We start from the raw sequence: 72,089 nt of genomic DNA on the forward strand, positions 1-72,089 counted from the left end.
ACACCTGGGTGCCTGCATGCTGGGCAGACCACTCATGCAACAAGCCTTAGCACTTGTGAGGGAGGGTATGAGGGTGTGACTGAAATCAGCTTTGTTTTAAAATAAAATCCTCCTTCTCCTAGAATTCTTACATGATTTGCTGCATTGTTGCCACAGTACCACAGCATTATTTCCTGCAATTTTGCCATCTCATAGATGGCAGGGAGTCGAGCTTCCCCTGGGACAGCTCTGACCCTAACCCAGAAGTGGGAGGAGGAAAAAAAGGATGATACCAGGTAGTTCTCCAGTACACACACAGGGCAGAGATGGTGCCAGTCTCCACATCATAGACATGGGCGCTGAACACTTTATTCATCGCACCAACCTGCTTCATCTTTTACAATGAAACTGGGGTCTGGACCTTAGTCCTGACATCCAGGATGCTGATGTTATACCCTTTGTGCTGGTAAAGTTCTTTCCTACTCTTGGAAGAAGTAGGAAAATCCTCTTTCTCAATGAATACTACTGACTTCAGCTAGAGGACACTGCCACGCTTTTATCATTTTCTGGATAAACCAGGAAGAAGAGACTAGCATTCTGCATAGAGAGAGAAACATGCTTCTCATTGACATATGTGTGTTTAATGCTGGAACATGCAGTACTTGGCACAAGTTGCACCCCATTTAGCGAGTCTGGGCTTCCTTAGGTGAGCTGATTTGCAGGGTGTTACTCAGTGGTCTGAAGTCTTAGCAAATTACATTCCTTCATGAAGTCTTACAGCAAAATTTCCCCATTCTCATTTGAGGTAATAGCCATATAATCTCCTCCTCTTAAGTGTCACATTCCAGATGATTTGTCATGTTTTCTAGCTAGAAAAACCATCCAGTGATGTCCAAGTGATTTAGAAGCAGAAAAGTGTTCGCAAACATGCTCCTGAGAGGATCTAAAGCAAGGAGCCAGGGGCCTACAGATCCTGGCTTTTAGATACTGGACACCAAGGTATCAAGGTTGCCTCTTTACTAAAGGAGTTAAAGGCTGCAGATAGATATATGGGTGCTTCCAAAACTGTCAGTGTACTGAGAAAGGAATCCTTAGTAGGACAACAGCAGCTTATAGTCAGCCCATAAAAAACACAAACTCTTCAATTTCAAGTCAAGGCTATAGAGGATTGTTTATGTCTGCTCTGAAACCACAGACTGGAGCCCCCTTTTCAGTCAGATACTCTGACATGGGAGGACAGGCAATTTAGCTGGAGCTGTAGTTCTGAAGTGAGGTAGTAGTTTGTAGGTGGTTTGTAGGAATACTTGTATTTTATGTCCAAGACCACTGCAATCCTAAATGGCAATTTTTACTCCAAGAACATGTGTAATTGGCATTTCACAAATCTGTAAACATACACTAAATGTATCTTTCACAAAATGCCTGTTAAAAATTAACTCACTTTCATGGCACCTTTAGAGGTTAGTTAAAGTTTAAGGCCCATTAAGAACCATTAGAGTGAGACACAAATATCATGACATGCCCCATGTCCAAGGCCACTTCATTGCTGGAACAGAGTAACTAGTAACAATGGGGAATGAGATGGTCTGGCTGTCTTCTGTATTTGTCTCATGCTTCCTTCACTTCCACTCTCCCATAGCACCCTGTATGTGAGTTCAAACCTGCAAACTCTTTTACCCAATTAGCAGCCCCTCAATCAATGGTCTCATTCAGCTCTCAATTAATGTCGGCTTTTACCAGGTCCCTTTGCCATTTGGATTCAATAGAACATTTATGTAAGTGAGAGCCAGTGATGGGGGACTAGTAGGACTTGTGTGGGCTGGTGTTCCATTTTATGCCTTTGTAATGGATTTTTTTTAAGCATTTGCTTCTCAGAAAGATCCTCTCTCACTTTTCTTTTAAGCTGGTATTCTCAGTTAATAATTCTGCTTCATTTAAAGTTAATGCCAAGTTACTGCTATTTTATAGGGTGTTTGCTTTGTAAGTGGAGAGCTGGTAAATCAGTGTGCTAATTTCTGTTGTCACCCCAGTGTTTAATTTTGCTTTTGTCAGATGATTATCTGTTATGTACACAACGGTGTAGTTTCATACTTGTCATTTGTCTCTCTCAGTTATATTTGTTGCACTCCTGTCTCAAGGCTTCTTGCTTACAGACATCTGACTGCAACAACCTTACAATTATTATTTTATAAGCCTAAAAGATATGAAGTTGCAAAAGGGCAAGAACATTTTAAATATAACTGTGCATTAAGTATGGTTACTGAGTCATTGTTTCGGTTTTATGCAGTACATATTTCTGGCTAGTGTAAAATGCACTAAGATCCAAATTTAAAAACCATCTGCACCTCCTGTTTCCGTCTAAGACGTTATTTATGTTTTTGGCTTTGTACCCTGAGCTAAATACAGAATGTGTAAAGACTGTTAATTAACCCTTTGAGACATGAGTTTCCCATCAATGTGTGGAACAGGAACATGTTTTTAATTAGGTAGTAAAACTCCCAGGATTTATACTTACTCAAAATTTGCTCCATAATGAAACCAAAGGGAGTGCATGTTAAATGAATTAAGAAAAAAAGAAGGAGGAAAAAAAAAAAAAGACTCTGTGTTTAAGTAAAGTTAAATTTGTGTCATATTCCCACCAAAGCCAGGAAACTCAAATTTAAGGCCAGTGGTATGTTATTAATCCAAGATATTTTCATTAAAATGATCAGTGTTAGATACAATTTTTCTCACTTGAAAAGGCAGCCTCTTAGTCTTTCTCTAACATTTTTGGTAAGGTCTATTCATGCCCTTAGGAATTCCCAAGGATGCCCAGTATCCTCCTGATATGGTGGATCAGTCAATTAAAGAAGGAGGCCTCTTTAAAGCTGAGATGGGCTCAAGTCCAGTAAAATGTTTGAGCACTTGTCTAACATAAAACAAGTGAATAGTCCTGTTGAAACTGATGGAATTAGTTGCATAACTAAAGTTAGCCACACACTTAAATAAGTTAGTGAATTTTGGCCCAAAGAAACACTCTGGCTGTTTAATGATAAAATGGGGCATTGGTGTTGTGATGTGCCATGGCCTGCCGTAACCCAAAACCAACAGAATACTTCAGTGGGGTTGTAATCTTACCTGTAGTCTTATTTCAATCCTTAGTTAAACTTTATAGAGAGATTTTGATATTGATATATGTAATAAAACATGCTACAAATAAAAAGTTACCAAAGCACAGGGCTTGTGTTCTTATTCTGCTGTATTTGCTACTCAATCATTTCAATTTCAAATCAGAAATTCCAGAAATGCCTAATTCAAGCATAGGTCTTAAGGATCTGGAAAATATCATGTTTTAAATAAAAGCTTGTTTAAGTTACACAAGCACAAGGGAGCGAAACCAGTTCAAACTGGGAAGCCTATTTGTTTTTCTTTGTGCATGTTTAACTTAAAATTAAACAAAATATATTTATCTTTTTAAAAAAAAATTTTAAAGGATGTTGATGAAACCCTTCACAGTCCTATATCATATCTTTGAGTGCCAGTTTTCAGTCTAAGTGAATTTTTGTGGACAAGTGATAAAACACCAAAAATAGTAGTTCAAAGTAAATGTAGCCAGACCAGCTGAAAAGAGATTCAGCTGTGTAACTGTTGGTCCAGAGAAGCTCTGTGGGCTTTCTGTTTGGTACAGCGCCACAGAAAAATTTTACTCTTCCCTGGAGAAAACTTCCTCCCCCCTTCCCACGTCCTTTGTAATGATCCTCCTCAGAAGCAGGGCCTGATTCTGCTGGCTCCATAGGAAAACAGAACCACTGCTCAGAGACAGTTTGCAGTCCAGAGACTGGAAAAATTAAAAGAACAAAACCTGAAATTCAACAAATTGGCTTGAACACTATCTTGTTCCTAGTGTAGTTATTTGCACCTATGCTAATTGGGTATAAATTAATGACATTCATATTTTGTTTAACCTTGTATTTCATCCAAGAGCTGGTGTAAATGAGGCCCCAAGCTGAAAAGCAATGGATAACCAGGTTCATAGCGTAGGCAAGGAATACGTCTGGAGAATTATCGCTCCATGAGATTTAAGGTACAGTTTCAAATACACTTATTTAAATGGGCATGAGGTAGCATGGCTTTCAAAAGTAGCAGCCCATCCTCTGCCTTCTGCCACAAAGTTTACCATAAAGCCACCCAAACAGCCACACTGACATGATGGATGCAGCAGTGATGCTAAGGAGCTGAGAAACAGGGACAGGACAGGCTGTGGTCACTGCTCAGCTTAAGAGCTGATGTAAACTAACTGTAGGTGAAACACCACCTTTAGATAGTAAAACTGCCGTAGCACTGGGTTGACCACAACTCGGACAAATTAAAATCTTAAAACTCAATTTGAACAAATTGCAATTCAGACCATGTGCAGTAAGCACATTTTTAATGCTTTCATATTAAAAAACCCGTTTGTTTATACTTTTATATTTAAGAAGATCCCCACACGTTTGGCAGTAAAGGTCTGTACATGCCCAATTGAGAGCTCCAGCTCCCTCAGGATCTTGTTCTTCTGTGCATCACCTGAGATATTCAAGTGCACAGATGTGGCACTGCACTCTAGCACTGAAAGACCTGCACCTCTGCACTAGGGTTATGAATAAATAAATGAGCATCAGGTTGGAAACTGGGATAATACCTCTCTTATATCAAGGTCTTTGCCTATTGTCATAACTTCATCGCTTCAGTGCTTCCTTCTACTCTGCTTTCTGGCTCCCTACCTTGCACCGTACTACAGGGTGCTCTGATAAGAGAGCAGGTCAGGAGTGACTCAGTCCTGTTGTTTTTCCTTTTGGCTGCTCTTTGGCCTGATGCTCATGCTTGCAGTCCCATTAGCCTCATCTTGTTTTTCTCTGGTCCCTTGACAAACTGATTCAGTTTGCTAACACAGAAGAAAAGTATTTGATGGTTGTTTTTTCCCCCTGAGTTAGTGTTCTTTTAATCTAATGTCCTGGGTCCTTTCTCAGAAGGACTGGGTGAATATACAGTCATTAAGACTCCTAAGCAATGTGCTAATAGGAGTAAGAATTGTAACATGCCTTAATATACTTTTAAATAAGTATTTATCTGAGGGTTAGTACTTCAATATCTTCTGTGTTGCAGATATTTCTGTTCGGGGTTCAGATATCAAAACTTTTTGGTTAATGTGATCCTTTAGGAGGAACACCTGAATTTGAGCCTAGAAGTAATTAAGCCTTTAAAACGCCTGAGCTGCCTTCTCCTCCTCCAATGTCTTTTACCTTGCATAGTAATTTACACTTTCTCAAAGTGAGTGCAAAGTGGGTGCAAAATGCTGCCTCCTCAGCTGGTAATGTTTTACAAATGTGTAAATGACTATTCAAGCTGCAAAGCTGTGTAAAGGCAGATGTCTTATCTTGGTTGACTGGGGAGAAGCTATTACAGTTTTTAGAAGACACCTTACAGGCTGTTTCTCTTTCTTCATGTTCAAGCAGTTCTTTCCTTGCTCTAGTACTTCTAGTAAGGCAGCAGTGATGATGCTAAAGGTCAATGGGGAAAGTGGAGAGAAGGTAGGGTGTACCCTATAGGCTTGTATGCTGTTCTGTGTTTACTTAAAATAATGAGGAATTGCTACAGTACAGTAAAGGGGATTATAAATTGGGATCCTTCACACTGTATCTGTTATGCTTGTTTATATTTTAAAAGTCAAAAGTCTTTTTCTAGATATTGTGGTATAATGAGAAAAGGAGCATAGTAGTGTGATCTGCTGAAATATATTGATTGTTCTCCCTTCCTCTTATCTCTGATAGTGCAAAATCAGAGGTGGCTGCGCAACTGAAATTTGACTGTTTGTAGCTTTCAGGTCCTAGCAATGAATAAGCAAAGCAAATAAAGTTATTTTGGTTTTTTTTTTTCCTGTCTGTTTGCTTGCCTTCTGTTGAGAAAGGTGGTGTGAACACACAAGTGCATGATCTCATTTTTGCTGTGTCTTTTTGGGGCACAACTGAGCCAAAATATTTTGCTTAGTTTTGGAGTGTAAGTGGACTGTAACAGTATACTGCTATAGCTGGTTGGGCTCTGTGGGCAATATAGTGTCCTGACTTTATTCTCTGCTTCTCCTGTCTTACTATATTACCTCTGTTCTTATACATGTCATATGTATCATGTTCACAGGCCTGTAGTACTAACGTAAACTGTTTCCTGGTACTAATTATTTCTTGCTTTCAATTTGAGAGGATCAAAACATTCTAATATAATACAAATATTGCTTGTGAAAATACAAGGAGAGAGTAATTCTATACACTGTCACAGTCAAAAATTGGCTACAGAAGTTATGTAGGAAAATCTTGTGTAAAAGAGTAATCTCTGAACACTGTTCATTAATAAGAAGTTATGTACCTTGGTAGAGAACAAGCCTCTTGGAAAATTGGGACTTAAAAGGATGGTTAAATACTGGAGCAGTTTATCAGAAATGCAGTGAAATCCCTGTCCTTGGAGGCTAAATAATGAAAATTTTACCGGTACTTAACGGTCTGATGTGCTGGCTCTGCTTTGACTTAGGGCTTGAGGCAGACAAACAGAAATCCATCCCAGTATCAGTTATTTTGTGTTTCTGTTTTCTGAGATGTGCTCTACATCCGCAGCCTGCACTCTTAAGTCACAGGCTAATCTTTTGGCTTAGAGGAGTACAGTCTATAAACTTTGATACCCGGACAGTAATGATTTTTCAGTGACATGTTAAATGACCTCAGCAGGTGAGCAGGTACTGATGTTTCTGTGCTATGATATTTAGCTGGTATGTTTCGGTGGTGCTGTCACATGAGATGCCGAGAACTAAATGCAATGAGCATGGAGAACCTGTATGTCATTCTGAAGTTATGTATGTAAGTGGTCAACTGACCACCACTTCCCCAGACAGCCTAATTCTGTGAAAATCCTCACCCCCACCTGCCACTCTGTTTGCTCACTAGGTCTCTATCCATCTGCAGAAGAGGTCTTCTAGCTCTGAAAATTCTTCATCCCAAAAAGTGTTATTTTGTGAAGGGTATACAATTATATAATATTTCATTACCTCTATGAAAGGAAAAAACCTACGTGTATCAGATATGTTTGAAAAATATTTCTTGTAGAGAAAGCAAAGCTGATATGTTGCATTTCTTGTAGCATCTGAATCAGTAGGCTGTTTGAAACATTATTTGCAAAGTAAATGAATTATTATAAAGAAGTCTCAGACATGTCATTCACTACTGTTTTCATGTGTTTTATTTTTGTGTCTGTATGGGCAACAGAAGAATAACTCAAAACATGTCACTCATCGTGTGAAATTAGAATTCCAGTGCAGCTGTCACAGGCATTTTAGCTACTTGATACATAGAGGTGTCTAAGAACCAAGCATGGGCTACACTTCCTATAGATTTCCAAGAAAAACTACATGTTGTGTAGAATTTATTCATTTGTTATATTGGTGTGTGGAAAGGCTAAGTCTACACCAGGAAATGCAACAAGTCCTTCTTGTAGCCTTGAGCACTCTTCTGCAGGTGCCCCATACTGTTTTCATTGTTAGCATGTTTCCTGGCACGATTTTGATCCATGCCAACTGGCAGTCTCCTAGGAAGTCCTTGGGCAAGCTCCAAGGAACAACATAGGCCAGGGGCAAAACCCAACAGACAGTGAGACGGGGGGGCACATTTAGGGTAGAATGAAAGTTAAGCTATATTGAAGGTGAACTGTGTCCTGCCACTTGGCCCCCGTGGCCTTCAGCACTCTTGAGGCTCTTTCAGTAGAACAGACAAAACACTTTGGATTTCGCTCTGTAAAATCACTTCATACTTGAAAACTGTCCAGCATGAACTAAATTTTCCTCTCAGTTGTCCTCATCTCCTTTGAGGCCAGCTCTGTATTAGGGATGTCTGCCAGCATAGCTGTGTCAGTCTGCATACAAATAGGTGTGAGTCCTGACCAGCGCAGCAATCCCAGCTGAACAGTCCAATGCAGCCATGGCTGCTCTGTCAAATTATTCTTTAATGCTATAGCTGGCTTAGTTTTATCAAAACATTGAACATCTTTATAAGCTGTGCCCATATTATATCTGAGTGCTGTGCTCCTGTACCGGCAGCGTTGCAGCTCAGGATGCAGCTTTGGGCAGAGCATGATCCAAAGATTAAAGTGATGCAGCTGGCCTGCAAGGTAGTTTGCAGGTGAGCTCTGTTACCTACCATCCACCCCCGGGCAGATTCTACAAGCAAACATTCATTATCCCTGTAAGCTCTCTGTGTAGCTTTTTGCACGCTTATTTCTCCCATCAAGCAGGAGCATGTTGTATATTGACTCAGCCGCTGGAGTGAAACTCTGTTTGAACTTTTTTCCAATCCAAATGTGAAAACATAACTAACTGAAAACATAGTTCTTGCTCTAAAGGAAAAGCAGCTGCAGTTATCCTTTTTTATTTCTTTCAGTGTCATGCCAAAAAAGGTCTGCAAAGACCTGTGTGGGAGAGGAAGTGTAAAATTTCCCATTTAATCATTAATAGGAGCCGGTTTTTTTGGTGACTGGTACACTGCTGAAAGCTGGCAAAGCAAATTTATTTTTGCACTCTGTGGACCAAACTCAACCGTGGGATAAGGAGACTGAAATTCCACTGAAGATTATGGGAGTTGTGCCCATGTGTTTAAGTATTTTTACTCTAACCATAGGAGAGAGAGAGAAATACTTGTGATGCCCAAATCTTAGCAGAAGGCAGGGATATCTTACTTAAGACTGAAATTCACTGTCTCCTTTGTTGAGGCTGATGCATCAAAGCACTCCTTTTTGCCAGAGGCCATAACAAATCTTCCTCTTACCTGTGAGGTAAAGGACTTAAAAGGAAGGTTAGTGCTGATCAGGTTATTGTGCCATCTGATTCTGTGCACCTACTCCATGGTGACAGCCTCTAGCCTGTTGATTTTTGCTTATAAAAGTGGGTGCTCCGTCTGGGATTTAAAGCTGAAAGACTAGTGACCCTGCTGTCGTAATACCCAGGGAGACAGAAAGCATGGAAATGAGTATGTGATTTGCTGATAAAGTATGTCAAAAATTTATTGTTTGTCGAGATCTATGGGTATGGGGGGAGGTGTTAGCCACAATTCATGGTTTATTTCTCCTTCTCTACCCCTGAAGTCTCATAATCACTAATTATTAATTATTATAGTCTTACACATGACTTTTTTTTTTCTGAAACAATCTTCATAGACCAGAAAAATGTTTGAAACTTGAAGGAAGTTTTGCATCCTCACATCAACTGCTTAGCTGCATCATAACCTTACAGTAGAAGTATTGCATTTGTAGTTCATCAGCATGCAAATGGAGGTAAGAGAAGAAACTGGGTCTCAGAGAAGCTTCTATCGATCAGACTTGAGCTGACAGCAGGACTAAAAATACTGCATTATAAGTTAGCACATGCCTGGTTTCAACCAACCTTGTAATGAAAGAAAATATTTTACCTCCCACGCTATTCCACCTTTGAGTAATGCCCTCTGTTCCCTAACCCCTATAAGAAAAAGGCTCAGTGAGCTCACACCAGAGTAGCCTTCCACAAACTGGAAGGTTTTCCTGTACTAGGAAAATCTTTTGCTGCCCATGTGGAGTTTTTAGACATCATAATGCATCTAGAGCATTGTCTGTTGAAACTGCAAGGCAGTGTCAGTCTCAACAAGGGAAACAGGCTGTGCTTTCCTCATGAGTGTCTCTCCTTGGATATATGTGCCTTGTCTTCCTGCATGAGGCTGGTACTGAGGAGGTATGTTCAGGAACCTCAGAAGGGATTTCAGGAAGGGATCCACCTGGTCTGAGTCTGCATTGCCACCCTTCCCAGGTGCTCACAAGATGACTGGATCAATTGTAAACATTAATAGTCCTTTTCTTGGAAGGAAGGGAGCAGGGGAAGTAATATGACATGGGGTGGGAAGGAGTAAATGTAGTTTGGAGGTCCAGGGCTGGGGCAAGATGTGACAACAGCTAAGACTTAAGCCAGTCATTCACTGATAGCTGCAAGTGCTTGTCTTCGGACTTTCTGGCAGGAGTAGGAGGAAGGACATTTATGAAAGCAAGGTATTCTGAGAAAAGCAAGAAGAGAGCATTAGTCCATGTCATGAACTACACATCTCATATTTTTATTTCCCCAGATTCTGCAGTATTTGGATCTAATTTTCTGTCTTGCCAAGCTTTTGTCTTTGGTATTTTGGATTTCTGAAATGATGGCAGAGAACACCAACTCTGAATGTGCAGTCTGGCTAGAATGCTGGATGAAGGAGTGGCATATAATTCAGTAACAAAAACATTGTACTAGAGTTTCTTTGGAGTTTGTTTTGGAGGAAGCATCATTGTGGACAAAGTTCTTGTGGGCAAGACTTCTCATATTGTTAAGGCTGTCTGCCCTTTACATGTCTCTGCTCCTCCGGATGGCAGAACTGTTGAGGTATCTTTGTTTGTCCAGGAGTATGGGTGACAGAATATATTAGAAAGCTATTTCTGTTAATTGTTGAAATTCATTCTTATGGCAGCACGGTGAAAAGCTATGGGTAATTTTCCTTTCACATATATTTTCTTTAAGGATTAAGTTCCCTCCTCTGAGTACGGATGAAGAATGGTGCAAAAATAAAGTAAAATATTAAGGTTTCTATATAATTTGCTCAGACTTGCTACTTTTGTAGGCTAACTGATTAATATTTATGCAGATCATAGAACCAAATTGTGAATCATTATACTTACTATACGTATATAGCATATATAAAAGGCATACTCCTAAATAGGTTCTATGCATCTGCAGTGTGATAAAAGGTAATAAATGTAAACATAAAGTATGCTTCTTGAGTTTACGCAAGCAAACAGGACCTCGAGAGATCTTAAGAGACATGCACAGATGAAAATGCAGATGAACCTGGACCTTGCAGTACCCGCACTTTTATCACCCTGCTTTTCTTTGACATAAGCCAAAAATAACATAACATTTTCCATGAGTCGGAAAGCAGGAATTTTTGCTGGAGTTATGATTCATTTATAGCTGTAGTTAGATGGCAGGAAAGGCTGTCTGTGAGCCACATGCTAACTGAGTTGGTTTTCTATACACACATACATATGTTCATACATTCCCTATATAAAGGTGCATTTACAAAATGTGTGTGGAGAGTGTGTGCGCATGCAAGCACCTATAATAACTGATGTAATACTTGCTTTGGCAGTGGACAGAGACAGGATAATGGAATGACATTCTAGGTCTACTTTTCTTCCAAGTTTCTGTTTGTTAGAGTAGACCTAGTGTAATTTATCTATGGAATAAAAGCACAAGTATTGGGACTGGGAGGAACTAATTGAATAGATCCTTCATTCCTTTTGCTTCACCTTCAATTAGTTGCCCTAACAGGAATCCCACTCGCAAGGTCCTAAGGGACAAATGCACTGCAGGATTGCTGTTAATAGCAACACTTGTATCAAGCCAATGAACACAAAGATTATAAGGTTGGTATAAGATAGAAATAATGATGTGAAGTGCCATCTTTGTTTCCCAAACCAAGATTCCCAGCTGTGCTCTGTTTGCACAGACGTACTAAAAGCGGCCATGGGAGGAAGATACAGCTTGCTTTAGAAGAGCAGTCAGTATGTACAGACTTATTTTTAAACCAGCCAGGTTATTTAATCATTTTACTCATAGGTGGAAACTCACTTCATTTAGTCAGGTGAAAAATGGCCAAGATGTGTGAGGCTTGAGGAAAGGGAAAACAGGCTTGAAGACTGGAAAGTACTAACTAGAAGTCACTCACTGTGGTTCACTCTTTACAGCTGGACAACGTTTCCCATAATATAGTATATCTGTAGGATTTCTATCATCTACTACTTGTGATTCAGCTAAAGGCAAGACCGTGGAGGTCACTGGAGGTGAAATCTAGTATGGAGCCAGCCCATGGAGGCAAACAGAAAGAGACATCCAATCTATAGTTTTCTATGAATCATTATGACGTCTCAGGGGCAAATTATTGCTGAACTGACCCCAAATAAATTGGTGCTTCTTGACAGCTAAAATATCTTGACTTGGATTCACCTAAAACTGCATATGTTATTAAAATTTTCCTGGTGTACAGTCAAAAATATAATTTTTTCCTGTAAACAATAAGTGTTTAAATGGAAAACTGCGTCTCAGGTACTGTCACTTTCCACCTATTCTATCTAGTTCTTTCTGCATGGATGGCATATTTAAATTCCTGAATATTATTTAACTCATAAAAAAGATATGTAAATAATGCAAAGAAATTACCAGAAGAGGTTAAAAAGCTGCTTTTTCTTTTTTTTCTTTTTTTTTTTTCTTTTTTTAAATTGGCCATACCATTCTAACCTTTTTTTAGGTCTTCTCTGCTGTTCTCCCCCCACGTTACCAACTGTTTGTTTGGGCATATTTTTAACACGGTAGCCCGATAAAGACACCAGTACTAATATGTATGCTTACAAAGATTGTTTTTTTTCCCCTCCAGATGTCTTTGCTATCCTGTCTGTAGGCCAAACTATACACCACTTATTTACAATATGGAGCACTAACTAATAGAAATACTCAGAAGGTTTAGTGAGGTTGCTCATGCATTTAACAAACATGAAGAGAGGAGAAAATAACACTTAGAACAACTCTTTCCTGTTTTGCTTTGCTTTGTTTGGGTTGTTTTTTTTTGTTTGTTTCTTTTATTAACTGAATATAAATGCAAATCCTGAGTGAGGTTGCTTGTTTTCACCCTTGGAAGGTGAGGTTGATTCCTTGAGCCAAGGCATGGGGTTTTTTGGGTTTTTTTCTAAATGGCCCAAGTTGATTAAGCCTTTTGTTTCTCTATTTTTAGGGAGGTTACAAAACGAGGGGTTTCTTTTTTTTAAGACCACCTCTGGCACCAAATCTCTCCTTTAAAAAAGTTCACTTGTTATCATTTGGCAAACCTCAGGCAGGTCTCTGGACAAAAATAGCTTTTTTTAATAGGAAATGAGCTTAAGTAAAATGAATATAAATAAGTTTGTACATAAAAACAGAGCTATTGTTAGTCTATGTCTGGATACTTCTCTCATTTGAGCATTTAATCTCTCTGGCCATTTTTTGACAGCTCACATATTTGGACAACCTCAGGCTGAAAAAGACCTAGATCCCAGGTTCCCACTTCCCAAGGTAATGCTCCAACCACTGAGCTATTACATTAAACACAGCTTGTGGTACCAAACATCACTTAAAAAGGTAGCCTCTGCTTGAGTCTATGAAAAACAAGGCAGAGTCTTTTGTGAAGAGATGTCCCAAGCTGCCAATCTTAAAAAGGGTAAGATAACCTCTCTGTAGCAAGGAATGAAGGGCAGAAACTCTGGGAGGGGTAAATATCTGGGACAGTGTCTTGCATTTAGCATTTTCTCTTGGGTGGTTTCAAGTAGCTGCATGCTGAGCACGCTTATGTCAGTTGTGGCTCCTTGTTCAAAGGCTGCTTTAGCTTCTATACTGAGACTCCTAACTCTCATTAACTGTATAGAAATCTGAGACACCTCCAGTCTCTGGATGCCACAGGGAGGTAGGCAATATACCATTTTCTTTTAATTGCATCTGGCTATAAATGACTTTGGAACATGCACTCAACTGATTTGTGCTTCCAGGAAAATCCCAGCCATGATAAAGCATTTGCAGGGTCAATCTCATAATTTGACAGTGAAGATATTAAACTGGAACAATTTTAACTAGTGTCTTTAATTTTCTATCTTGAAACAATTTCCTTATAAAACTTCTCTTTGGAGTCTGAAGGTTTCTTTATAATTGTATCTTATAGTGAGCAACATTTTCACATAGAAGGCAAGAGAGAGGGAAAAAGAAAAGTTGTCCTTTTAAAAACGTACCTGAAGTATTAGTAGCATGTAAATCAAGGGGTTGATATTAATTTCAGAGCCTTCAAAAAAGGCTTGGTGGATTGTATCCATTACTGCCCATGGCCCTGATTCAACTTTTATAGAAGTCAATAGGCGTTCTGCCTGTTTCCTCCCATAGCTGTTTGGATCAGGCCCAAGGCAAACAAGAATAGCCATGGGGAGATGCTACAAACAGTAAAGTTTAAAAGAAAAAAAAAAAAAGTTGAGCAGCATCTGGTGGGCAGTAGCAAGAATGTACCAAGAATGCCCTACGTAAGTATGGCATAGACTGAACAATGTTTTTGTGCCTGCAATTTATTTAAAGACTATTACACTTCCTGGGTTTTCAAACTGAAATTAATAGAGTGGAGATGAGGTTAAATAGCTGATGCAAAACCTTTTCTTCCCTCTGGTTTGCAAGTAAAGCCTGGCTTCCAGTGCCACAGGTACTGAGGAGGGGGCCATGGAGGCCATGCTGCCCGTTGGGATGTCACCTCCTGCCTTCCCCAGGCCCGCTAAAACCCAGCTCCCTGTCAGGGAGACTGGCAACAACAGGGGAAAAAAGTCAGCCAATTTCTTCAGAGGTGTTTTATGTGAGGGCCTGTCTTCCCTGGGCATGGCCTCGTACAAAAGGGCTCAGAAAGGAGGGTGACCTCCTGATCCCCAGTGATGGCCAAAAAATAAATGAGAACTAGCCCTGAAGCAGTCCCTCTGCGGGTATGAAGCGACCCCCCCCCGTCCTTGCTGAGGTTTATTTATAGATAGCCTTATTTGTTTGTATTGTCAAGGAGCAATAATTCCTAGATTATTTCTTAAGTGTCTAGAGAATAAAGATCAAATGCTGCCAAATGTACACATGACACATAAATGAGAGTATAACAGCAGAATCCTCCTTTGTCATGGAAATTGTGTTGGTTTCCTGTTAAGAAAATGAAAAGCAGATGTTAAAAAACATAGCTGGTTGTATGCATACTCATGCTGCATTGGGACGGCTTGGATTATGAAATGGGGAATACTGAGGGGAAGGAGGGTGGTTTTAATTTTACTTAAAAAAAAAAAAAAGGGGGCTGCTATTCAGATGTTACTGGTAAACTAGAATATATCACCTTCAACTGATTAATGGTATATGAAATACTAATGAGGATCCTTTCTAGATGACAGCACTGAGAGTGATACTGCAAATGCCAGGATTTTCTATTTTATAGCGGGTACTTTTTGTCATGAACAAGAACTTGGGCAAGTCAGAGCTCCTCCCTCTGCCTTGTATTCCCTCTAGCTGGCAGTTGATCACGGCTATCCCATGACAGCTTCTTGATAAATGAATTGGTCATGACTTTCCTTATAATGTGATTTGAAGGTGGAAGGCAGGGAGAGGGGTGGAATTAAAGCCTGCAAGGAGGGGAAGGCAGGTTGCTGCTTTCAGGGTGCCTCTGCCATGGAAAGGCTTCTACCAAAGGAGAGAAAACCTCATTCTGAGCACCTCTCCCCACCCTGTGTAGAAATGTTATGTGTATCGAGGAGAGAGGAAAAGAGCAGAGGTGTTATGGGAAGGCTGTTATGGGAAAAGGCAGTGTGAAAATAAGTGATTATTTATAACACTGCTTGCTCAGGTAGTTCCATGAAAGACACATCTCTCTTCTGTGAGGGTATGAAACTATGTGAGATTTGGGATATGCCAACTGTGGTGGAAAAGTCCTGATATTCCCCCCGCTCCCCTCCTTTTTTTTCAGGTGGCTCTACTGATTCTTGGTTGGTCTGCAGGTTTTTTAATGACCTGTTGCTGCAGTGCCACTTCCTGTTTGTACAGTAAGTTGACGTATTGGAAGTTTGAAAGACTGCCCTGTCTTCTATGTAATTGATATTAAATATATATACATATTATACATATATATATATGTATACAGTCTCTTAACAGGAAATGGGCAGGGTTGAGGCAGGTTTCAGCTTTATCCATGGGAGCAATCCTCCAGGTAGGGAGAAAGAGCTCCCCAGGAATGTAAATGCTTCCAGGCTGTCTCCCCCAGAGATGGAGAGGGTGATTTGGGGTGAGCAGGCAGCAACAGCAGGACCAGGAGAGAGGAAGGTCAATGCCTTCCCTCAGCACCCCACCAGTCATCCAGTGGCATCAGTGCTGCTCACCTTTAGAAGCAACACTGGCTTTAGCTGCATGAATTTACCTTGGCCATCGCATGTGGCTACTCCTAGCCCGTGTTATGCAAGGGAAACACGTATCGCAGCCAGTTGCTGAGGAGTCCCAGGGAAGGCATGAGTGCACACTGGCTGGAGAGCTTAAACTGGTATTTCTTCTGAAACAGTTAAAAAGTATTAGGACTGAATGTTCCTGAGATCAAGGCAGGGGGATGTGAAATACAGTCATATTTCACAACAATAATCAACATTTTCAAGGGTTTTCAACAGCTGAAAATACTCCTTTTTTTATTTGACAAATTCTCAGCTGTTGTTTTTCTGTTTCTTCAAGTGTCCTCTGTCTTTGCCTTTTTATTTTTCCATTTGCATTTTTTCTCCCTGTGTAGTTAACAACTATTTGCACGGGTGTATGTATGTGTATGCAAATTTTAAATAAATAAAAATCTGACACTGGCAATCTGGCTGCAATCTCAGTGGATTCTAAGAGCAGAAGGTAGACAGCTCACTAACTGCTTTGCTGAAGTTCCTTAAATTCATAGGGAGATGGTATGGGTTCTGTATATAGGTGAGACAGATTTTAACACCACATGCAGCCAACTCAGCTATGAAGTACACTGAAAACTTCTTTATTTACCCTGGAGAATCTATATTTTTCCCTGTCTATGCATGAATGTGTAACCTCAGTATGCACTTCCTTTTGATTCTGCTTCTTCTCTTCCTCGCTTCAATCCATGCAGCGAGGATAGGCAAGCTCCAGATTCCTGGATGTGATTAAAAGGTCACCTCCTTTTGCAGTTGTTGCTATTCCACTTCTAACCTCAGGATTGCAGGGGAGAGCAAGTCTTGAAATGTTCAGGGCCTTATTTCTTGGATGAGTATCCAGCAATATTTATCTGAATCATCTGATGCAAAACTGAATTGGGAAAAGAAGATATCTTTGGAGTATGTTTCCTCATTAATTACACTCAGAAATATTTAGTGTTTTGCTTTGGGACTTTGTTGCTTCCACATCCATCCCAGGTCGAAATTGGAGAAAGAGATGTATGAAAACGTGTAGGCTATTATTTGTACTATCTGGTGACTGAAGTGAAATTATATTGATGGTGTAAGGACTTAATGATCAGAGCACCCAAAATGCTTCAAGGAATTAAATTATTTTTTAATTGTAGATGACATTGGAAGGACCCCTTGGTGACAGTTGCTTCAGAGAAGTAAACTGGAGAGGCTCAGAAGTTATTCTCACACCCCGAGGACTGTATGTCTTCTCACATCATATTTAATGTACTTTGAGGAAACAAAACAGGACCTTCCCCACTGCTGACACCAGCTCTGTGCTGTGTCTGTAGCTCACCAGAGCATTTGAGCTCTGAAGACATCAGCTTGGCACACTTTGTAACTCTGAAATTCTTCAAAAGATGTAAATTTTTTGGTGTGTTGCTGGTTCGCTTCACACAGACAAAATCAGAAGCTGCAGCCGTGAGTCTTTGGACGCAGGAGGAGGAGATGGGTTTCCCAATGGGCTTTTGTCAGCGGTGCTCCTTGGTGGGTCGAAGGGTTCATTCACGAGGGGCTTAGCCTCTCTTCGAAGGAGCTGATGGCTGTTTTGATCTTTCCCTTGCTGATTTAGCAGTGCATTGAGTTGCTGGTTCTGAGTGGGGAAGATTATAAAACCTTATATCCCCCGAATATGACGTTCTACCAGACCTAAAGTATTTTTAACACCCATTAATGTCTTGGGTTGTTTTAAAGTCTTGCTGTAGGAATGTTCACCCATGGAAAAAATTGCTTCTATGGGAGAAACATTTTGCTTTAGAATAGTTACTGGGAAAATTTGTTTCTTTAGATCAAAGAAAATAACAGAAGAAAACTCCCTTTATTTTTCTCATTAGAAAAAGAAAGACAGTCTTAAAGCATCGAGAAAAACAATATACCTTTTAGGAGGAGGCTGGGTTGAGCCTAATTTTAAATGGTTTTCTGGGAGGTTTAGACTGCCCTTTTTGTAAAAACTGCTTTTTGCCTGTCCCCACAGAGGGGAGCGGGAGCCGGGGCGTGCGGCGGGGCCGGGAGGATGCGGCGTGGGCCGGGATGCGGGACCCGTCTGCACCAGCCCGTGCTGAAACCAAGTTTCTTTTGGGGTACCAGCCAGACACCCGTGCGGGTTTTGACACGAGCCAATGCTAGCAGTCGGAGGTCGCCGTTTTCTGAGCCTGCCACTAAATTCCTTGACAAGAAGGTGGCGCTGGCACTCCGAGGTTGGGATTTCTTGCAGTGGGTGACTTCACATCCACAGGGGTACCTTTTAACCAATTTCTACGGGCTGCATCAAGTGGAAAAACAACTTCCCTGCAGCTGTTTTATGTTGCTTGGGGTTTGGTTTTTTATTTTTGTTCCGATTTTTTTATTAATGCTCGGCACTTAGAAATCCTGCTCCCCTGCAAACAGGGTCCTCTCTTCTGTGAAATGCAGCCTGAACTAGTTCATACATTACACCACCTTCATTATAGCCCAGCACTAACCAACTTTGGGAAGCTTTTGGTTACAATGGGCTTCTTTGTAAGGAGGGTGTATGCCTTTGCGGGTGACCTCTGTGAGCAGTGGTTCATTTTAGTGGGGTAGAGGACATGGTGCCATGAGGGGGGAACCCTGCCCTGGTGTCAGCACAGGGTTTTTGTTATTTTGCTGACTTAAGTGCTCAGGGTGTAACTTCAAACTTCGCTCTGTTCCCAAAGCCACTTTTTTTTTTTTTGCACTCACCTCTTGCTTGTTTGTGTCTAAGTCCATGTGTTAGGTACAATTTTATCAAAGTGTGATGTCCCATCTTCTCCAGGCTGCCTGAGAATGACAGGTGTTAATGAGAGTGAATTGGATTCACTTTAACCTTGAACTTCAAGGCATAAAAAAAAAAATCATTGTCCTTTTCTCTCTAAACACCTTAATTTTTTTGTTTACCCAACCATTTTGGTAAGTACCAGCCATATACATTGCAGGGCAAATGATTGCTGTTATCTTCAGTATACTCTAGGTGTGTGTGAGTGGTGTGTACATAAAATATGTGCCTCTACTTGCAAGGCGCTCTAGTGTGCCACGTATTTCTCCTTCTAAGATTGTTTGCATACTTTGCCACATACACTGACTACAGTTTTCAGGCACCATAAAATAAGTTTAGGATATGAAAGGGTTAAGTCTCTTGTTACTGGCTGTGCAAATAGCCTGTGTGTACATAGCTGTATTCTCTTTCTAGACAGATTTTTTTATTTTTAATAATTTAACTATGACATTAAAAATTCAAGTTTTTCTTAAATTCTATGGGGTTTTTTTATGAAGTCACTTAATAATAAAGTACTATATCACAAATTTCTCTACATTAATTTCTCTCTTAAGTTGGTGGGGGAGGGATGGGAGAGCTGGGGAGAAGGTGGTGTGTATGAACTCAAGGCTGCATTTGGCAATTTGGCCGAGTGCTTCCTGCCGGCACAATGGTTACCCCAGTATGCAATTTGTGCAAAACGGATAGATGATTTTCTTCGTAAGCATTAAGTACAAAGGGTACTCCATGATGCCATCTAATTGCTTAATCCCCAAGGAGTTCTTCAGGCATTTATTTAACACTAATTGCATGTGTAAATGTTCTTAATTTACAGCGTGTGAAAGTTGCAATGAATGCACACAACAGAGGATGTCAAAGTGACACTTCATGGAAAGATGCAGTTAAGGCAGTGTTAAGTTACTTCTAAATAGGATTAATCATTTATTAAAGTTCAAAGCTCATCAGAACACAGGAACAAGCATATGATGACTTGTTATTGTTCAAAAGTAACTTGTGGATGGGAGTCATGCCTCTAAAATTTCTATGATATAACTTAGTGCATTGCAGTAAATGATGAACTTAAAAAGCTAAGCAGGGCAAAGATTCAACACAAGGCAAAGAACTTGGCTTGGCAACCGTTGCACAAAGCCTGCTTGGGCTGTTAATTAGCGCTTGCATTGTAATAGAACCGTGGCGTCCCAGGCACTGTACATACAGAGCTGTAGTCAGGGAGAGTGTGTGTGGGGGGTGGTCCCTGCACTAGAGCTTGTACAGTTTCAGCCCACGAGATACAGGAACAAATTCGTTTTGCAGGGCACAGTGCATCCTCATCCTTAAAGTTAAGTGGCATTATTTGGAAAGGAACCTGCAGACCTGATGCCTGGGGCACTGTCAGCAGTTTCTTACTAGTGGATTCAAAGCTTTGATCCTCTCTGCAGTCTTGAATACCACTGTAGATATATATACGCATAGGAACGCAAATAACAGCTGGCACCTGAGCTCTTAGGAAAAAAGTCCCAAGACCTAAGTTCCCTCTGTGCTGGATTTCACAGGGCAAGGTAGCTCAGAAAATCAAATGATACAGAAAACTATACTTTTTGTGACATGATTATATGCTTTAGAAACATAATTGCCCGTGAGACCTACTTTGTGGTATGTACTGTTCAGGCATACAGAAGTAGCTTCCAACAGGGGAAAAAAATGTTTTGTAGTATCAGGAGGCGCAGAGTTCAGGAAGCCCATGTTCAGTCAGCCTGCTCGCCCAGCTCAAACACAACCCGAAGTCACATACCTTTACCCCATGAAAGATGTATCAGACCTGGGCCTTTCCTGGTTCTTCAGTGGACACTGATACTTATACCTACATCTTAGTATTTAGATGCAGGTAAGTAGTTGATAATCATTCCCACAGGGTCTAGAGTGTGATATGCATGTGGAAAGGCAATCTAGCTAGAATTTGTCAGAATGAGTTGGAAAGATGAATGTTTGCGCGTGAATTTCCTTGTCCATCTGTGAGATGCCTTGAGCTCTTATTAGTTACAGGAATAATGCTGATTGAATACTACCTGTTTAGAGACTGGGGACGTAAAATGTTCATTCCTTTTATTCTGAAAAGTAGATAGGTGTATTCATGCATTTATATGCATTTTGTGAGATTTAGACACATTCACATAGTTTCATACCTTCAAGTTCAGTCTTGATTATCCTTAGACCCATGAGGAATAGCATGTGGTCATCTCTTCTCCAGCTGTGCAGGGCTGTGAAGGCTTTACTTTGACATAGCAGAAAAAAAGTTTAAATGTCTGATTTGCCACAGACTTCCATGGTAAAGACTAGAGCTGTAGAAAGGGCTAAGCATCCTGTCACATTGTATCTAGGTCTTTCCTACATAGTAGAATCCACAGCATAAAATTTGGTGCTTTTAGTGCAGACAGAATTATACATGTCAAAATGGGATCTGACAATATTGAGGAACAGAGAAAGTGTCATCTACAGCTCCCAGCAGGCCATGCTGAAGAGAGGCATGTGTTTCAAATTTAGCCTTTTTTCTGTACTTAAAACTGAGCATTAAAGTGTTTTTTTTCAGCCATCTTAAAGGAGAGGCATGTAAAAAGGGACAGAAGAGTTAATCATATCTGAATGCCAAAACCAGGAATTAATGTGTATGTGCATTCTGATCCAGGATTCAAGCCAGGTCTTTTGTTAGGCTAAATGGCTTCATCATCCCCATGTGAAACTGCTGAAGAGAGCTGGAGGAAGTTTTCGCATGATGAAGAAAACCTAACTTCTCTTGCATCTATCCTGGGCCCTTTGATTAATGGAAAGAGTCCATTAATTCAAGCATATGCTTTTGGTCTCTAGGGGAAAAAGTGGTTGTGATTAAAAACCACCTTCTACTCATATAGTTTAATTTCCTCTGTTTTCATCAGATGAGACCAAAAATTGGAAGGGGTATGGATGGCCTAAACAGTTTAGTTTAAAACAAAACAGAACGGCCACAAATCTCTGCCTTCCCTTTGCACTGAGCTGCGCTGGAAGGCTTTGGCGCTCTTGGAAGGGTTGGTTTGTCTCCTCGCTCACTGCTTGCTTTTTGGCAGGAGTGGCATGCACTGAGCTTGCTGTTATCCACAGCTTCCAGAGTAAGGAGACCGCAGAGGGAGAAGCCCACATCTCGATAGTGCACTCTGCTGTCTACGCCGAGGAAGCCCAGTAGATGTGAAATGCCAGACAAGGGTACAAGCCCGCACCTCCTGTGAGGCAGGACCTGAAAGTGGAAAGAGGACATGGCACATTGGTGGGGCTGGCTGCCTGTGGGAGGACACAGGGGGTCTCTGCAAGAGAAATCTGCTGCTGTGGGAGGAAACTAAAAGGCCAGTACCCTTGGATATCTTCATGCTAGGCCAGCTATGGAGGAACAACTTTGCTGTTACCAACAGGCAGAGTGGCACCAGGACACATTTAGGTAATGTCCATTTGGGTGCTGCGTTTAAACTCATTTAGTTGTACCTGAACTCTAACAGAGACCAAATTCTTGCTTTTATTTCGAAAGTTCAGCCATTTGAGCTGACAGAGCTCGTACTGGGCTGTCTGTCTCTGCACAGCTGAGGTGTGTGCAGGCAGCGTTCATTCCTATCTGTGGTCTGCAAAGGCACATGATCCATCAATAAGGAGCGGGGAGGTGAAGCGGTAACCCTGGAGGTAGAGGGGCTTGTTCTGCTGGGGTGCTACTGAGCCTGTTGGAAGGGATGGTAGGGACCAGAGAGCCACAGTGCAGACCTGGCCAGCTCTGACTCAGAGACAGCAGTGAGGAGCAAGGAGCAAACAGGTCTCAGAGCAGATGGGAGAACTCAGTGGGGACAGGTCACTGCTGCTACTCACAGAGTAACTGGGCTATGTCTAGCTGAGTGCTGGTGCATAAGGTCCTTCCTATGTGGACACAGCTGTTGAAGGAAAAGCCATGTGTAAAATATTTCATTTTCTGTCCTCTCTGATATATTTATTTGGAAGGTGTTGTGCTTAAAGGGTTAAATTCCTAGAATTTGTTTATTTGTTTTTCAGTTCAACAGCTTTTCAGTCTCTTGGTGAGCAACCTATAAGAGAAAGCCTAGACAGAGCTAGGTCAAAACTGTCTGGCCCAGGGTCTCACCATAAAGTACTGTAAAAGCAAATGTGATATGCCTCTTTGTACCCACCTTAAAAAAATCCCGGTGCTCCCAAGTGTGTGTGTGCGCAAAATCAAGACTTTTGAAACCAGAAACCTATAAAAATGAATCCTACAATTAAAATAAAAATTGCCAGTGTAAAAGTAAGACACCCTTAGTAAAGACAAAACCGTACCTCCTCTGGGTTGTTTATAACCTGAATGTTATGGAGAACCAAAATTTGCCATTAGCAATACAAGCAAACTGTCTCTCATGTCATTAGGGTACCTTATTAAGGACTATTCTTATTGACTGGACTGGGGTTGTGCCTGAGGTAAAATATTATTTAAGATAAAAAGGAACATCCAAACTCATGCTATTAATGGTTTCTAAAATTTCATCATTACAGTATGTATGCTTATAATTACCCCATTGGTACCCTTTAAATATCCCCAGTAAAATGTGATATAAGATTTTAAGGTTCCCCAAATGAACATCTAAATGGATCTATAATATAAAACTTTAAAAATAGGTGGTTTAAGAGAAACCTTTATCTGATTTTACTGTTGGTGGACGAGATTCTGAAGTGGACCTAGTTTTTACTGAGGCAATTGCTGTACATCTTCATGGAGTTTTGCTAAGCTAACATTTAAGCAACTGGTTCATTTAAAATACCTTGGTATCATACAGGTGTGTATGTTTAACCTGGAGGGAAGAGGGACAAGGAGAAGGACAATTACAGGTTTTCTCTTCCCCCCTTCTTTCCCCCCTCCCTTGCCACTCCTCCTTGCCCAAGAGGAAAAAGCATTGCATTTCAGATCCTAGGAAGTCACACTTGCCCTGTTTGTTCTCTGATATAGGCCTATAAACAGAGACATTCAGTCTGTAAACAAGTCAGGCTTACAAAGTGACTGAAAGATAGCAGTCCCCCATCTAACAGTGGGAGAGGAGGGAGGGAGCAGGGGGAGGGATGATAGAGAGGCTGCAATAAAAACAGGAAGGTCTCTGTTGGTCCTCTTGAAGTTAGTGGTTAAAAACATCAAAGCATGGTGTGTGTTTTTTTCAGCCAGACTGCTGTGTCACTTTATAATTCTTCATAAAGCAACCATCCAGGCACTAACATACTGCAACTGTTAGTGTGAGCGGTACTTTGATTTAGAGGAACTGTATCCAGCTCTAGGCATGTTAAGCTAAGGAATCTCTTGTAGGTTTACTTGGCGTGCTGTGTGCCATTGAAGAAACTATAACTTTTTGGAGCTGCTAATTGCAAGCTGTTCAAAATTTTTTCCTTTCATTAAAAAAACAACTCACAAACAAATTGCACTCCCCTTCTCTCACTCCCAAGGCCAAATCATTTTCCCAGACTGTGAAGTCTTCAGAATTTCCTACATTGAAATGTTAAGTGAAAAACAAGATGGCAATGGAAAGGAAGGGAAAACAGCTATACTGTATATATTAAAACAAAAATGCACATATAGTCAGCTCAATTCTAAGAAATATAAATTATTCAACAGCTGCTTCAGCAGAGAGATATTTTTAAAGTTCGAAGCCAGCAGAGTGCATCAGTTCCCCTAGATGGGGGAAGGTATTTTGTTCTCTGAAAATAAGAGATTCAGAGAACTGCATGGAGCTTTTGTCTGCCCGTGGAAAAGCAGCCAGATAAAGATAGGTGGGAAGAGAAGCAAAGAAGGGCAGGAGCCTTTAAAGTGGGTAGAGAAGCAGCGTTGTTTTGGGAGTGGAACCGTGAACATTCATGTAAACAGTGTTAGAAGCTTCTTTTCAGTGTGCTGTGCAGGCCAACCACTCTGATTTATTATTGCTCAAAAAGCTGACTTACTGAACAGGCTTTGCTTTTAGCTTTATCACAGGACGAAAAGAGCAGTAACAATTCTGTAGATGGACAGAGCAGTCAGACCAGTGCCAGCCTTTGGCCTGTACTAGAGCAGCCTGGCTTGGGGTTGGAGGTTAGTTTTTTAGCACTTTTCCTCCGAGGGAATAGCCACTGTAAGATTTCTCACTCCTGTAAGGAGTAGTTGTGTAGGAGGGGTTGCTGCAGTTGGGAGGAGGAGTGGAGGCAAGGTGGGGGAGATGGCTGGTGCTGTTACCAGATATGATAGGTAAAATTTCATGTCTGGATGATGATTTAAATTTCCTTCAGCTGTGAATCAGGATTTTAGCCTTGATCCTTCATCTCTGATCAAAGCTAGTAAGCACTCTCAGCAGTTGTGAAGCTGCAGCAGAGATTTTTAAATGGAGGTCAGCAGTGCAGAGCTCATTCAGGGGACATTTTTTCTGTGGGCTTCCAAGTACAGGCAGAATTTGAACAGGCCATCAGTTTCATCCACAAACTGCATACACACCTGCATACTTCTTTCCTCTGGCATATCTTGATGATACCCAGTGAAGTACCTAGATAACTAGCATGATTTCTATAAACCATTTCTAAAGGGTCTCTATTTTTTTTTAAAGTGAGCACATCTTTCCACTGAAGGGAAAATTTGTTCCTCCTTGTAGTTTTCAACAACTGAAAAAATAAACAGGAGGCAACTTAAATTTACAGTTTGCTTCAGGTGAATCTGTATTTCTCTAAAGTGCTGATGCTTACTTCCAAAATGTATATTAATTTTTTTTACCATCAGCTCTTCATACATTATCTAAAAATGTCTGCTCCATATAATATCACTAATAGTAATCAGCTATAATAATGTGAATGCATGTTTTGTCTTTTGCACAGAACAAATCAAAAGACCGGTAAAATTATTATGAAAAATCACTTACGTATGGTAATATACAAAAAGAAAGAGCTGCAATCATTCTCTGTGCAAACTTTCATTCTTATCAGCTTAAATTGAGACTTTGCTTTTAACTGATGGGATATGTGCCTAAACTGCTACACAGCCACTTAAAGGTGAATGTGCACACATCCACCCAGGCAAACATATGTAAAAAAAATTAGGTAAATAAATGTAGGTTAAAAAGCATGCGTTTTTGGGAACCTCAAAAGGCTTAAGTATTGGTCCTTCAAAAAGGTGTATGTAATGGCTACCTGCTGCAGACCATGGGTTGGATAATGTTCTCCCAAGCATTCCCTTAAAGCCCCTTGCAACCTTTTGCAAAAATATCACAGTCTTGGTTACATCCCAACTGATGTAAAAGTTCACTAGTATAATAATGAGAAAAATTTGTCATCACTGGCTAGTCCAGTGGCAGGAGCTCATCATGAGAGATCAGGGAAACTTCTCGAGTACAAGCCTAATTTTTGAACACATACATGTAGTTATGTTTTAGAAACTTACTCAAGACACATCATTGCCCAAAGTGGCTAGTGGAAAATGAGAACTGAGGTTGCCTGGCAATTCAGAGGTTTTCTTTTCCCCTGTAGAAGTTTGCTGGCAGTGTGAAAAAAAAATGAGTGAATAATATAACAAAGTATTCACAAGCATTCATCAGATAAAAGCCACAAAGTTACTTCAAATGTATTAGTGCATCTTTTTATTTGCTTTTCATGCACATTCATATGCATGACGTTGTGTTTGGAAGACCATCCATGACAAAAATTCCAGAATGCTTGCATGAATAAATATAAGCAAATGTTCATCAGATGTTCATACCACAAGTGACTTGCTCAGTTCTCTTGCCTGCTTTTCAAAGCTTGTTGTCCATTTGGAGCGGATGAAACAAAATTAATTTGAGGGTTTGGTTTTTGTTAATAAATGTCTAAGTAACGTTTGCAAGGATACTTTTTTGAATATAGACATTCCAAAATTTATTAATGGGATATGGTCATAGAAATATTATAAATAACAAATACACTGAATGTCATTTAAGTACCTTCATGAATAAAAAAGCCTGTTCTCTACTCATAGTTCACACCTGTGTTGGACCACAAGTAGCCGTGAATATTTAAAGTTAACTTGAGTATATTGGATGCCTCAGAAATCTGCCATATTTTAGGTAGCTGGGATCCAAAAATCAAATATTTTTTTTTTTTTCTATATGGTAGCTTGGCTTTTTTCATAGCTTTTGATCTGCCTCAGAAGAATTAAAGTTACCTTCAGGAAGAACCACTAATTGTAAGTTTAGCTGGTGCTAAACCGATAGATACTATGTAAATCTTACCTGCTGCAGTTTCTGTAGAAGGGTGGATGCCATCAAAACCATTGAAAGTAACAGGCACCTTTTTAGTGATTTAAAATTACTTTAGTTTGGGCTGCATGTATCTTATTGACAGAACACTTCTCAGTCTGTTGTGTACTTGGTTTCTTGTGTCTCTTTCCATCTGAACGGATGCATTTCAATGCAGCTCACAAAGCTGCAGTGCTGTGAGCCAAGGCCTGCTTGCCACCAAACTTGCATGGATATCCACCAACTTGAACTAAGCTAAGGGGATGGCAGCACAAATATGTATGTATCAAACTAATCCACAGCATGTTTGGAAAAACTGTGGCACATGAGATGTTGGATAAAAGCAAGATCCTATGTGTGATTATTTAGGAAAAATATTGTGGGTGAACAAAAGGTTTTGGTACTCCAATAGAACTTATTTCTTATTTAGAAACCTGCATCAGTGAGCACATTTTCCCTTCTTCATTGCTCTCATATAATGAAAACAAATATGTATGTTTTTCTTGTTGCTATTTTTATGTGATTGAAATAATTAGCATACAAAAACAAGAATATTAATTATTAATAATAATAATAAACTGATGGGTTAGTATATGCTTTTCTTGCTTCTAAGCCTGAAGTTTCTGTGATGGCATCATCTGTAAGAGAGAGTAAAATAGTAACAGCAGCATCACTTCAGAAAGGTGAGCTGGTTTCTCAGTGGGTATAGAAGAGAACAGAGAGGGCTCTATGGTTTGCTTTCAGCTCACTGTGAAGGCCTGGGGAACTGGATTTTATATGGCCAGAGCTCAGCAGAACAGAGTTTTGTCTTGATAACTCAAAATGACTAGATCATGCCTGGTAGCTGGTCCTGGAAACCTGACCCTTGTCACAGGCTGACTACATCAATTTGCAGTAGATTGATGATGTATAGACTCCGGGTGCCCCAGGGGAGGCCCAAGAGAAGCCTGAGAAACATTGTATTGTTAATCCATACCCCTCATTAGCTTCTGCTGTGCTGGATTTCAGCTAGCTGGCAGGGCCGGAGGAGTTGAAGGGAGAATGTGGTGTTGTCTGGCATTGTTATTGTTAGTGCCTTTTGAATGAATGGATGTTTTAAAATACCTTTTCTTCAAAGTTTAATACATCAAAACTGGCAGGATTCTTTATTTTCTTCTCTACCCTTCTTGTCAAGTGCCTGGAATTCCTAGATTTTATTTGTATATTGATTTAGCACTCTCCCCTTGACAGCCTGAGCTTTATCTCCTCCTGATGATAACAGTCTCTCTCTAGCCTTTCCCAAGTAGTGGCAGGCATATTATATACGCCATAATCAATTTATGTTTCACTACCATTCATCAGCTCTAGTGCTGCTGATGGAGGCCGTAGCCCTGCCTTCACTGTTTCTTTATGTACTTTGAGACATGTTGCTTAACCATTTCTTCTCATTACACTGCAAGGTTTTGATTTGAAGGAGGCTGTAGTTTTAAATGCGGTTTCCATCAAACAGTAACATCTTTGTCAAACTTCAACAGAATTAACCTTAACTGCCAAGGAAGTTTTGACTGCCATCATAAAAATGTTTGATTAGTGTTAATAATTTATTAAATTGGTTTGTCCTGACACTGCCAACATGTTGGAAATCTCTCAACCATTAAAACATTAACAGAGGCTGTAACACAATGCTCCTTCTGTTCCATGTTTTATTTCAAGACTGCATTCTTACAAGCCTGATTCTGTGGTGTTCCAATATGCTCTCATTAGGACTGCATTAAAAGATGAAATATGACAAATATTAAAAAGCGTGGGAATATGGAGTAGAGCACGGTGGGTGTAGTTTTGTGGGCAACTCTGCTGCGATTAAATTTTTGCAAAGCAAACCTGTTTTTGCAATATGGGGAAATAAAATTACTAGGCGAGTGTTTAACTGAAACAGGCCCAATGTGTTTGACAGCTTATGTATTTTAGGAGGTTGGATGAAGCATACTTAGAATTACTACTAAGATGTGAAAGCTCATATTGGGCCTGCTTATGCTGAAGCATGCCATTCGATTATATAAGCAACAAAGTCCTGTTTGAGAAAAGTATTAATGCCTTGAGAATAGATTGATCAAATTTTTATTTGATCATTTACATCTGTGCTTGAATTCTGGTGGTAGGAGCTCTTCTATATTCTACGAGAAACACCTGCTTTGCCTCATGCAGAATCAGGAATTGCATGTAATGTATTCTGTATAAAAGGCCATTTAAACAATAACAAGAATTTGGTTTATTTTCCAACTGAATGGAACATAGCCGAAATGGAGGCTCAGTTTATTCTTTGATTTGCTGTTAATCCTGGTGATATTAAGTAAGCAATTACTTTTTTTTTTCTCTTTAGTACTCATATAGGAGATCCAACTTTGCCTCAAACACGTAGGCTGAGGTTGCAGGTTGCATTAGTGAAGCACAGATGTTGACAAGTGAAAGCAAAACTTTTCTTTTCCAGTCATGAATATATATTGGGAACAGTTTCAGTACCTACCTTTGAAATTTAATCCAAGGCTTTTGAACTTTGGGAGTGAATTATTCCATAACTATTCATAACAGCTGGACTGTTTCCCTCTCAAACCTTCTCTCATTTGGTACCTGAAAAATATGATTGGTACATCAGTGAAAAGTGTATTTTATTCTACAAACGGAAGTAATCTAAGCTAGTCATACCTGTACGTCTTAAAGTACACGTGTTTTCAAAACCGAGAACAAATCCTTTAGGTAAGACTTGCTTAGTTTCTGTATTTTATCATTTCCAGGTATTTAGCTGCATGGAGTACAAATCTGAAATAATTGACCTTAAATCAGAGGACTGGTTTACTGTGAGGTCAATTATAATACAACTTGGCCCTTCTTCCATTTAGTCTCTACAGATTTCTCCTTTGTTACGTGCAGGACAATTTTGTGGAAATCATTGCAGTTCTCTAAACTTCAGAAAGTCATTCTTAATAAACTAACAACACTGCAAATGCTAATCTGTTTTAGTATGTATTATGCCTTCTAAGATGTTGGCAAGAACTGTGTAGCAACAGTACATTTATACGGAGAAAATAATCAATTGTTTCAACATCAGAAAATAATGATCCATCAGCTCTATAAATTCCCAAAAGATTTGTCAAATACGTGAGTGTTTGAGGAACAGACTGAGTATAGACATTAAAATTGTGGCTCTGGAACAGCCAGGAATAGAGTTACCCTTACTTTTTTTATTGTGGTCTTTGCCTTTGTAATTGTTTCATAATTATTTGCTGTGTTGAATTGTTGTACATTCTGCAACCTCAAAACAGTTGTACATTTATTAATTATAACAGGAAGGTAAGCAGAGCAAGTGACTACTGTGTGATGTGAGATATTTTAATATGAACCTTCAAATGTCTCTTTTCTTTTTCTCCCGCTTGGCAAAGTCACCAACAATCAGACTGTTTCCTCGGGGTTCGGCATCCTACATGCTGTTGTTAGGAACATTAGATATTTTGTATCTTGAGATGTTTACCTCGGTTCTTGGCTGGAGTGGGATAAACTAAGACAAGCACTCTTATTAAGTGCCAATAAATTTCCATCTTATTAAGAGCATCCTCAACTCCTCCTGACAGTGCACTACGAATAAATGATCTATGAGACTTTCCAAATTGTTATCCAAAGGTTGTATGTCACCTGCACAAAAAAGGCAAGGTGAGGAATCTCATATTCTTGGTTAATACATTCCCAAACAAATTTTTTCCACTGTAAAGGGGTTTGGAAATTTTTGAATTAAGTCCATAAACTAATTATTTTCAGTTCCAATGTTTCTTTTGTAATGAAACTCCTGACTCAGTGATTTTGTAAATGGCCTGCAGTTATATGCCCCTGAGTGTGGTCTAATGAGGGTTGGAGGGTGCCTCTTAGATCATGTTGGAAAACTAAAAGGACTTTTTTCCTCTAGCTTTTGAAATTAATTATTCTCTTTTTTTAATATGAGAACAATCCTTACATATACATTGAAATCCCCTTCAATGGCACCATTTTCCTGTCCACAGCTTTGATGTACTGCACATACTTACAGAAAGGTTATGTTTTGGGAACTAGAACAGGCCTTGGTAATTTCAGATATGGTCATATGAATGTACTGAAATTCAACAGAGGAAGTTCTGTTCAAAACAAAGCCATGCTTTTAATCTCCAATTATTTGTACTGATCTTTTACCCATGTTTCCATGTTTCAGGGACAGTACAGTTTATGAATAAATGGGCTACAAATATCTCTGACCCACTTCTCTGCCTATGTGCTGTGACTTGATGCTTGATTTGATATTGCCTATTACCTGTATCTCTGGTCTTAATTTGTGTGTATTGTGTGCATTATTTGCCCTTCTGTTGCACTGGCTAATTCCACTGGAGCTCTTTAAGGTATAAGCAAGATTGCATAGTCTGCTTTTTTCACCACTTTTCAGTAATAGCTACAAAATCATGTTCTTCTAACACTTCTGACCAGCCACAATACTAACAAAAGGGACTATTGCCCAAATATCTGATAGTTCAAAACTGTGTTAGAATACCGCTTCCTTATACTTTGCTCAGCATTGACTTGGAAAATGATAGTCATGTAATCTCCAAATTTATGCAACAGAACAGATTCTGACTGTAATAATTGTGTATTTTACAGTTATTTCAATGATTTGTATGACACTGGAGTCCAAGAGTATATTGAATGAAAAACAAACAAAACAAAACAAACCCCAAAACAAATTAAAAATGTAAATAGAAATGAAATTTGATTGTAACTCAAAACTAGCCAAATTTTTGACTGTCAGTTTGCCTCATTGTGAAAAATAAATAACAGAAGGCAGAATGATCCAATATGGAAACTGCAAACCTGTGCAAGGCAAAACAGAAGGATGTAAGATAGGATGGCTAAGGGCGGATGATAAGGTGATAAAGAAATGTCAGTTGAGAGCAAAAAAAGCATTAGCAGAAATAGCCTACATTTAAGTAATAAATGAGTACTGAAAAGCACTAATTTCAAAGACAGTTTTGAAAAATCAGAAGACCAGACAACAGGAAAAACAATGATATGTGGAAGTGGGAAAGCCAGGCTGGAGATCTTGCTGTTTGTGACTAGGAACTGAAAGATCCATGCCTAGTGTGCCATGCTGCTTGTTTTGTTTCCTAGTCCAACAAGGTTATGTATTCCAACCTATTGTAAGTCTATATTCATATCCCTTCTTATCTCTCTAGGTTCATGTTTTTCTAGATGTGAATTTAACTTGCAAGATCAGGACAAAGTTGTCAGCCAAGGTGGTGCAAATTAATAATGATACCTGCGTAAGCCACAGTTCCCTAGCCACTCAGGACTTTAACGTTTCTAAAAGCAAATGTTGAATATTTTATTACACACAAAGCCTTTGAGTTGTTCGGGTCAGTCTTTTGTGTTTCTGTGTTGTCTTTTGTTTCTACCTGCCCTACCTCGTCAGTTAGTAAGTTTTATGTCAAGAGATAGGCAGGAAAAATAGAAATGTAGCTGCTGAGTATTTTCTTACCCATATCCAAATAAATTACCAACAGAGTAGTGTCTTTCTTTTAAACTGCAATTCAACTTTTTCTTGTAAAAGGAGGCAGAAAAAGCCAAGGCAGACAAGGACTCATAATTTTATCCTGCTTCTGCACAAAGACTCGTGGCTGACAGTTGGTGTGGTGCAGTCTTGTGTTACATGTGCAGAGTTCAGGAATGAACCCTGAAAGCTGTTCCACAGTCAGTCAATATTTAGCTACAATTATTTAAGTTGCACTGGTATTGTGTGGACATCTTTAACAGGAAATGATGAACTTTGTCCCTTTCTAGTAAAGGTGTTATCTTTATTAAAAGATCCCTCAGAGCTACAGTGTACCTGTCTTTTTACACGCAGCTGCATTTGACCTGTTAGAAAATTTTGTAGCATCAGCAAAAAATTAATGTCGTTGCCTGTTTGGGGAGTATTTGTTTTGTTTTATTTTTGGGGATTGTTTGTTTGTTTTTAAATCTGCCTTCCTTCCTCGTTCCTTCCTTCCTCGTTCCTTCCTTCCTCGTTCCTTCCTTCCTCGTTCCTTCCTTCCTCGTTCCTTCCTCCCTCCCTCCCCTCCAACTCATAAACTGAAAATCACTTTCGGGTGCCCCAGTTAGAGGAAATTTCTTCAGAGATATAACATCAGGTGATTTATGCATTTCTTTCTGGTATAATAAAGATAAGGGAACCTTTCAGCATAATTACTTAACTAGCCAAATATTTATTTTAGATATATTGTAGATCGTATTGCTCTGCAGCACATTAGACAAAGTATATATTGTGAGAGTGGGTGGAACCTGGCGGCTACCTTCATTCATCCTGACCCCAGTCAGACTTTTATCAAAAACCACTCCAGGGAGGTGAGACTTATCACTCCCATGGGAAACTGCAGAAAAATCTTTATTATTGCCCTGGCAAGAGTCTAATGGAGGGAAGATTTTCACTGGTACAGGTGTTGACAGTACTGCATCCTGCATCCTTTCTGGAGCAGCTGATTGCACTAGAGAGCACTTCTTACAGGATTAAGTCTGTTGCATGCACTGGGGAGGCTGATTTGCCTCAAGTTTGTATTACAGCATTGTGTTATTTAACGGAAAATGGTGCTTAGTAAGCAGTGAGATTGCAGCTGCATCCTCTCTCTCAGTGAAGAGTGGCCCAAGGACAGGAGCTGGTCCAAGGGCTGGGCAGAGCAGGCAATGGAGGAAGGTTTCAGCAGCTTCCTCTGGTGTGCCTGTATGCAAGGCGCTGGTGAGTGCCACCAAATTGTAAAATGACTCTTCCATGAGGGAAACCTGAAAGCAGTGGCGGTCTCCTGGACAGAGACTGTCCTTTAAGTGGAAAGGCTGGCACACTGCAAACTTTGGAGCACGATAGACATCTTAATCTACACTGATTAGAGCACTTGGGGAAAAGATATTATGCAGTATTTTCTGCCTCGGGTTGGAAGGCATAAGCAGAAAAAGAGACTTGCTCTAGAATTGTAGGGCAAGTGGGAGAAACTGGGATGAAACATGAGTCTCCTGATCTTTGTGGTCCTTTTGGTAACATCCCAGCCCAACAAAAAGTATATAGGTGTTCACACTGTACTTAAATACATTTTTGTACTTAGATGTTGTCACTGCAGGCATGCCATTATAATCCAATTATTAATACTTATAAAGAAGAAACATGATATTACTTTACGTACACACAAGAGAATTTTTCTCCTCTGGCTACGCGTTGAGAAGTGGGTGGGGGGCGGGAAAAGGATTGACAGGGTGGGGGTGGAAAAATGTATTTTAACAGAAGAAAGAGCATGCATAGTTATAGTCTCACAGCAAGAAATAAACATTGTAATCATAAACAAATGTAACCTTGAGTACAGAAGACAGGGATTTTATTGTATTGACATATGGCGCTTGGGCAACAATAGAGGATTTGTTCTCTTACGTTAGTCAGGACACGTTGGCAGGCAGGCCTTTTCTGTGGCCATTGATTCCAGATAGCATGTGTCAGAGCTTGGATTATAAAATGTCTAGGAATGTACAGACAAAGGCAAGAAGGCTTGCTTTGAGGGGAGATGGGGGAACCTCTTCGTCTGAAGGCCTGAGTAAGAATGTTCTCAAGAGCAACACTGGAAGCCAAACCATCATTGAGGAAACTTCCATAATGTGCCTGCTCTGCCTTTCACATTTATTTAAGTGCTTACATTTACACTCTGCAAAGTCTTATCTGCATGAGGTATCTTAAGGCATAAGAATCCAAAGCCAGCTCTGCAGACCTATGCAAACTGTGATGAGGCAAACTGATGATGTGGCTCCACACAAGACCATGCCCTGTCCTTGTGTGTCAGGTTTCTGGCTCTCAGTGCCACCAGCTTAGATTCTATCAGGTTCCTCACACAGGTCCTATGGGATTGTGTTTTTAAATCTGCATCTCGATGAAAGGTGGGAATTGTTTCTTGAAAAGAAGCTATCCCAGAGGAAGGAGACCTTTATTGTGTGCTCATGGACACAATCTGGATGGCACAATTAACTGCTGCATAAGGGTGTGAGAAAAGCCTTTTCTGTCCAAGAGTCACCAGCTTTTCAGTTAAGCAAAATCAAGAATATATTTGCAAGGGAGTGCTTGCTCTTTTTCTTTCTTTCTGTTTCTGTTCATCATATGTTAGCAGTATTTTCAGGTTTTTGATATCTTGAATGCATTGTGGTTCATGCTGTAATAGGACAGACCTCTTTTCCTTTCAGTCCTGTGTATTTAGAAAGGCAGAGAGAGGCAAAAAGGTGGTATCAACTTCTTTTCTATGGGGGAGAAGTGAGGCAGAGAAACCCAATATGTCTTGACCAAGGTCCTTTAGGGTATTCATGCAGAACTGGATGTTAGAGCAAGATCTCAAAGTCTAGCACAGTGTCTATTTAATGCATTGTTTATGTGTGCTTTTAGAGTATCTTCCAACTCTTCATTTGCTTGTTTAGAATCCAAACTAATTCTAAACAAACCCCCTGTTTTGTCCAGATCAGATTGCAGATGCTGGGTGCAAATATAACATCAAGCTCAGATCCTATTTGGGTTTTCTGTTTGTTTGCTTGATTTTAGTTCTAACACTAGGAAGCTTTCAGGGGTGTTAAAAACAAAATCAAACAAACAAACAAAAAACTCAACTTGGAGTTAATCTATTCCAGTGCAAGCATAAAGAGGGGGCATCTGTTAGTACAAGGAAAAAAACCAAGACCTGCATGTTCCTTTTCCTGTGAAGTGTTTCCTCCTCTGAGGTAACACCCCATAAAGGAACAACTCCCATTGGAGAAAGTAAAACTAAAGAATATTTTTGTACATTGACAGCATATACCACAAATTCTGGGGCAAATCTTCAACCCAATAGTGCTTAATACCCTTCTGGCATATGGAGCCCAGAGAAAGAAGTATCTAAAAGGTTACCCTTTTTTTGGTGTTGCTGCTGTTAAGATCAAACCTGTTTTCTTGTGAGATGCTTGTCTAAGACAGCACCCTCACAGCACCTCTCTTTGAGGCCCAGGGAATAATTCAGCCTGGAAGGGCTCTCTGGAGGCTGCCTGGTCCAACAGCCATGCTTAGAGCAGGTCTAACCTTGAAGTTAGATCCAACTTCAAAGATAACTTGGCTTGCTCAGGTCTGTGTCCTGTCAGGTTTTGAGCATCTCCAAGGATGGACAACTCTTGGCCCCCCGCAGGTGCCTGTTCCAGTCTGTTACCACTCTGACAGAGGAAAAAAAAATTCCTAACATCTAATTGGAATTTCCTTGGCTGCAGCCTCCGTCTATTGCCTTTTTCCTTTCACTCTGCACCTCCAGAAGTTTGGCTCTGTCTTCTTTAAAAGTGCCCATTACATAGATGAAGAAAATCATAAGATCTCCCTTCACCTTCTCTTCTTGAGACTGAAAAAACCCTGTTCTCTCAGCCTCTCCTCTTATGTGCTCCAAATCCCACCAAGTCAGCAGACTGGTCCCTTCATCCAAAGCAAAAACTCAGATTAATTTGCAACAGATATGTCTCGACTTTCAAGACATCAGTGAAGGCCAGACACGTGGGGTAAGTTATTTCTATGTTTGAAGGGAAATGTGTTGGCACAGACACAAGATACCTTGTTACTAATGTAATTTTTGGCAGGTACATTCACTCAGACAAGTTTGTTAGATGCCAAAGCAAAACGTAGTGTAACTTATATTTCTCACATGTGGTCTCACAAGCAGCCCTGTGTTCAAACCTCCAGTCAGCCTGTGTTGCCTTGGCTCTTCTCCTGCCACATGGCAATGCATATCCATGGCAATTCAGTAAATTATTCAGTAAATAGCAGAATAAATAATTTTTGAGTACTCCTCTAACTTCTGACTAGAATTTCAATTTAGTTGTATGAATGCCCAATTTTATTCCCTTTATTCCAAAACATTGAAGAATGTTTGAAAAAATATATGTATGGTTTGAATTATTTTGCAGAGTGATTCTTCACTGATTTCCTAGATAAAATTAATTCCAGCTTATAAAAATCCTTTCTGGACCTTGTCTGTCATCAGCTTTTATCTCACTTGCTCCATTGTAACCTGTCTTCATTGTAAACAAGGTTTCAAGGATGATGTGAGGACAGATTGAATGTCCAAACAGAGAAAACAAAGCCTAATTGTGTAGTAAGTTTGCTTTGTTGTTTTTTTAGGTGGTTTTTTTTTTTTTTGTTAGCTTTTTTCCCCTCAGAGAGTCAAATGGGCCTTTAGTTGAGTGAATTTAATTGTTGTAGAAAAGTTTTCTTTATATATGCCCTGCTGGGTATCTTGGTTATCTTTTTTTAGTCTATGCTTTCATGCCAGGTGGGGATGGGAAGTGCTTTCTCATGCAATATGCTGACATTATACCTTCTTGTCTGTGGAGGGCTGGAGGTGTTTTGTATACTGTGTATACAGCTCTGAACCTATGGGTGGCCAACAGACTGTCAATACTATATATATCATTTGCCCACCAATTTGCAATTGCCTTTAACACAGTTGCTTAGAATTGCCTGTAGGGAAAAGGATGCTGCTGTGTTTCTCTCACTAGTTATCTTACAGTTAAAAAGCAGCTTGTCTACAGAGTCAATGATACCGGTCTCTGAGGAGGAGAAATAAGGAAGGAATTAATGTGAGGAGGGAAGTGCGCAGCATTTACTGCTCTGCCAGCTGTCATAGTGGCTGCCTTCATGATGAACACCAGTGGTGTCTGATTCTGATGGTTCAGCTTAGCAGGGATAGCAAGAGCTGCATTTGGCACAGGAGCTGGTCATTTTGTTGTGACGTTACTAGCCTAACTTGCATTAGCTTAGAAACTTCTCTGAGCCCCAGATTCCCCCTTGCTAAAACTGCTGAGGCAGTGTTCATGAGAAATTTCTACTGTCCGTGTTGTAGAAAGGCAACTCATTGTAGCTTTTTAAAAATCTGCTTGACCAATTATAAATCATGGTGTGATGCTGATTGTGCAGTTGTGGGGTGAACAGTAATCCTCAATTACTTTAACAGAAGCGGCTTTTTCTTTGCCATTAGCAGTGGCATTGAAGATGCCCATAGACAAGATTTGGAGACCAGGACCCCCTCCGTTCAGGTTTGTTTTGGCACCACAATTTAGTTTTCATTCATGTTTAACTGGTGGAACTTACAATCTTCCACTTCCCAGCTCCTAAATCAAAGCTAAATATTTGGGCGGTTTTCCTCACTGGGGCACAGTGTAAGTGACCAGAGTTGCCATTGTTAGTGCTTTTGCTGCACGAGCACCTGGAGCCCAGCAAGGCCGGTACCAGGCTGGCTCCCAAGCAAACACAAGTGAACAAGTCACTCTAAAGGGAATCTCTGTACATGAATATATGTCAAGTTATTTGGTGTGGTTTTGATGATATGATGCACGAGTTGAGGTCTTGCCGCAATGCTTGTGTCCTACAGCACTCCCTTCAGGACCTGAGTAAGATGAAGAAGTTTGGTTTTAAACTGTCACATTATATGCTCCCATTTAGTTTGTGTTTGTTTTTCTGTTCTTCACTGGCTGTTCTTCTGTGGAAACCTGTGATTTGTTTTCTCCTTTCTAAGTGTAATACTTTAAAGTTACTTTTACTGAATTTCATCTTCTAGTTTTGGACATATTGATTGTTCTATAGTGTTTTATCACCTTATTGCATTCCGCTATTTCCATACTATTCAAGAGCCCTGGAGGATATGATTAGGCCCTGAACCTATGCTTGTAGTATCTCACTACTTGATTGCTATCTGCACGCTTTTTGCCTGTTGTACTCCATTGTTCAAATCATTCATTAAGTAAGAATTATTTCCAGGATGAATACTTCAACGATACTTTAGATTCCTGTTCCTCTGTAGGAATTGTTTTGGCAGTGAATCACCGATAGATGATCTTCAGTCAGTTGCGAACATGCTCTGTGGTGTTTATATTTAAACTATTTCTTTCATTAATTTTGTTAAAGTTATGTATGACATGTCAAGTCTTATTCAGGCTGAAATATGTCTACCACTCTCCTGTTATCTACTAAACCTATTAATCCATCAAAGAAGGAAATTAGACTGGCTTGCCATGGTTTTTTCTAGTTCTTTTTATCCCTGTTATTTTCCAGTAGTTGAAGATTGTTCGCTTAATCATTTGCTCCAGAACCTTTCCAGGACTTAAGAGTGGTTTCTGATTTCATCAATCATTCTGTGATTCCTTCCCCTTCTTTTCTTTTCTCTTTTCTTTTCTTTTCTTTTCTTTTCTTTTCTTTTCTTTTCTTTTCTTTTCTTTTCTTTTCTTTTCTTTTCTTTTCTTTTCTTTTCTTTTCTTTTCTTTTCTTTTCTTTTCTTTTCTTTTCTTTTCTTTTCTTTTCTTTTCTTTTCTTCTCTTCTCTTCTCTTCTCTTCTCTTTCTTTTCTTTTCTTTTCTTTTCTTTTCTTTTCTTTTCTTTTCTTTTCTTTTCTTTTCTTTTCTTTTCTTTTCTTTTCTTTTCTTTTCTTTTCTTTTCTTTTCTTTTCTTTTCTTTTTTTTTTTTTTCTTTTTTTTCTTTTTTTTTCTTTTTTTGTTTTTCTTCCCTGTCCTCTGTATACTCTCAAAGGTGATTTCCTATGGTTCAAAAACTATTTTGATTATTTCCTGAAGTAGTCAAGACCAGATTTCATGAAGCCTTGCTTATTTGGGTATACCTGTTTTGTCTAAATAATCTGTCTGTCTTCTGTCCTCTGGTCAGCATTTCTTTTCTTTGGTGTCCACAGAGGAAGAAAAGTCTGTCTTTTAATAAGAATTGGTTTCTCTGACTACTTCACCAGTCTAAAATGTGGAGTATCAAACAAGTAATTATCATTACTCTGAAAATGGTGTGGTATTTACCCCATTTTTAGAAGAACTAAAGTAATTTGGCTGATCCTTCACAGCAAGTCAATAGTAAAGGAATGGCACCCAGACATTTTTGACTCTTATGATAGGTAGCACTCAGACCCTTCATCATGGGTCAGGACTCAGTTGTTAATGATAAGCTCTGTGCAAGCAAGATGAACCTGTCCCAGAACGTGTCATAGTGAAAACTTCTGACAAGAGGCAGACAATATGGACAGCCAGCCAGCACCACTACAGTAAAACCCAGAGTTCAACTATAGTGTGTAAGATAAGCAGCAAATCAGACTTTGGTCCTAAATTCTCCTAACAGCATGTTATTTCATAAAAGAGCATCCCATGAGTGTGTGAGATGAAAGTTTCCTTGGTGATGCTGACTTTTCTTGAGATGAAGAAGTGTGAGCAAACTCATACCTTGGAAACTACAGTCACTGAATTTGACCAATTGCCCTTTCCCTTCAAGCACCCTACAGACAAAATTACCATCTCAGGTTGTCCTTGGCCTCATTGTGCACAATTTACAAGCTTTGTATCCCATCAGTGTTTCAAAGAGAACTAGAAATATAGTACTCCCTCTCATATATTGTGAAAGGATTCACATGGAAATGTAATATTGGTAAAGCATCTTTAGTGTCTATATAATTCAGCATTCAAAGTCACAACCAGACCTAGAAGCAAGATCAGATGGCTTTCTAACACCCACTGTGCATTTCTGTGGGCTATTGTTACCTTTGTGCATTCTTGTATTTTCTTTGTGCATATTTATTCTCATTCAGGATTCACCCATCTGAGAGGAATATATTGAGCTTGTACATGCATGGTGACTAGACAGTCTTACTGTTTGGCCTCTATTTTGTGTCATTTGTATTTAAAATGCTCTGACCCAGTCTGTGAATGTGCAGCATGATCTGCAACATAGATGAATCCAGGGTAAATAAGAACCCAAATATTTTATTGTTATCTTGATGGGGCAACTAGAAAATTTATCTTCCTTGTCCTGTCACTTTAAACTGGCACTTAAAAAAAACTTTACAGAGATTGGGTTTTGTCCATTTCTCGTATACAGAGGTAAATCTAGGGACGCATGAGGTGGACTTAAGGAACCATACTACATTTCATTATTTTATAGTCTTTGTGGGTACATGGGATATAGCTGTATCTGCTCAAATTGAGGATAAAGAACTGAGAAGGTGAAGACTGCTAATGAAAAGACTGGTTTGCTTATTGCTAGGAAGGCAGATTAAGATATCTTAATGCACAGTTACTCATTATTTTAGGGGTCTGTGTATACAGGCTAGTGATGTCTAGATAGCATGGATGTAGGAGAGTTTGATACTCTCCTACATAGCGCAGATCACAGCACAATGTAATGTGAAAATCTCCTACATAGCACACATCATAATACAATGTAATGTGCCACGTAGGAGAGTCTCCTACACGGCACATTATATTGTGCTATGATCTTTCTGATATCTGAAATTCTGGAACAGAGCTCACCGAAAAGTTAAGGATGTAACTGGTTACATTCTGATTGTTCTGAATCACATAATCTAAGATTTTACTTTGGAAACCAATGTTAATATTTTAAAGAAAGTGTCTGTGACCTGCATATATGGAAAATGGACAGTTACTAGACCAGAAAGTAGACACATTACGCCTGCATTTTAGTGGATGTTTTGATGCTGTGGGTGCTACATGCATGGTTTATGTAGTATATGTTTACCTTATAGTTTTGTGGAACTTACTATCTGTGGATCAACTGAATTTTTAAACTGACTATAACTTTTTCGCTCTATGAAAGCAGGCAAAAGATTTGACATAAAGGCTTCTGTAGTTTGTGCACCTCCTTTTAGATAACACTACACTGATTTGCTGAAATCAGATGGTTTTATGAGTGGTACCCAAGCTTGCAAATAAAAGGTGTGTGGCACATCTATCATGCACATTAGAAGCACAAATTTGCAAATGTGTATAACCCAGCATTTGGCAACACCATCTCTATGCATGATTGACAGATTATTTGATTTGTAATAATTCCCAGCCTGGAGTCCCTCTCAAGCCAAACATGCAGACTTATGCTTCCAGTCCTGAAGTTTCCTGCTGTATTTGTGAAGGCTGTGGCCACCACACATGCACATGACTAACCTTACTCGTGTGAGCCATCCCATTTGGATATGTGCATATAAGGCTATGATGCCATAGCCTAAATGATCAAAGTAGTAATCCAAATCCTGAATTCTTACTTTCATTCAAGTACACACATAATCCTTAACATCCCAAGTAGTGTTTTAATTAACCATTGAAAGCAATAAATGTTAGGCTCTGAAACTGATTATACATCTAAAAATTACTTGGGCTAATTAAATAATTCAGTTTCCATTCACATTCCATTGGCTCTTTCTCTCCTTTCATTAATTTTAACTCACAAATAACCTCACTAAAATCACCCTCGGTGTAAGTGCATGCTCAGACTTTGCTCTAATCCCTGCAGTGTTGGATATTACTTTCAACTCAGACCTAATTAACAGTGTATGTTCTCTATTGAAATCAGAGCATTTATGTATATTACAAGTCAAAACAGATACTTGTTGTGTGCTGTCATTTTCAGGATATTGTTCTTGTCCGTGTCTGGTACAATCCTTAATTTTAGGAGGCATTACATTACATTAGAGATTCCTCTAACAGAAAGCAAATCTTAATTTTCTCCTTTTTCTTCTTTCTGGTATATTTGTACTGGTTTTAAAACTGTGTGTGATTGAAAACTGCTCCAGTTTTCTAAAAGGGAAGTGTCCTTTTCAAAACTACTAGTGATGCCCTTTAGCAGAGGGCACAGAAGTCGAATGGGGATTGTGAATAAAGGACTTTTCTAGATCAGGTGTGAGTTCCAGTGATACAGCAGTATTGGAAACATGACTGCCACCGATAGCTCTGCTTCCATCACTAGCACAAGGTTTTCAGGTCAGGACAAGGCATAAGAACATGGTTAAATTCTCTTTGCATTTAAGGTGGAAAAAGATTGTGCTTTGCAGAAGCCCTGCTTTGTAGAAGATGTCTTGGTTACTTGCATGATAAAAATTAAACATTTGCTAAAGTGTTTCACTGAAGCAATGCCCAAAACTACAATGGAGGGAAAAAAAACCCTAAACCCCCAAACCAAAAGTCAAATAGAAATGTCTAAACAGAAATAACCAAGTCCATAAGCCTAAAATATATTTAGAATAGCTGTGATGCAGCATCCACTTAGAGTCAGGATGCTGCTTGGACATCTAGGCCTGCCAGTCACAGTGATTAATGCCTGACTTGGAGAGAAGGGCCACCTGCCTCACTGGGGCTTGGAGGAGTGATCCTAATATTAGCACTTTTATACCTGGGCTGCTGAAGGCACAGGCGTGTCAAGATTTTGATATGGCCAGAATGAAGTATCTGTAACTAGATTTAAAACTCTTTTCCATGGCTGTCTCCTGAATTATTTTAAAGTTCTTCAAATCTGTATTGGTGAAATGAAGAGATGAGAAGGACCACTTGCAGTGGTGAGGGAGGCTGTTGGATAATTCAGTTTTAAATGCAGTTGTGTGGTAAGAGCTAGCTTTTTTCCCCCTTCCTGATGTCTTAGGGACATCGTTGGGCTTCAGTGCTTTTAGCACCCCACTTATTTAGTTATTGGCATAAAATTGCTGTTGGAAGTCTTAGTTCAAATGAATAATTGTTCCTAATATTTAGTAGAGGGAACACTGTTTTGTGGTTTTACCCTTGGTCATTAAGACTGAGTGGATTTGTCTGGAATAATAAAACAGATTCTGATAAAATTACTGTAGATCCTCCAAAAATTTGATTTTCAGTGTGAGAGACTTTCAGGCAGGTTGACTTTAGAAACTGCTTGTGGCTAGCCATTGATTATGGAACAGATTTATTTAGGATAGCTGAACACAAGACTTAAGGCTACATAATCTTCTCGAATGTACTTAAGGGTAAGAAAATTATATGATGAAATTATGAATACACAGAGGTTACCTGATTTTGAAGTGGGAGCAAATGATACTTCTCTGGACAGTTGTAGTAAACGCAACCCAGATTTCAGCAACAGTTTCTGCCTTCAAACTGCACAAGGCTGTGTGGTTGGAGGTGTCTCTGCAACTCCCTTTAACTCAAAGACACAGATAACTTAATTTTCAAAAGCAACTAACTTGTGCATTGGCATGCCTCAGCATTTGTATGCTCACTTGAACACACCTTTAAAAATCTGAGGATGTGCCATTTTCTCCAAGAACAGGCTATTTTCTGTTGGTTCATGTCTGTCAGGTAAAAATAAAAGTAGCTTAGGCAACTGTTCCAAGTGAGTGTCAAGTCTATAGTGGAAAAAATAGGATAGTAAAATAAAAGTTACCTGATTCTATTTGAGGTGCACCTGAAGCAACATTGACAACTGCTTGAGGGACACCTGGATTCACCATTGATCTGTTGACCTCAGGCAAGGTGCATCCTCTCTCTGTTCTTCAATTCATAAAACAGAGGTAATGCTCAAGGCCTCCTTTGTCACATGCTTTCAGATCTTCTGATGAATGGTGCCTCACACAAACAAATAATAACCCTATTCACTGAGAATTTCGTACCATGGCAAACTTATTTGCCAGGTTAGTGCAAATGGATCCAGGAATTCTGGAACCAGGAAGCCCAATATGTGCTCTAGGCTAGTCAAGCTCTTAAGTGAAACCTGCCCTGCAAAACAGACACTTTGTAAGTGTCTCTCCTAAAAGGATTCTGGATGTCTGATATGTTGTCAGCTTATTCTGATTTAGATAGTCTCTGTTCTTGGTTGGTTGCCTTTCCTCCCCCTGCTCCCTCTCCCCAGTCTTGCAGAAACTCAGTCTTTGAACTCTTCATTCCTGTCAAATCAGGCTGACACTGACCTACAGGATCAGAAGTTGCTACGGGGGTGGGATGAGTGGGCAAAGTCTTGTGTAGCATGACTGTGTAGGTTTCATATCTTTAGGAAACCAGGGCAAAAGTCAGGCCTGCCTTCATTCCATTTGCTTTGAAAACCAGAGAATAGACTTGTCAAAATAGTATGTCCAAACCGAAAGCTATCTTTATCCTTAGCAAATGGGACAGGATGCTAGCCAAAGAGTGAAAGAATAAATTTTACAACACAAATGGGAGCGCTTTGTGCATGAATATAGCAGGTGAGGTACCAGCTAAAATCTTCATCACTGCATAATCTGATTCAGTACAACTACTTGCTACAAAGAAAACAGAAGTTATATATAGGATTCCTGGTTCCATGTGGTGTTGAGTTATCCAGAGAAGACAAAAGGATATAAGACTAGCCTTATAAGGGGCCACAGAATGGAGAGGAATAATCTGTTTTCCATGTTCGTGGTGAGGAAGTCAAGTATGTGCACCAAGAAAGAGGTAAGGTAGATATTTTATGGGAGAGAGGGAACCTTTCTTATGCAAAGGTTGAATGGATAGTGCAGGGAACAGGCAGGGCCTCCGTCATTACGTGTTTTTTAAAACAGGATTATGCAAGTCCCTGTCAGGAATGGCATTAAGAATACCCGATGACTACAAGGCCTCCTGAGCTCCATTTGAATCACTATTTCTATAATTCTTCTATAAAGTACAGGTTGCCTTGTGAAAAACAGGTACATAATGATCTAAATAAGACCTTTGTGCAATAAGCTGTTAAGGTTTGTCTAGCTAGAGACTGAAAGAGCTGGAAGTTTGGCTGTGTAAAACATAGAATCATAGAATTATTAAGGTTGGAAAAGACCTCTAGGATCATTAAGTGCAACCATCAAACAAGCAAGCTCATAGAAATGAACTGTTCTAAATGACTTATTCAGTCCTCAGAGGAGGGAGAACTGAAGCCTTTGAAAATAGCCACAACTTGCTAGTAGCAGCAGGACTCAGAAGCACTTTCAGCAACAATGTGAGCACAACTCATAAAATGCTAGCATAGTAAATGCCACGTAACACTACTGACTTGCGAAAGGCTACGAAGACTTTTACCTCACCCAGGCAGCTCCTAGGCAGAAAGAAGTTTCCTGTCCTTGGCTTCAGTCATTGATCCTGGAAGCTGATGCCATGTGAGACGACGAAGTGTCATCCGTATCCTGCCCATGGTTAGAGAAAGATAAGGTATTACATAGCAGAGAAATGAGCTGCTGTTTGTTACAAACTTGGATGACAGAACATGGCAAGTGCTGTTGCATCTAAGGTCCAGACCCCAGAGCCTTACTCATACACCAAGTCCTCATTTAATCTGTTCTGGAGTCAGGTTCTTGTTTAGCCACATAATAATTTCATGAGACACTGACAGAAGATTCTATCAGCTCAGAAGCCAGTTGTAATATCTTTGAGCACTGCCCAGTGGTACTGGATCTACCAGCAGAATTTGTGCAGTGCTGAACTTTGACTATACAGCATTTCACTGCTGCTGTTTCTGTGTCTCCCTGTCGATGCTTCTAAATACATTTTTCACTTATTTTAATGGGCAATTATGGCTAAATAATTAAACAAAGTTTTACATGAAAATTTTGTTTGAAAAGAAAGTCTTTAACTGAGCAATATCGCATTTTCTACAAAAAAATTCCATCAAAATGTTTTTATCAGAAAACCGAAAACCAAGTGAAATGGTAAAAAAAAAAAAGTCATTAACATTTTCTGTTTTGCTTTCTACTTAACCAAACTAAATTTACTGAGAAAAGCCTCTAGTTTTCCAGTCAGCACAAGTACCAGGCTTACAAAGATATTTTTACTCTGCAGAAAAACAGCCTGAAGAGTTGCTTATGGGGAAATACTACGTTGTCACATTAAACTTACTGAACCAGGAGGGAAAAGAAACCCTGACAAATCTGCAAATGGTGATACTTGCAGCCTGCCTTGACCTCACCAATATGAAGAACAGTGACACCGCTGTCTTAATGTATTGCTGACAGAGCTGCTGTACTCATTAACCTTTGATGAAACAAGATGTCACTTTGTTCACATCAAATGCTCCTTGATGCCAGTGCTCAGACTGTTTTTGTTGCTGATGCAGACATCAGCTATTGTTGAAAATGTTCTCTCTCCCTTCCAGTGTTTCACTGCCCGTGAGGATTTATAGGTGCTGATCATTATCAATCTGCAAATGGAGTCTGAAGCCAAGAGGGCGTGCTTAAGTTTTGCAACTTTTAATTATTTATTTTTATTTGAAATATTTATTTTTATTCAAAGTATTTATTTTTATTGAAAATATTTATTTTTAAATGTAATCTAGGAAATTCAAACACGAAAATGTTAAATCGTTGACGTGCCACAAGATGTTGCCATGAACTCAAGGATACATTTGAGTGATCCCATCATCTTTTTTGAGACTACTGGAACTATTAAAGGAATATTTATAACATTTAAAATTCTACATAGTAGAAACACATTGTAGTGGGAAGAGAGGCATTGAGTTGTGAAGTATTCTGGTCAACATCATGACTAAATAGTGGTATAGCCTGGATTAGAACTGAGGTCTCCTAATTCCTGATCTATTCTCTAGCTGTTTATCATCACTGCCTTCTCTGATAAATATTAGGACCCAGTCTCTCTGTTCTATGTACAGTAAATATCACGCCGCCTAGCAAGGAAATCCTGACTACTGTCTCTAATCTGGGAATAATTAATGCCCAAAAGTATGATCTTTGTTTAATCTTTACTTTACGTGATAAGTACATTTATTTTGCTATGAGATAAATGAAGGGGGAGCAAGAGGGAAAAGAAAGAATTTTGGATTCCTAGCTGAATACATAAATTTTCAGTACTGAAAGACTGCGAGATCAGATGTGCATATTCTCACAGTTGCTTCTGTGTTTGTTACTTTAGTGAACAGGACAATATTTACAGATGACCTCTAATGACATTCTTTCCACTTTATACTCCTCAGTATTTTTTCCTTGCATTAGGGGACTTTGCAGTTTTTGCATTTGATCTGTTCGGGCGTGATTTTTTGTTTTGGTTCAGCTTTTCTTTTCACAATTAGGTTTGCAGTCATTACAGCTGTCATGCAATCGTAGCATCTTGGGAAGGAGTTGAAGATAAGAGTGGGGATTCTTCTAATTTGCAGTTGTGCAGAGGAAGAGTATCTGACCAGAGCCTGGTGCCAGAATTCTAGCTAAAGGCCATGCCATGCCTCAGGGGGTGCTAAGCTTTCAAAGCTTTGTGGAATAAAATAGCTCTAGAATAAGTGGTCTTTAAGAAAAAGATTTGAAGGAAGGAAGGAAGGTAGAATCATCTTGAAAACAGCAAGTTGTTTAAGGCATAGGAGCCATTTCAGACTCTTGCTGTGAGAGGAGGCAGCAGAGATGCGTGTTAAAGTTTAAGTAGATGAGATGCAGGCAGCAATAGTTTCATGTGAAATGTAGGAAATATTATTAGTTTGCTAAACACTCAAGTGCATCTGTCCCTTATCGACTGATGAAAGCCTGGGAGACTGACCATTCACACTAGACCAGCTTTACAAGATGAGCATGTGAAATTCACAAAATAGCTAACTTACATGAAATATGACCGTGCCACTAAACAGCAACACAATGGAAAGTGCATCTGAGAACACTCATGGAATATGATCAAGCATAGCTGATGCAGAGTCCTTGGAAGGTGGTGGTAAATACACTCATTTAAAGACTTTCACCTGTTGCTTTAAATCATTCATACCCCATGGCATGTCTGCCAGCACTGTGACCCCTGGCGCAGAGTGAGGAACATCAAAGAAAGAAGCGAGTGGATCAAGTCTCAGGTAGGCGTTGCACCCTTGTTATGGATAAAAGAAGTGTCAGTAAGTTATAAAACAGGTGCAATTGGGATGTTGTAAGCCTGACAGGAGTGCTTCAACAAATATTAGTCGGACAGTACTATCTGTTTGTGCAGAATCATATGGAAGGCATTTTAAAAGATAATTTAGAATTATTTTTGTTATGTTACCTCAAAGTCATGAAAACTTGTGGGCTATCTGTTGCTAGATTAGTAAAAGTTCCGCTTGACTTTTTCAAATTTATTTTTCAAGCCAAGAAGGATTTAGCCTCTGACACTGCCTGCAATCACAAATGAAAGTAAGATCCTTGATTTAGTTTTTATCAGTCAGGTTAATTTTTTTGAGATGCACCAGCATGCCATGTAACGTCTCTGCTCTGCTGCCAGGCTGCTTATGGTTAAGTATTTACTGTCAGGCAGTGTTTTCTGCTGAAATGGCTGGTTTTTCTGGAAATATACATATGCTACTTCCCTTCTTTAAATGTTCTTAATTTGCTTTTAGGTACAACATGTACAGACTGGTTTTAAAACAGTAGAAATTGCTCCCTGGAAATGAACTGTAGTTAAAATGGAAGACAAGCCCATTTACAATCAGAGCCAACAAGTCTGTGAACATACGCTCTTGGTATCTAATATCAGGCCAATTTCAGTAATGTTCGTTTGACTGTGTACTGTATAATCTGTTATTATTGAACCAGAAAAAGTCTGTTATGAAAGTTTATCACTTCTAATCACTGAATCCTAACATCAAAATACTTTTTGAACAAGAATAAAAGCACTTTCAAAAATCCTCTTCAGAAAAAACAGTTTGTAGGCTATTTTTCTGAACTAAGGGGAACTTTAAGAGTTAAACAGATTCATGATAACACTGATGACACATGTCTGATGCTGACCTCAGGTCTTTCAATATGGGCTTAGACATTACTGATTTTGGAGGACATTTTGTGCTGTCCGTGTACCGGACCCAAAGAAATCTGTGCTTTCATAGCAGTAACTACCGTTGCAAAACCAGAACCATACCCAAGCCCCTACTGTAACAGCTATCTGCCCTCTATGCTTCATATTTACATCCTGTCCGCCTTACTGATACTGATAAAACCCCTGCTGTCATCCATTGAGCTTTTCATACATAAGCGTCCTTAGGTTAAAATTCTGTTGAGCAGGGAGTTGTTGGTGTTTGGGGTGGATTTTTAGTATTTCAGTCATGATTTTCTTTCAAAGTTGGTAATTTTTTTTAAGGTTAACTTTGGTTGGTTGGTGTTTATTTTTCTGTTGGTAAAGCAGTTAAGAAAGGAGGGGGGGGAAAAGGGAAAGGAAAAGCTTGGTAGTCTTCTCCAAGTGGCCAGAACTTGGCTCTGTCAAAACTAATTTTGGAAAGTGATTTCAATGAGTCAGAAATGTTTTCTCTAGTGTTTCTATGTACTTTCTCCCGGGTTTTGTGATCCAGTGTGTATCACAGGAGTTCAGATTTCATAGTGCTCTTGAGCAAAGTGTGTTTCTAAGACAAAGAGCAGCCTCATGGTTGCAGTGAAATGCAACACAGCACGGTTGCACTGACATGAGGAAGCTGGATGAATGCCAGTGGCACATGGGCCTGGTGGAGATGTGATGGTCTCTGCTGGAGAGGGAGCAAGGGAACTTTCTGGCAGTGGGAAATCCGTGATATTCATACTTATTTCCAGAGAGAGTCAATTATGGTAATCAACACTTTTTTGGGTCACTGTTACCAGATGCTCATCTGATAGGAAATGAAAATATTTTCTCTAAAGTTAGAAGTAAAAAACCCCACCTTTTTTAAATACCACTGCTACCCAACCATCCATATAAAGGCTTCATACCATTCCTATGGAAGATGTCGTTCAGTGGCAAAGGAGAGAAGGTCTTGTTTCATGCTTGAGAACATTTACCATTTTCAGTCATCATGGTTTTGGTCTTTCCCAGGCTAATGTGAGTCAAAAGCTCTTCCTCCCAGAATGAATTTCCTTACCCATCTTAGTTACTCTAGCCTGGCTTGGTATAAAGAAGTCTTCACATTTAGTAATGGTGTATAGGAGTGTTCAGTGATATCTTTGTCGGTGGACACTGCGGGTGCCGTTCCAGTAGACCTGTGGTTTATGTGTATGAAAGTTGAAATGTTACTCTGCTGTCCTAACAGAGAGAAACATGATCTTAAAATAAACACAACGTTCAATGCGATAAGTTAGCTTTTATTGTCTTTTTCACCACCTAACGGTAAGGTGTAATTTTCCATTGCTCCTTTCTCCTACTTCAGCCACCACTGCCATAGATGTCAAAAAGGACAGGAGGAGTAGAGTTAGGCAAACACATAAATGTAAGGGGCAGGGGAGAAACTGGGTGCTTAAAATATGGGCAGCTCTAAATTAGAGGTTTCCCTAAAGTCATTCCAGTTTAGACTCTACCTAAAACTTACAGAGTGTCTGGTACTATAGAGTACAGAGTACTATAAGCAGTAGACATTTTAAATGACTCAGTTGTGACACAAGTTTCAAGCACACACTCAGGTCCGAGGGCACTGAGTTGGGCTCTTTTTCCATACTGTAGACAGAACTGTTGAAGCTGCCTGGAAGCAGCCTACTGCCAAAACTACATTTGAAATGCCATCTCGTAATTTTTCATAATCCCTTTTCACATCACTGCTGATTATCATTGATACTGACTTGGAAAAGGAGACACTCTTCTATATAATCATGCAAACACCACAGTGTCCAAACATCACCAGGGCAACCTTTCTTCCTGCTGTGCTCTGCACATTTTTGCTACGGCTGCTCCTGTAGCATAGATGAGTTTCATGGCTTAATGGTTTGGTGCCCACAGACCCAAACTCTTGGCAGGAATAGTGAGGTTAATTACTTTAATTATTTTCTATTAAGGTGAAGTCCTGGCTCACAGAGACTTTTCCTGGTGACTTCAACACAGCTTGGATTTCACCCTTTATAAACCAGTGACTCTGTGCAACAAAAGAATGTGTCCTGCCAATTTGTGAAACTTTTATTTCAGTTGCTGTTGTCCTACTTAGCACCGCATACTAACTTAACAGTGTCTGGAATCCTACCCATCTCCTCAGCTTGGCTTCACCCATCCTTTAACTAATAAGCAATGTATTATTTTATTTACTGACTAGTTTAATCTCTAAACTATACTGCTTTATGTTACTGGACACTGGTCTGTTGTAGGAACTTCGTATTTTGTTTTGGAAACTTGGCTTGTGACAATCTAACCACAAAAGCTAGGAATAGAAATAGCAGCATAGGTGCACTTTAGAGAATGGTTTGACAACTTTGCAACAAATGGCAGAAATTCTGCGTATCTCATGTATGCAAAGAAGGATTATTTTTTTTAAGGTTGTCATTGGTCCTGTGTGTCTCAAGGATACCATGATGGCTATTTTAAGTTGCCAGGGCATAGCCAGTTACATTTCCTTTATTTGTTTTGAGTTAAAGGAAAAAAAGATTATATCTTTTTTTATTTCTCATTCAAGGTTTCTGAAGAATATATTTTCCCTCTTTGAATTATCAAAGGCTCTTGACCTCATGGTTCATACTTTGTTCAAGGTTACAGAGAAAAGTTAAGACAACTCAAGTAAACAGTCTCATTGACTTTAAGGAGGTTGATTACTAATAGTAATCATGTGCAGAAGAGTTTTCAGCACTGGCTCTCAGCTGAACTTAAAATTCAGCAAAAGTATCCACTGGAGTCAACTGGAAAGTTTTCCAGAGTAGGGAGTGAATATAAAACTGAGGACAGTCTTGAGGACCAGGCCCATGTTAAATAGTTCTACTCTCTGAATACAAACAGCTGAAGGTTTCTGGATAAGCCAAGACAAATACCTTTCTTCTGAAATTTTTCTTTGCTGGCAAAATCTAATTTCTAGCAATTCATATGATAAATGCCACTAAGGTGGCGTGGAAATAGAATACATCTGAAAATGATATGTCACTTCAGACTATAGTTGGTACAGTCTGTATCTCTCTGTAATATGTAATTAGTTCATATCTAGTCCCCAGTGCTCCTCAGCTTGTTCCAGTTTTTTATTTGTAGTATATAAGGACAATCAAGGCACTATGTTCTTTCCATAAAGTTTTTCCTTTCATAGCACAAGGCTGGAATGGAACTAATATAAAAGGGAAAGTGTGCTTCACCAATGCCAGAAAAAGAAAAGTATGCAAAGTTAAAGCTTTTATGTTGAAGAACACAAAGTGTGAAGTTCAAAAATCAAATAACTTTCTCTTATTTTTTTTTTTAGATACCTGGGACCAATTTTCGAAATCAGATTTTTCCTTGGAAGGACAGAATAAAAAAGTAGAGGAAGCATAGTGTCCACAGATGTCCTTTTAATGCCCTCTTTTATTACCTTACTGGATGGACCTTTTCTTCCCTGGTCTTTTTACTCCAACTGACAAGTAATCCTAGCCTGCTAATCCTGACCCTTAAACTCTGCTACATTATAATTAACTTTCAGTGTCTCATGACTGATTTTTATGTATTAAATGCATGCCTTGTTATCCACTCAGTACAGTAGAAGACAATGGTTTGACAAAGAATGAAATACAGTGCTTGGGAGAGAGCTTTATTCGTCCAGAAGACAAATAAACCTTATTTCCAGGACTTAAGTGACATTAAAGGTTTGTTGATATTGAGAAATTTAATCTGTTCAAATGCTTTAAAAAAATACTTTCCAACTAAATTCACAGACTTGCACTAGATCTCCATTGATTGAGATTGTAAGGATTTTCCTCTGGTTTAACTTAATGGATTAAAAAAAAAATTAAAACAAACCAACCAAACCCACCTAAACCATTATAACTTTTATCTTGAGATATGAGTCAGCTAGCAGGTAGTCCTTGCATGATCCATTTGTAAGATGATGATTTTCAACAGAAGAATGATGAGCCTGTTTACAGAACAGAAAATTTTGAAATCAGTGAAGCTGCTTTCAAGAGAGAAGCTGAATGACTCATGGTATAAAGGGACTTAAACTTGGAATCAAAGTTAACATGTTTAATACTGGAATTACCTTAAAGATTCAACATCAAAACTTCTGTGACAAGCAGAGCAGCGAGGGCAGGATCTTATATTTTTTAAAGCATGCACTTCCAAAAACAAACTGTTTTTTCCAAATAAGTTAGCTTATTTTTATTTTCCCAGGTTTTAATGACAAGCAAAGTTTGGATATTTAATATCTTGTTTCTGTGAGAAATAACAAGTTATCTTTAGAACAGCAGATGTAATTTCTTTATATGAGAAAGGTGCATTTTTGCTAAACAGACTTTTGGCTTTACTGGCAGGTTGCCAGGAAAATTAAGTGAAAACTACAATGTGTTGCCAAAGTGCAAAAGACTTGGATTTAAAAACATCTCCACAAGAAATCTGTGTTTCAAGCCATCAGTCTGGAAGTTTTTCCATAGTTTTGATTAAAGTGAAAAGGAGAGAAAAGGGCCTAGAATTCAGAAGAGCTCAGCTCTTTCACTGGTCAAGTTGTAGGAAAAGGTGACTATATCCATTTATCACAAAGTATCAACATAACTCATTAAATACACCTCTTCTAAAGGGCTTGAAAAGGAAGAGGAGCCTCTTGAAAAACCTTGATCTAGCTGTGGATGCTAAAAATGAGGTCTTCACTTTTAGACTCAATGAGAAGCCTGAGGGTTGGCTGGGGAGAAGGGCAATTAAGTTTATCACTTAATTTTGAGAAGGTCCAAAGGCAGCTGGGAATGGAAGTGGGAAGTGAAGGGACACTGCTGTGAGCCCACAGGAGCAGTTAGCAGCCATCAAAGAATAGCAGAGCCTGATGGTACTGATGTGGACCAAGCCTATTTCTCTTTGAAAATGGAGATTTTTATGAAAAGCAAGAACAACCCTGAAAAAGCCCAGGCATGAAACGGAGTAAAGGAATAACTTGAGCGCTGGGTTGGTGGGAGATAGTGACAGGCAGCCTAGCTCCAGGTGTGCAGGAGAGATGTATAAAGGCAAAGCACTGAATGCTGCTGGGTGCAGCTGGGAGCTAGAGGCAGCCACCCAGCCAAGGAATGAGCTGCCTGGATTGTCTGTCAGTAGGGTCATTAACTCAGGGATTCACTGGCTGCTTAGGTAAGCTCAGGGCTTGAATTGAAGGGAAATTGCATTGTTACAAATCTTAAAACACAGAAGCAGGTTGAATGGCTGTAGGAAAAGAGGGCCGGGAAATTGTTTTCACTGTCCCTCTGTGGCCAGTCTCTCTGCTCTGTCTCATTCTTCTCCTTCAGTGTCCTTGCTGTGGCCACCTGCCCTGGCTGAAAAGGCCCAGCAGAAGGTAGAGAATTGCCCAGCGCCCCAAAATTTTGGATATTTGAGGAGATATCTCTGTCTCAAGCCAGTAAATTCTCCTGAGAAAGGAAAAAGAAGTTAGTCTCCTGCTTGTTTATACCTCTGTGGCTGGGATACCTTATGATAAATGCTTCAGACAGTTGTTTCCCTTCAAAAGTAAGGTGAATGCCCATGAGCTATCTTCTTCAATTTAAATTGAGCTCTTTCTAAAAGAACTGCGGCACTTGTAAGCATGATTAGTACTTAAAGCTGCTGTCATTTAGCCAGCAAACAGTGCACATAACAACCACTTAATTGTTGGCAAAAACAAAGTTCTGTGTTGTTGGTTTGTTTGGATTTTCTTTTTAATTGTAACCTTATTGTAAATAAGAGTAGCGCGTATGGTAGTGATGTACAGGAATTTTCTTGGAAGTTTTGAGACTAAATACCATCTCTGCTAAATTCTCTATTTTAGGAGTGATACAAGCAAAGGAGAACGTAGAAGAAAAAATTTGTGGGTGACATAAATCCTGTATCTCCAAATCTAAAAAAAAATTTAAAAGGGAGCTACAAAACAGCAAATGTGCTGTAGTGATAATGAGCCCTTTTTTTTTTCTTTTTCTGTGAAATCACGAGAAGACTGGTACTACTTTTTATCTTTTGCCATTGCAAGCTTGTGCCAAAATGCTGGAGGTGTAATATAATCCCCCATAATTACATGTTTTGAGATAGAGCATTCCTTTGCTGTTTATATGGATTAAAACTGACTTAGAATGCTAGAAGGCATTCCAGTTATAATAGTAAACTAATTAGCAATTAATACTCTGCTATGGTTTAAGAGTAATTTTTCTGTTATACTTTGCCATTAAAATACAAATATTCAGGTAAGCTACAAATGGTTTCATGGAGTTTTATCTCATTAATGTGATAAATTCTTTGTTCCTTTACAAACAGGAAAAAAGTGTCATGGAATAGCAATTAAAGAAAAAAAATAGTGTTGGGAGCAGCACATGTAACCTCACTAATTTCAGAAAAGTCATTACTTATTTGCAGACTTGCATTTATCTGTGGCAATAATTAAAAAAAAGGTAGGATCAGATCTTTATTCAGATTTTAATTGCCACCATAAAAGCTCTGCATGAATAAATTGACCAAAAGTTTGTTTTACCTCTCTTAAGGTGTTGGAATCCTGCAATGGCTAGACAGACCATAAAACAATACTTCATAGATTTCTTCTTATAAAGTTCTATTCTGGAACATTTTTTTTTTTTCTAATGATAGGTTAATATGTTTAGTTTACATCAGCTGCCAAGTACAAGTACTTCTCTGAACTGTATCCAAACTGAATATGTCTAAACTAAGATATAAGACTATTTTTTTTCCACTTACTTCGGTAGGCTTTGGATCAGATCCCTATTGAATCTTCAAAGTCAAACTGAAAATGTTGTGTAATCATACTTTCTTATATCCCTTGAGTTGATTCCAGCTCCAGAGCTGGTCTATGTAGAGATTTCTGATAATGTTGAATAAAAAGAGACCCTAGCATGATTCTTTGAATTTGTTCATGTATGCAAGTAAGTTGTTGGTTTCTGAGAACCTAGAGAATGAAATCTAAAGCTGTGTTTTCACCGTGGCTTTTGTTTTTTAGGGTTTCGTTCCTTTTATTTAATGGAGTTACCATTCTTTGCCATTACACTCAAATGACAGAAAAATTGATGTTTATGAACAGGTACGGTAACTGTCTGACTGTAAATACTGATAGTCATTGTGCATCCAGTCTGTTTTATTAGTAAAGGTGATCCAACCGGCAGGAGGAAGGCAAAAGCTTTGAAATAAAACCTTTAGACATCTACGTTTTCCCCATGAGCTGTTGCAGATATGACTTGGAAGACTGGCAGAAACAGAAGAAAGAGAAATTTCTTTCCAAGGCCTGGCTGTCAGCTTAAGTTATGAGTGCCCGTTTGTAAAATATTGTTGGTTAAAGTGCTTAAGTGCTCAAATAGAAAACTTGCACAGAAAGTATCTCTTTCATAAGTGTCCTCCTGTTTAACAAAATGGATTCTTATCAGAAAACAATTTTGTCCTTGCAGCATTGGCTTGATGTTTTTTTAACACCTTGGCTGCAGTCCCTGCATGCCAGCCAACCCTCCATAGATCCCAAAAAAACTTCCTCACAGGGGCAGTCCTTCTTTAACCAGGTCTCAGGAACCCTGCTGAAAACATCCAACATAAGAATCTGGGGTCTGGAGACTTCTGGAGGAAGTCAAAAGAAAGGAGTGAGGTGGGAGTGTGCACAGGTGTTGTCTTCAGAGCTTTTACTACATGAACATTGGGATTCTGAAGAAAGACACACAGACCTGGGTTATTCCCAGATAATGTCATGCAAGATATTCCTAATGAAAGGCAAAACTGCTCACAATTAAATCTTTTCCACATGTCATTATATGTTTGAAAATGGTCCAAATTTTATGAGGAAGGGGAAGAAGAACTATTGATCTACATAATTATTTTTTTTAGCAGGAAATTTGCCAATCCCCTCATAAAAATGAAGAACACACCTCTCTGAAGTAAAAGTAGCTTTTTCCCCACCTCCATCACCACTTAGCAGAAAGGAAGACATGGAGAACATGAAACCACATCACCAAAGGGCAAAGGATTAGCTCATAAATGCGTAACTTTCTCACTGTGTGGTGTTCAACCCCTAAGAATTGTGTTGCAAGCTGCCTTTTGCAAGACGCTTCTGTGGGGTTTGCACGAATCCATGGAGTTGTGCTTCAGTCTGCCCCTTTCTCCTCCCTTGCTGAGGAATTGGCATCAGCGTCCGGCTCTGCAGGACTTTTTCCCCTGCCATGCTACAAAGCCGAGGGCCATGGGGTCTGCAGGACCACTCATTTCTTGTGGGGGCAAACTGCTGGGGCAACAAGTGGTCTAATTGCCACATTAGTTCACTGATGGCTGTGGCATCACTGCCGTAGTTTCAGAAGTGCTGTGGCCAGCTGCAGAGGAGCCCCAGTATTACCCCACAAGCTAAGGAGTTTCCTGCATACAAACTTCTCTCTGCCTCCAGCCTAGAGACCACCTTTTGGGGCAGGGGCTGGATATAATTCAGAGGAAATATCAGCAGAGCTCAGTTGCTCCAAGTGTGACATGTAGTGTCTTGGAAGTCAGGAAGTGTGGTGGGTCCTTTCTTCAGTCTCCTATCTTCTGAGTGTGCTTGAATGAATTTTCATTTCAGGCTTTATTTGTCTTATTTACTCATGTTTTAAAAGCTCAGATCTCGGAGGTATTTTGGCATTGTTAGGCAACAGTGTCTGAGGATGCTGGAGTTCCCTGAGGCAAGGATCTTACTTGCTTCTTACTGAAGGCTGTCTACTGGTGCAATATAGATAAACTGTGTAGATAAACTAAGCTTGTTCCCAGGGAGCCTGCTTGCAGGCCAGGAGGTGCTTGTCTGTGCTAGTGAATCAAGCCAGCACATACCTTTTCTCAGCATGGCTGGTTAGTCCAAACAGTGTTGTCAAAACCATGTCTACACCTCTCCCAGTCTGCTTGAGTGTCTTTTGCAGCACTGCACTGTGCCACACAGACCTTCCAGCAGAAGGCCTTACCCAGTAAGTCCCACATATAGACTAAGGGGCAGTTGTGTCATACAAGTAATAAAAACATCTTGGTATGATATACTTGCAGAGGGACACTATAAATTCTATTGTGGGACCGTAACAGGTAATAGCATACTTTCCATTCAAGCTCTTAAACTTAATTAAGAACCACCAAAAGTTAAATTGAATCAAATATGCATTCACCCTGCTTGTCAGTCTGAGGTAGTGTAACATAGCTCCAATTTCTAAAGTGGATTTAAACCTTTGTTCTCAATTAGGTTATTTAATTTGCTTCATTTAAACACTAGAGGAAAATGAAAAGCAGGTGTTTCCTTTATCAAGCACCTATTGTTATCCTTTTTTTTTCTACTTTGAATTTTAGTCACAGCATTTTAAATAATGAACTGGGACCTCCTCTTTGTTTTCAGCAAAGTCAAATGTACACTAGAGGACTGGAATGAAGCTGTTTCTCTGATCGGTTACTGTCATAATACATAAAGCTCTTTCATAAATGGGGGAGGGAAAGGAAAGGCATCTCCGAACCTTTATTTAACATCAGTGTGTCTTGGTGGTACTTGTAATTTCCTGTGGCTACTATGACTAATAAAAAAGAAAAGTTCCTGGAATAAAGGAACAGAAGCAGAGCTCTGGCCTCAGAGCATAGCAATAGTATCCCAGATAAGCATGAACTCCTTTCACAAAGTTACAGAGCTCTCCTATTAAACTGCACAGAACTGTGCAAACTGTAAGGAAAAGCTGCTGCATCACTTGGCTGAATAATGATTTGTTTCCCAGTTCAACCAGGATGGCAGACACCTATTTGCATTCTACTTAAATGCTGTGTTAGTCTTTTATGAAGGTCAGTGGTTCATCGCAGGCTGCAGAAACAAAGACTTATGAATTTGAGACAATCAAAGTAACAGCCAATGTAAATTTTTTTGAAATCATTGAGAGTTTGAAATTACCATGTTTGTATAATAATATAGTCGTCATAATCAAAACTGTAGGCACCTTATGACCAAAGAAAAAAGTAGATGAGTATGTTTGAAACACAAAAGCTCAGATCTTGTCTTGGAGAGCCTTAACATAGTACTCACTGGTCCCAGTACTAGGATCAGCACAGAGCACCCTGTTACTGAGTGAGGAAAGAGTTCCCGGAATAGCCTTTTTTGATTGTTCCAGAAGAAGAATGAACACTCACACTCTAGAAAGTGTTTTCTGAGAATTCCTGCAGGCTGAGGAGTTCTTATTCATGCCAAACATTTGATTAATGATGCCTTTTTAGGTTGATTTTCCACTAGCAATGGGTAAATTTAATAGAGGTCAGTGGCTTCATTCATTTTACTAAAGGATGTTTGTAAAATCCTTACCCAAAATTCTGTGAGATAGACATCTTCGGAGATTAGATGCTTGGAAAACTGTGGCTTAAGCTGCAGGAAATTGGGTGTGATCGTTTCATTACGAACCAATTTGATTGCTGGCTCTTTGTTATTTCAGCAAAAACCTGCCAGAAGATTTACCAAATGTTGCACTAAATATTGATCTCAGTTCCACGACATAATTTACTCCACTGGTTTCAACTGAAGCACAATGAAACTGGGACCATCGCTTCTTTGTGAGAGGACTTATTGGGTTGTATAACTAACACCATTGCAGAGGTCTTTAGGGACAGGGAGTAGCACTTGTAACTGATGAAATCTACTTGCCTTACTAACACCACAGTCATGGTATTAAAATGGTGGTTTTCTCAGCCTTCTGTGGTTTGAAACACTAGCTTTAATTTCGCAGCAGTTGACCTCGATCATGCAAGACAATAAGCAGCAGCACCATGGAAAAGTCCCAGAATACAGTTCTATTTAAAAGAAGCAAAACAAAATCTGATCCACTAGTAATCTTAGAAGGTATTTAATCTAGCAGGAGAGATGATGGCTTCAACAGTAGTGTTTAAAAACCTAAAAAACTTCTACCCATATGCCAGTCCTAAGGATTTTCAAGTACAAAGAAGAAGCAAAATATTAAATTTCCAAATAACTTTCCCCCCCCCAACCCTGGAAATGCCTTACCTTATAAGAAATGAGCTTCACCTATAGATAAATACTGAATGTGGTTGGGCTATGAGGCTTCCATTTTTCCAAACCGGATTCATAGATGTATACAGTTTTAGCACAGCATGTTCCTGAATAAGCACCCGGAAGGCTGTGCAAATGCCACATTTTTATTCTATTCTTTTAAAAGCACATTCCTCGCTCATGAAAGCTGGTGAGCAAGAAAGGCCAGACAGTTCTGTACCCTTATATTTTGCTTTATAATGGCAGTTCAAACATTTTTTTTTCCCAATTTGTCCCATTAATATGGGTGAATGAAAAGGGGAACTATTCTACAGCTGATAGTCTCGTTATTATGCCTGTGCCATCATCAGCACACAGTGCCAGCATGTGGGTAATGTTATCTGGGGGAAGGGGAAATGGGTTTACTTGATTCTTCCCTCTGTTTCTGTGTGCACAAACAACTGACAAGCCAGCACACTGAGGCTCTTATTCAGCAAAGCTGCCTAAGTGTGTGCTCCAGCCTGCCCATGCTGGTGGGGCTGTTAAGAACGTGCTTAACTGTAATCAGATGTTCAAATTCAAAAGGATTTAAACATCTGCTTCTCATTAAGTGCATGCTTAAAAGCTTTGCTGAATCAGGGCCTTAGCCATTAGGAAATAAACAGAGACCACCAACTTATTTTACATATACTCTTGAAGAGTGTTCGGATAGATAGTAATGACTTTCAGTCAGTACTGACCAAAGTTGGCTTTGAACTGCTGACCTAGAGGTGAAAGGCTTGTATCCTATTACCAATCCCTAGGGCAAACTAGTCTTACTTGTTTTCAAATATTAATGAATTAAGTCAAGTCAAAATGTAGCCCCATTGATTGCCTTTTCCCTGTATTTTTCCTGTGTCAGCATCAGTAACTGATGCTGCTGTAGAAAATCTTTGGGAATCAGCGCTTGCAACATTTCTCTGATTTAAATCACTTGCATTGTAAGCAGAGTCTTAATAACTGAGACAATTGGTTGGTTTCTAAAAATATTTAGAAATGGACCTTTCCATGGATGTTGATAGTAGCTGTTCATCAAGGAAAACACACTTATGTGTAGGATCTAATGAATTATTTAGGTATCTATTCTCCCTGTGATATTCAGACATAACTCTCACTGACACTAATAGGAGATTCATATGCATGCCAGGAGCAGGGAAAATCCTTGGAGAGTATTAGACAATATTCCTTGAAGGACTGGGGGGGGAATAATTGATGCAAACATGAATTGACATTTTTCCACAGAGGATATGTGCATTTTTATTTTTAAAAGACAGTGGGGACCACTAATTAACAAATATTTAAAATTCTATTTGCATCTCTAAAGGCAAGGCTTAAATGAAGGCCATGCACAGACGTCTCATTGAAAGCGGAGGCACACTAGCATTGAAGAAAAGCAAATGCTCCTGGTAAGTGGTCTTTTGAAAACTTTGGTTTTAGTCTTGGGTATTTGGCTTTTGAGAACCCTTCTTTCCTATGAAAGGAAGCTTATTGAACCACAAGTATTTTCTGAAATCTAGGGGGTATTTCTTTATCATTGGCTATAGAATGTACATTTGATCCAGTGATTCATATGTTGAGTGGCTCTGGTCAGATACTGCAAAGGCCCATTTTTGGCAGGATTTGCTCAGTTGCTGGGTGACCTACACATAGTGGTGTCCTATGCACATAGGACCTATGTGACCTAGGACAGGTTAACAGACCAGGGACATCTGGAGCTTAGACCGTGACATGACTGCAAATGCAGATTTTCAAATGCAGAAAAGATTCAGGTGCTATGGCAAGAGATGCAGATAGCTTCATTTTTGTTTCAGTCTTTTTAAGCCATCCCATCATCTCAGAGAGCCAGCCCTCCAGTAATGCTGTATCAGAGGAAATTCAGTCTGGTTTGTTAGAAGTGGCTGTTGGAAATCATGGTAGTATCAAAATGACGTACTCCATTCCCTGCCTCTGCTGCTTCTCCTCCCTGGAGTTATCCTGCTTTGCACGTCTCAGCCCAGGGGTCCTCCAACTGTTTAAGATGTGGGCCCAAAATCCCTCAAACTTAGCTTCACCACTGTGCTCTGTTCCTTAAACTGGTTATTTGGTAACAGGGAAGAGCAGCTCTCTAAATAAGGCTTCCTTGTTTGGTTGGTTTTACTTGCTTTTCCCCAAGGATGCATTCTGTAGTGAGCTGAGCAGAGGCTGAGAAGGGGCTGATGAAAGGCCCTGCTTTAGCTGAAGCTTTTGGGGTCCACCTTGCAATTTCTGCATTTTGGAATCAAAGCCTTCTGCCCCACAGTATATTTCTGGTGCTTGGTGTATCTGACCCCTTCCTCTAAGTTGCATTACAGACAGGTTAATTCAGTTTACAGGAGGAACTGTGATGCTATTGGTAAATGCTTCTGGTAAATGGCAGTAAGTAATCTGTAACCTTGAGAAAGTTATCATGGCCTTTTCACCTGCTGCACACCTGGCAGGAGGGCAATGTGCCGGGAGTCATCACCCTGAGCTTCTCCTGGCTCTGCAAGGAGCCTGGCCCTTCCTAATCTTTGGGGTTGTGTGTAACATGAGGAGCTGCATAACTTCCAGGCAGAAAAAACAACTTTAAGTGGGTAGTATTTCTTTACTATAAACACTTTCTGTCAGTTCTGGAAAACCACAAAATAACGATAATGCAAAGTTACTGGAAAGCAAAACTTAATAGAAACTTTTTCTTGATACAAAAAATAAGTCACAGCAAACCAGTGACTTCTTATGAGAAACATAGCTTAGGAGAAACAAAATGTGAAAAGCCAATTTCCAGTAAAATATAAATTAGATTATTAAAACATTTTAATTAATTGAAGATTGAATCAGCAATTCATAAAAAGCTATACTGAACATGTATTATCTTATCTTGACAGCATGTCATTTGTGGTGGGAAAAAATACCAAAGCCAGAGCAGAGGATAAGGACTTGCCTACAGGCATGCAAATATTTCTAGGAATTCAAGCTTTTTAGCATGTAGAAACTGCAGTTTACTTTAGCCTAACTAGTTTTCCAAAAACATTCAAAAGGTTGATAAATTCCTCTGCCAGGCATTTCATTATGTTTTATATACTGCTGAAGATATTTACTGCTTTCTCCAATGTTGGATTTTTCAGGTTGACATAAAAGAACATGAAAGAAATGTCATCGCATTAAAAGTGGACTTTTTAATGAAGAATGAAAAACTTATTTATGAGATGTTAGTTTGGTTGTGCTGGATCACTAGGTTCAGTTTTGGGTTGTGGCTTATATTTAACTGGCGTGTCTTTTCACTGTAGTTCAGAGAAAAATGAGCAAGGCCATGTGGGGGGAAAATAATCACAAATCAAGGGTAGTAAAACTGAGTTTGGATCTCTTTATGGAAAACAAACTTTTCTATGAGTAAGCTGATACTTTTGTTGAAATGTTTTAGGTTTTAGTTTAAAAAAGTAAGTCTCTCTTCTCCACTCCCCCAATCCAATTTGCTTTTGTTTTTTGGCAATCAAAGAAAACAGTCCTCTTTTCCAGAGCTAAACATAAGGTAACATGGTCTTTTGTATAAGAGGGTGTTTATCCACACGCATTGTCTGCTACTGGTTTCAGTCTTTATGGTACTTTACTCTACAAAAAAAGAAATGTTGCAGAGTAAATTGGAGACTCAAAAGATTTCAGCTTGCTGTGCAGTTATCTCCTGCTTTTCCCTGGGGCTGACAGCTCTAAAACAGAGGCAAATACAGCAGAAAATACTGAGATTTCTAAGTGTCTTAGAGGGACCATTTTAACTGGACTAGATTGTTTGGTGGCTCTAAAACACCTTCTTCAGGCAGAGGTACAACAGTGCCAGATAGGACAGCCCATTAGTCCACTCATTTTCACTTCATGAAGAGAAGACATACATTTACCTGTCAGTGAAGGTAAGGGAAGCCATCTGTAAACAAAATGGGTTATTTTTTCAGGGCTTAAGGTCCACATCAAGCTAGGCCAACTGGGGCAGTGCCTACTTGCATACATAAATATTGTTGCCCTTTAACTAAGTGATAAAACATCATATTACAAAGAAATAGGGAAAAGGGACAGGGCGAATTAGTTTCAGTCAACCCTGATGAAAGATACCTGTGTATCTTTGCAAGCTCTCCTGTCACAGAGCTGCCTGATGGGGAGGGGATGCTCCACTGTCAGACCTTCTGCTTCTCTCCAGATCTCGGGCTCTCTGCAAAGCAGCACACTGGGAGCATGCTGGAGGCAGAAGGCAGGCAGGCGGCTACTCAAGGTACCCACGAGGGCATGGCATCCTTTTCTGCTATGCCAGGCTGCTGCCAGGGGAGAGGAGCTGCAGCTCCCGCTGGCAGGGGCATTCTCCCCTCAGCAGCTACCCAGTTTGGTTTTTTGCAGAAAGAATATGAATCACTGAATTTGGTCTGAGGGGGCTTTTTCAGGGTAGAGGGATTTACTCAAACCTGTTTTCTAGCTGGGGTTTTCAATGGTTTGGTCTATGTTTCCTTAGCAAAGATATATGCTGGGATTAAAGGACCCTCAGTTAACTTCCCCAGCTTATTTAAAATGCACTCTTTGTAAAATACACATCAAATATATCATGAACTTTCACTCTGGGTGGCATGGAGGGTGGAGAAATATTGTAAACAAAGTAATAGAGGGTAAATTGTGATCTAAGAGGCAATCTTTTTTTCCTATAGAATGTAGCTGAACCAAAAATGCACTCTTTAGCTGCAGAACCATGCTAAGGAGGATAATGTCTTATTATTATCATTGCTTTATTGTTATGCTGCTTCAAATCAGTATTTTGTTCCCTTCTGGGAAAACAGGTTGGACATAAATATACTTCATATGCAGCTGAGGTTTGCTGAGCACTGCTGTTTGCTTCAGTGAGAGGAAGTTGCAGGTGGCTTGCAGGTTGGCAAGTATGCTGTTTTTAACACTGCTCAGCTTCTGTAGTTTGGCCTTTGGGGCTAGGGATTCACTAACATCTATTTACCTTATGGCAGTTCCCAAGACACTCCCTGAAATACCAGCCGCTGGTTGTGCTTTCCTACACTTGTCAAATAACAGATTTGGAACAAATTGTGTAGAATTACAAGTGGCACAAATGCAATGCATAATTATCTACCTAGCTACCAGAAGACAATGATAATTATGTTTTTATTTTAAATCATACAGTGGAGATGGCTACGTTTCTTATAGTTCTAGTGTTGCTATGACCATAATAACACTTTAGGCTTCTAGTTAAGAAATGTGGTTTCAGCTTTTTTTTTGGTGTTGGGTTTTTTTGGTTTAGGTTTTTTTTTTCTCCTCTAGAGAAAATTATAACCTAAGTAGCAGAAGGCAAGTAAACACCTTATTTACACATCGGCACATGCATTACAACAGGAGACAGAGCAACAATTGCACATCCTGGAAAATATGTTTGCATAGCTGAATGAAAATCTATGTAAGACAGAGGAGGTTTCAAACTAAGGGGTTGGGGAATCAGTCCTGTAACAATATCAGAATCTGTGTTTAAATGTCCTACGTAGTTTGTGTGCTAAAAAGTACTTCTTGTCGTGATTTCAAATGGCAGTGTTTGCATATTGAATACTCAGCAGTATTTTAGGGAAAGAATGGGTACAATATGGTAACTGCAGCTGTGAGAGGGAAGGATATGAGCTGTCAGTTGGCCCAGCTAGCCCTTATGGCAAAGATGTCAAACTGTGCTGCCTCTCGCCCTTTACACATGTCACTCTATCTACTGTTGCTGTTTATTTGTTGCAATTTTGGTCAGAGCTTTGGGACCTTCATCCCACCTGCTCCTTTCTCAGTGCATCAGATGCGCTGTTGCATCTGTGGCCATGTAATTTGTTCCTGTCTGTTAAGTGCCGTTCTCCAGTCATGGGCATGGCTTGCCGGCCAAGAAGTCACCAGTGAGAACAGAAGCCATATGGAATCCAAACAGTGTGGTTTTCTACTTCATAACAATATTTAGCTGAAATACTTTCTGTGGCCTGATGTTATCGTGGACCTGGTGCTGGGACGTGCTGGGATGGTTGCTAGGGTGGAATTGTCAGAATACAAAATAATTTTGTTCCCCACCAAATAGCTGACAAAATCATTCCAACTGTGGAGAAAGAAGTGAAAGAAGGAATGGAAATGACCTTCTATCTGAAGGACTGAAGAGGAATGATCATGTGGGTAGGGGGAGCCCCAACCCAAAGTATTGGTCATGCCCCCCACATGCAGGCACATACACACACAATGTGCTCAGAAGTTAATATTGAGCAATGAAGGGTGTAAGACACTGCTAATAATGATACTGTTTCAGGACCTCAACAGAAAATGTGCACATGGGATTATCAAGACCTGTTTCCTCCATAAGGTCACTGTCCCTGTTGTGAAATGATGTTTTGAACTGAGAGGCTGATGATTCCCTGAGGCTTCCCTGGGTGACCGTGTTGCCACTCTGAGCTATATAATTTTTTATAATTTTTCCATGTCTCTCACCTGTTTGAGGCCTGAATCTTTCCTTCGTGTTAGAAGTAGGTTTTCTGTTTACTCTATAACTCCATCTTGGCAGGGATGTTACACAACCCCATGCAACTCTTTGTAACTCTATAAGGTCACATTTTAATGAGCAAATGCACTCGCTCCTTTGCCATCTGTGGTGATGAACACCTGTGTTAGAAGAGCACTGAATTCTTTCAAGATATTCTTGATTAGACTTGTGAGTATCTCCTACATCTCAAGACACGTGAAAACAATAGTCCCACAGAGTCAAAGGCACTGTATTATGAAATTTAAATGTGTTTTGCTTACATGGGTCTTAGGATAAATCCTTTCTTTCTTTCAGCTGTGAAATCCCTCTTTCAATCCTTCAAATAACTCGTCTGAAAGAAATCATTCCAGCAGAGCCATTATAATTAATTCTATTATGTAAACCTGTAGTTTCAGATTTTCATTAAACTGACAAATGGTTCCTCAGAGTCATTTTCTAAATTACAAAATACATCTTGGCTGGTTTAAAAAGCCTGTTATCACACACTATCTGTAACATAGGACTATATTAATGGGGTGAAATTTAGTCCTCAGCTAGCTTTTTAAGGACCTATGTTAGGTGCTGATGTCCATCTGTAGGCATGTAAACAGAAAGCCTAGTTTTAAATTACTTAGGATCCAAGGGAGTTGATTGAATACAAGATTTTGGGGAAAAAATTTTCCATCTTTATCAGGGCACTATGAATATACCAGTGTTTGGAACAACAAAATTGTGGCACAAATTGCTAGGTAATGTTAATGACATTAGAAAATAGGTTTTGTGCCAGTCTTTTCTGGCAGCCCTGAGCACACCTTCCCCCTCCAGTGAAGTTCCTGATTTGCCTGGGCCAGAGCTAAGGTAAATTCAGCACCATGGGTCTTAGTGGAACCCCACGATGTGGCAGAGGTGCTGTTATATGGGCAGGCATGGGAATTTAGCTGAATGGTCTTCTAAAGAAATCAATAATCAAATCGTTGTAAAAGAACCTAGTATAAAATGACATTTCTTACAACATTGTTTTAAAGCATTTATGTTGATAATCAAGAATAAGAGACAAAGAGTATTAAGTAAAGGAGAGCAAACATCTAGCCAGTCATTAAAAGAATGGAATTTTTCTAATCCTCTTACAAAGATGATGTTTTGGGTCCAAGTCCCTTTCTGTGTAAAGCAGCCACACCACATTTTTTAAGTGAATGAAGAGCTGAGAGCTGCAGCCCAGACCCTCAAAGCTACTTTAAACAGACAACTCCCACTGAGATACAAGCATTTAAATTAATTTGGGGACTTGGGCCCATGAGATGAATAAAGAGAATTTAGTTCACGCTGTATTGCATAGTAAATAATTATGTAGCCAAATTAACTTGATATACCAGAAATTTACTAATGCCTTGTTGGCATTAGTCTCCGTATTCTGTATCACATATGTTTTATCTCAGGGTTAAGAAATTCTGAGAAATGCCTTTTATTAGGTTAAACTGACAGATTTTATTTCATACAGAGCCACATCTACAGACAACATCTGGTCTTTACTCTCTGTTTTGCTCACCAGTGATTGTTGGTTCCTGGGAAAGAGGGTATGTGATTGTTTCTATGTGTCTCACAAGTAACTTTGAATCTGCAAAATAAAGTCACATTTACATTTTTATTTGTAGGTAACTGTGAATCCCACTCAAGCCTCACAGTCTAGTTGTGCTATTCTCATCATTGGTAAGTACTTTTAATTGCAGTTGTCTTCATTTTGAGTTCTTTTGACCCTTTATAGGATCTGTGAGGTAGTAAGGTCCGGTAGAAGATCCTTCAATACTAATCTCAAATCTTATCCAATTAGGGACCCTTGGAAGATATTGTTTAATGAGTTGGAAGGACCTCAAATCCTACTTCTAACCTATCAAACCCAATAACAACTCCCTAAGCTGCATAATTAACCTTCCCCTTGGCAACTTCTTCCAACACTTGCCTTCACATCACCTTGTTTAAGTCTCTGTACAAAATGTCTTTATCTCCCTGTTTATTGCTCAAGTCTAAAGGGAGAAGTCTCTTCTTCTATAAGGCCTATAAACCTGAGTGTACCAGCTGGTATAGTGAAGTAACTGAGATGCACTGTACCTCTTTGTTTTTTTTCACTATCTCCTGTTCTTGCCATTGCAAGCATGTACGAACAGCAAGGTCCAAATACTTCTGTTTGCAAGCTGTGTACAACACATATGACTAGGTGATGGTGTGGTCTGCTGTTCTGAGAAACGATCCTGGTAAGAGTTGTAAGCTGTTTAAGAGTACACTGGCCAGTAGTGCTTTCCCTTCTTGTGTATAGGCAATTAAGCAACTTATTCTCATTTCAGAGAAGGGGCTTGAAAGTCTGGAGAGGACAAAACTAACGTTTTCAAAACTGCTGTCTCATTATACCAGTGTTTTTGTACAGCCTTAGGCCTTGCTATTCAGAGATGATGCAGATTGCTTGAAATCATCTACACCACAAGAGCAATTCAGGTGTTCTCAGCCAAATAAACAGGCGTAGGGGCAGGTATAAGAAAGTTTTATATAAAGTTATATATATATATATATATATATATATGGGATTTTGCTTTTCAGTAACATAGTGCATATATACAAACCGATGGCAGACCTTGCTGGATCCTTATCAAGAGAGTTGGAATTGAGCTAGACCATGGAAATTGAAGTGAGGCTTAATTTACTGCAGTTAGTACAATTAAAATCATAAAAATACACACACACATATATTTCATTCAACATTTTTGTGGTAAAAAGCTGGTGGGTCGATTTTTTTTCTCAATTTTTTCCTCCCTAAAATTAATACCCTATGTTGAATTGAGGAGTAAACAAGAGGCTGACTCTTTTGGTGTAAGGAATAGGAGACAAAGGAGTGAATCGATTCTTTCTGATTTTACACAGCACAATTAATTAAGACTCTTGTGAGCTAAATCCTGTCCCATAGAATATTACATCTCCAGGAAAAGAGAAGGGAAAAAGAGTTTTTGTTCTGAATAAAGCTAGTTTGCGTCACGTAATAGCACCGTAGAGGGCTGTGGCTTTAAATGCTAAACTGCTCTGACAGATAGGCTATATTATACCCCGTAGGTGCATAATTTTTATTTGTAACTGGTTGCCCTTTGGCCCTGAGTTCAGCACAATAATGTATTAACGCCCCTGCACCCTCGGCCTGTTTCTTTAATTAGTTTTTTTATTAAAAGATGTGTTATTCCTGGTTATTTTATTATCTTTTCCTCCTCTTTCTTTTATTCCAATACTAGATAATGCAGTAATGACTGAGGTGATAACTTAGGACTAGGTTAGTGACGCTAAGTTTCCCACTCCACCTCCATCTGTAGCCTCTGTAGACCAAGTTACAGTACATCATCAATTGCACAGTGTAGTAAGATAGCAGATTTCAGGCTGCACATAATAATATGATTCAAGGTCTCTTGAACGTGCTGTAATTACTTCTATTAGCAGATAACCTGGTGCTTAATTAGCAAGTTGTTTAAAATCAGCACATACAGTAAGTTACATTTCATACAAGATACTCTTCTGAGAGTCCCTTAGAAAGATATTTTTCTTCCTTTTGAAAAAAAAAATCTGTGGCTGTACTTAATCAGGTATCAATTGGCAGTTAGTTCTGAGGAGGCTGTGGAGAAATTGTAGTGCACAAAGTGGCACAGTCTTTGAAAAACCAAAGTACATTTTCTCATGAAGTGATAACTTTGATGTCATAATTATGATCATCTAACTAACAGTGGACAGCAGGGAGAATACAGGTTCCAACTGTACCTGCAAGCTGGTGCTGATACATTCCTACCAGCTGCACAAGAATTAAGTTTTAGAAACACTTGCTGTCACCATTGCACAGACCTTGCTCCAGGGTCCTTCAGGTTCCTCAGTGATGTGGCTCCTGCTACTCTTCAAAAAACATAGAAGTGTTAACAAAGTGCATGACCAAACTAATTACCTAATGCCTTTAAAAATTTGGCCAAATCCAGCAGTGTTTAGCAAATGCTCAGCATCCTTAGGCATCTTCATTTTCTTGTATGATGAATTTTTAACTCTCAGAGGTGTGAAGTTCAGTTTTAATTTTTTCTTGTTTGAGATGCTAATGAATTATAAGGCATAATCTGAGTGTGATTCATCTTAAAAGGTCTGTAATTCCCACATTAAAATGTTCTATTCAGGGTGGGAAAAAAATCCTCTATGAACTGCATGTACTAAGCCTATAGCACTTGGTGATCCCCCAGTAATGCTGCTCTGTGAAAGCGTCTGGAGTCTCAAGGGATTACTGGAGTAGTTTGAGACTCATCAGAAATATCTCCATAGCTCAAGCATAGTTTATACTGCACTAGCCTTTAAACGTGATGCTGTCTAGTTATACAGATGGTTGGGTGTTCTGGAAACCCCATAACAGACCTGCTCCTAACACCTGGCCCCAGCAGGCAGTAGGGAAAAAATCTTTGTTTTGGTAATTTGGACCTCTGAATTCAGCGATTAGAAAACTGTATTTTGCCAAATGCTGGAATTAAAACCAGTAAGTGATAGAAGCCAAGTTTCTCTGAAATAAGTAGACCTGCCAGAAAGATATGACTTAGAAGACTAGGCTGGAAGCATATGTTGTTCTTTGGTTCTGCTCTTGATTTTTTCTTGTTGTTGTTGTTTATTTTTGGTTTGTTTGGGAGTTCTTTAATTCTTTTTTTTTTTTTTCCAGTGCAAACAATGAAGATTGATTAGATCATGCATACGTAATACATGTTAACTTTATAGTTGTGTATATAAAGAGTTAGTGTGGTATTGTGGGAATATTTTTGCACAATTTTCATCATTGCCAGTATACATAAAAAAATAAATTTCTTTTAGTGTTGAAGTAATAAGTCCA

General features: G+C 39.4%; 1 long non-coding RNA gene across 4 annotated transcripts; it reads right to left on the bottom strand.

The window, feature by feature from the left end:
- Positions 1–11,871: 11,871 nt before the first annotated feature.
- On the bottom strand, positions 11,872–44,786 carry LOC142055277 (uncharacterized). Of its 4 annotated transcripts, XR_012659867.1 has the most exons (6): positions 44,320–44,786; positions 44,156–44,227; positions 43,947–44,073; positions 29,570–29,673; positions 20,983–22,064; positions 11,872–14,764 (listed from the first exon to the last, which is right to left on the bottom strand). It is a non-coding gene; the product is annotated as an uncharacterized LOC142055277 (long non-coding RNA). The 4 variants fall into 4 exon arrangements; XR_012659869.1 differs by lacking the exon at positions 11,872–14,764 and having other exon boundaries at positions 20,298–22,064; positions 44,166–44,227; XR_012659866.1 differs by lacking the exon at positions 11,872–14,764 and having other exon boundaries at positions 20,298–22,064.
- Between the last annotated feature and the right edge of the window lie 27,303 nt (positions 44,787–72,089).

The sequence above is a fragment of the Phalacrocorax aristotelis genome, chromosome 3 (genome assembly GCF_949628215.1).
Source record: "Phalacrocorax aristotelis chromosome 3, bGulAri2.1, whole genome shotgun sequence".
In the NCBI taxonomy this organism is placed as follows: domain Eukaryota; kingdom Metazoa; phylum Chordata; class Aves; order Suliformes; family Phalacrocoracidae; genus Phalacrocorax; species Phalacrocorax aristotelis.